The sequence below is a fragment of the Phyllostomus hastatus genome, unplaced genomic scaffold (assembly GCF_019186645.2).
Source record: "Phyllostomus hastatus isolate PE091 unplaced genomic scaffold, TTU_PhHast_1.1 phas_scaffold_216, whole genome shotgun sequence".
Lineage (NCBI taxonomy): Eukaryota > Metazoa > Chordata > Mammalia > Chiroptera > Phyllostomidae > Phyllostomus > Phyllostomus hastatus.
The window spans coordinates 22,281,398-22,350,581 of record NW_025334018.1 but is presented as its reverse complement, the minus strand read 5'-3'; the positions used below and the strand labels follow the sequence as shown (position 1 = coordinate 22,350,581).

Below are 69,184 nucleotides of genomic sequence, written 5' to 3'. Positions count from 1 at the left end.
ACAGGGACCTGGCAGGGCAGCCCCCACCCCCGCCGCCCGCAGCTATCTCCGAAAGCTGTCCAAACAATGTGGGTCCCGTCGAACCCCTCCGACGAGCCCCTTTCCCTGTGTTGCCCCGGCAACAGCTGCCCCCGCCCTCCTTTGCTCCAGTCCTCCTTTCTGGCCCCCATGTTCCCGGGGTAAAACCCTCAGGGCAGTGCTCACAGCCACGACGGACCGGTTGAACCTTTCTGGTCTGGTTCCTCTCCTTCTTCCTCTGCTTCCTGGCCTCCATGGGTCCGTGGGCGTCACCTGTCTTCCAAGCACCGGAGCCTCTGGGCACACCTCCGTCCCCCAGAACGTCCTTCTCCGCGCGGCCAGGGGCCATGGGTGTGTCCACGGGGTCGGACAGGCCGTGGTGGGGGCCGTCGCTGCACCGTGCGCCTGCTGTGCCCGCGGACCCTGCGGAGGCCCCGCCCCCCCCGGGAGCCTCTGCGCTCTTCTCTGGGGGCCGGGGTTCCTCCTCGCACGGCGTCCACGGCGACTTGCCCCACGTCTCATTTGTTGTACCCTCGGAGCCTGGCACACACTGGGGCTTCGTGCTTCAGGTCTGAAGGAGGGAGGGACGAACGAGCCAGGGGCATGCATGCAGGTGTCACCCGCGGGCCGCCTGCCCTCAGAAGGAGAAGGACGGGATGAGACGTTGCCTCCCGCCCCATCTCACGGTCCGTGCCCTGTGCCCTGTGCCCTGTGCCCTCGGTGACCTCAGGCCGGGTGCAGAGCCCGGCCCTTCTCGCCCTCAGCAGCGTTCCGGGCGACCTTCCGTGAGGACGCAGCCTTGCCCCCTGCAGGGGGCCAGGGCTTCCGCCGCAGCGGGCTGCAGCCTGGGCCCGCGGGTCAGGTGCCCTGAGGCAGCCGACAAAGCAGGTAGGAAGGAGGAACCTGGGTCTCCGGGAAGTTTGGGGAGAATCCTTTAAGGGGATCGGGTGCGGGTCCCAGGCAGGGGTCAGCTCGCTGAGATGGTGGCCGTGCAGACGCAGGCTCCACTTGCCGCGGGCAGGGGCAGCGGACCTCGGCAGGGCCCCCCCCCCCACGTCCCCCCCCAGCTGCCCTTCACGGAGCATCTTTGCTAAGCACGCACACCAGGCACACGTGCACATCTGCAGTGGGCGGAGCATCCCCTCCGGCCTCGGGCCTCTCGGGGGCACACACCTACCTGAGGTCTTAATGTGGACAAACGGCTGACCCGTTCCAGCAGGACCAGCCAGTGACTTGTGGGGTCCAGTGTGAGGTACGCCTGTGGAGCCCCTTGTTGAAAAACTACTGAGAATTTCAAGACGATGAGAATAAAGTGCTGAACCAAACTTGGCCTGGCCACGGGTGGGCTGTCGGCGGCAGGAACCACGGTCGGTAGCCTTTGGCCTACCAGGCTCCCTGTGGCGCGCGGGAGGATGGGAGGATGCGGGAGGGGCCGGTGGGAGGGGCCGGGCGGGAGGGCCCCGCCCGTCTCCAGGGTCCCCTACTTCCTGGTTCTCTCCTCTCCTCCTCTCTGGGGGTCCTCCCCCAGGCCCTCGGCCCGGATGGGGACAGCGTGTTACACACACCCCTGCCGTCGGGTAGACTGACTGCCACACACTACAGTGCACACGCGGCGAGTGTCAGAGACAATCTTCCATAACAACAAGGATAGCGCAGGAAGACGGACACCCGAGAATTATCTCAAGTTACCTCCTAAGCCATAACGTGAGATGCATCCCCATCAATCACCTTCCAGTGAGGATTACCGGGGGTTCATTTTCCTGGAGCCCCAGCTCGACGGCACGACAGACAGCTGGAGTTGGACTGAACACCTTTCCCTGGCCGCCCCCACGTCCGTTAGAGCGCTCGGTGTCAGTGACCTTGGCCTTCACCGCACGTTCTCAAAGGGACGCTGTCTCCTGTGTGCACATTTTCAACTGAGTATAAATCAGAAGACTCGGTTTCATTCTGTTCTCTCAGAGTCAGTCCAGACAATCTCAGGACAGCGTGCATACCGAGTGTTCTGAATTCAGTACTTCATATGATATTCCCTCCTGCAAACATTGGGAAAATGCCAACGTGTCTGTTATGCAAATTAAATATCAGCCTTGGGCAGCTCTGCGTTTTGGGTCATTCACATTATACAGTAAAATGTTTTACTTTCTCTTAACTAACACGAATTCCCTTCAGACCCAGAGTAAGCGTCACTCACGGGCACACGCTCAGCACAGGAAATGCAGCTGATGGCACAGCCACCGACACCCAGCCCCGCCACCGGAGACGGCACAGCTGACGGCCACTGAAAATCACATCGTCACATGCATGGCTCATGTGCTTATTTTAATCGGCAAGAGCCGAGGCTTTTTTTTTAAATAAGGATTTTTTTAAAGATTTTATTCATTTATTTTTAGAGAGGGAAGGTAGGGAGATAGAGAGAGAGAGAGAAACATCAATGTGCGGTTGCTGGGAGTTATGGCCTGCAACCCAGGCATGTGCCCTGGCTGGGAATCGAACCTGCGATGCTTTGGTTCGCAGCCTGCTCTCAATCCATTGAGCTATGCAAGCCAGGGCTGCTTTTTTTTTTTTAAGATGTTTATGCCTAAAAAAGAAGTATTGTAAAATTGAATTCAGTTTTAACAGAACAAGAAAATCTTCAGTGTATCTTATAAGCATGTCCGTCGTTTCCGTTTATAACATGATTCCTACACCCAAAGATTCACTCCCTCGTCTTCATCAAACTTCACAGAAGCGTTATATGCATTTAAATATACGTGTACATTTATATGTAGTTAAATAACGTGTGTGTGTCTGAGAAGAAGAAGAGATCCTTGATCTTTCCATCAGTTGTTCCTTGGAATTCAAATGGCCCCTGGACACAGGCCACCCCTTGTTTCCCTCTGGTGTTTACGTCATCACAAAGCCTTTGTTCACTGCATCCAGGCAGGGGCTGGGCTGGGGAGGCGCTTCCCAAACCCTGTGAACCTATCTGCACGCAGCCGCACCAGACTGTGTGATTCAGAGTGAGGACGGCGGTTCCCGGCTCGGCTTCTCTCTGAGGGCTGTGATGAGGGCAGCGGAGATAAACCGTAGGAACGCTTTCTTGAGCGCTGAAGCTTCTGCACGTGTGTGGGGATGCAGGAACGGGTGCCGCTGCCACTCCTAAGAACCGTCAGGCCCCTTACTGAGTGAGCTACCGGGGCCGCACGGGCTGGGCGTGGAGCACACGCTGTGACGAAGGCACCGGGGCTGCGCTCGCGAGCCAGGGGGATGCAGGCGACCCCAGAGACCGAGCTCCCGTGCACGGCACGGCACGGTCCTCCCCCAGACGCCCAGTCAATGTAGCAGTTTTCAAAACTCAGAACAGCCTCACTGCTGTGCGACAAATACCAGAGCAATTTTTCCAAATGTTTCCTAATGCCAAAGTTGTTCTTTCACAGAAATAATTTGTAAGCCCTGGCTGGTGTGGCTCAGTGGATTGAGTGCCGGCCTGCGAACCAAGGGGTTGCTTGCACTTGAATTGGCATACAAGTTAGCCAATTCGGCTTGACCTAAACCTCATCTTTTATACAACGGTTAACTCAAAATGGATCATCAATCTAAATGTAAAACGAAAAACTATAAAACTTTTAGAAGGAAACCTAGGGCAAAATACTTATGAGCTAGGATTCGCCCAAGAGTTCTGAGCTTTGCCACCAAAACTAAGTGGGAAAAACCCAATAAACTGATTTCATAGAAATGTAAAACTCTTGCTCCGTGAAAGTCCCTGTGCAGAAGAGGAAGACAGACCGCAGACCGGACAGCAGCGTGGGCGGATCTGCCGCTGGGAGAGGGCCGACGCACCGAACGTGGGAAGAACCGTGTAGACTCAACAGGGAGAAGCAATCTGATTGGGAAATGGGCGAAAGGCTTGCACAGACACTTCCCCGAGGAGGCTGTGCAGACGGAAAACACGCTCGTGAGAAGACACCACTGTCACTCGCCATCGGGGAGATGCGGATGGGAGCCAAACACACACGCAGGCAAACTGGTGCTGAGAAACTCAGAGACAGTGGGACGGAGGAGTCACCCAGCCATTGTCCACTCCATCCACGCGAGGCTCAGGGGACATCCTGGGACCGCCTTCGAGAAGCAGGGTTTTCTGCTGGAATCTCTCGGGCAAGAAAGTGCCAAAGGTTCTTCCTGAGTCTTGTTTCTTCGTCAACAACTCAGAGTCAGCTGCCCAAAAGGCAGCTTTGGGTCAGCAACACTTTTGGTCTCCAGCGTTGTTTTGGGGGGTTCACTATTGAACCACTTTGGAATTTAAAGTTCTGGGTTTTTTTTTTTTCCTTTTAAGCCTAAACATTCTTCTCTGTTTCACAGGTTGACAAAGTGTATACATCGGGCCATTATTCTTCTTTAAGCACGTCTCTCAAAATTCAAGGAGTCCTTTGCAATGGGCAGCATCACCCACAGCCGCGGCGGCCTCCTGCATGGGAAGCGGACTCAGTGTCTCAGCCCCTGGCGCCTCCAGCCGGCCCCGGCTCACGGTGTCACTGACTCTCCCCTCTGAGGAGTGTGAGTTTCTCCAAAGTGACAGCAGGGCAGACGGTTACAACTGCACAAGATAACCTTTCTTCCGGGGAGGATTTGCTGACACTCCAGGCCGCTCCTCTAAAGTAAAGATTATGCAGCAGCTGCACCCGAAAACGGAGTGTGCGCGCGCCAGGAGACAAGGATCAGCGCTCGGATGAATATTCAGGGGCCCCGATGATGGGCCCTGAGTGGCCGCCGCCGCCAATGGACCGCAGCGACAGGCTCTGCATCGTCGGAGCAGCGGCTGGAGACCGCTCGGTGGACCAGCTGTCTCGCCCCCCTCCCGAGGCTGATGCGAATTCCGCTCCGCGCGCCACGCTCCGCTGGCGTCTGGGGCCGCGGGGCGTTCCGCTTGCCGAGAAAGGGCAAAGCAAGACGGATCAGTTGCTGAACCTCGAAATTCCACGCTCCTCGCTCCCCATTAAAGTGAAGGAAGGGGAGCTCTGCTTTGATGTGGAGCGTCCCAGAGACTGGCTGGAGGCGCCACGGGGAGAAGCTGCGGGGCTCGGGCCGCTGGCCGCCTTCAGAGTGTGCGCGGGGCCCGGCGCCGCGGGCCCTCTGGCTCCCGGAGCGTCACCGGCTCGGGCGCTGTGTGCGGCTTAAATAACGGACTCCCCGATACAGAAAAACACGGCCACCTGCGGCCCTTTCTGGGGGGAGGGGGGCGGACAGCTGTTCCAGGAACGAGACGGCCCAGTGGCTGTGCGATCCACATGCATGGTGAAGCGGCTTTTCCCCACAAAAGGCCAGAGTCGGACCGCGCGGGAGGCAAAGGTCCGAAAGAGCAGGGAAACCACTCCCTAGGCCGCCGGCGAGGGCGGCCAGGCGAGCTTAGAGCCCAGCAGCCCCGAACGGCCGGGGGTGCCTTAGTGTGCGAGCACGCCTGCGATCGAACGCCGAGCGTGTGCTCTTCAGCCTGAACTGGTGGGGGTCAGTAGTCAGATGGAGTCCTTCCCCCCTGTGGGCTCCCGGTCAGCGTGTCCAGTGAGCCAGGGCGCGCACGCTACCCTCTCCCGCCGGCCTTTCTCTCCGCCGACTCCTCCTAGCAGCAGCGGTCGCTGAGGCTCGACTCCTGTTTTAGACAGTCTGGCTCTGGAGGGAGGGTCTGCCGTGAGTCATGTACTTGTACACCAACACACACACACACAGGTTCTTCCCTTGGGGTTCAGGTCTGAGCTTTTTCCTTCCATCCTCGGCCAAATTAAATATAAGGCTCACAACAGACCACCTTCCTTGGGGACCCCACGACCGGCAGTTCTCTGGGGCGGGGGTGGGGGGGTGGGGAGAGCGGGACCCAGACTGGGGATGGACAACGCCCAGGGTAACTAACAGGGCAAGTTAGCCAATTCGGCTCCCGGTCCTTCCTTTCCCGCCGATGAGTGTTTGACACCCACGTAAGGATATGGGCGACAAAAGGTGTAGGAGACACAGGGAGTGTAACGGTTGCTAAGCCACCCTCAACTCAGGAACGCTGCCAGTGATGTGGACCTACTGTGTGCACCTTCCCTTACCACTTCTTTGCTTCCCTGCCCCTGAGAGGGGCCAGGATTCTGGAAGTTGGGTCTTTCCTTTGCTCCTCACCCCCTCACACACGCACATAATTCTATCAGAAAGTATGTGTTTAAGCCTAAACAAGATACTGTTTGATTTCTTGGTTTAGAGACCTGTAAAAACGTAAGCTACTGCACACTTTCTTCTACCTTCTCCTTCACTGAAGCAACATTTTGTTGAAGGGCCCATTCCTGTCCCTGGGTGCCGACACTGCTCCATGAAGTGACTTTGTGTAAACATGCCACGTGTCATGGTTTGGGGGACCCCACCTATCGGCCACCCAGTCACCCAAACCCCTCTCGCCGCCTGTGTAAGGCAGGTCATCCTGCCCCCCACGGGCTGATGGTTTCCTGGGTTGGAACAGGGTGGGTGCCGTGATGAGCTGGCCCCTTGTGGGAAGCAACCCAGAGGGACCCCGCACACCCTCTGCCCGTGGGCACTTCGCCCTCCAGGGAGCCGTGCGCGGGGCTGCCCTCAGCGCCTTCCCTGGTCTGCACGCAGTGTTAGGGCCCAGTCACCCGCTTCCTGTCCACTTTGATGAGCTGAGTTCCAGGGGCTTGGAGGGGGAGATGTCTCCCACAGTGGAAAGGGCCGGTGCTTTGGGTTCCCCCGCATCGGGCTGGACGTCTGACTCTGCCTTTCTCGGGGACTGCCTGTCGTCTGCCTCACCTCCCCCAGCCCCAGCTGCTGCTTCAGGAACAGGCAAACAACAGCACGTGTGCACGGGATTGACAGTATTATTAAATAACATCAACGCCTCGCGTAATGCCTGGCGCAGAGAAGGCATTCAGCGCAGGTTTAGGGGCCGAGGGCTGGAGACTGGGTAGGTGAAGGGGTGAGCAGGGAGGCCACATGGAAACCCGGGGCGCGCAGGAGGGGACGGAGGTGTGGCTCGGGGACGAGAAGCTGCTGAGTGGTGGGTCCTGCTGGAATGCGAGAAGGCGTGTCCTGTCACGGGGCTGCCCCGTCACACACCAGGGGTGTTTTCTGCGGTCCACCAGCTGTTGCGTTCTGGACCAGAGTGCAGTGGCTAAAATTAAAAGGATTACCAGTGCTGGCTTAAGCTAGTAGGAGTTTACTTTTCTGACATCATCATACATGTAGAGACAGGCAGTCGGCTGCTGCTACTCCACACCGCCATGAAAGACCAAGGCTCATCTTGGTTATATTTCTGCTGTGTGTACAAGCATGTAGTGTACTGCATGCTGTGTACTACAAAAAGCATGTAGTTTTTCCTCAGATGTATAAAATGGCTGCTGCACCTCCGTACATCACATCTGTGTTCCAGGCAGAAATAAAGTAGAGGACCATATACCATTTCATCACAGTGTTCTCCTCTGAGTTCCCTTCCCCACAGTCTCTGTTTAAATAATCACTGACCACTTGATGCCCCACCCAGCCTATAGCCATGGCTGGGGATTCAAGGGATTTTGTATTCTAGCCACCAAAGCAAAAGACACACATTTTACAAATACATTACCCCTTTCCATTGAAGATTAGTTACATTAGGGGATTTTTCTTCAAGTTCAAGGAAACGGTATTCATGAAATGTGTATGTTGTTATGGAGATCTGCTGCATTTCGTTACGGTTTAGATGAGGGTGCTTTAGGCTCTACGTAAGTAACTCTCAAATGATAAACATTTTGCAAAACAACTAATTTCCTCAAGATGATACTGCAAGGCCCCAAGTGTACGGGATGATGGAGAAAGATGACCGGGAGGGGGCGATGCGATGCACACAGAAGCACGTTGGGGAGAGGAGGTTAGAAGAGAAACACTGAATCCAATGCGGCGACAGTCAATTAGTAACCACCCTGAGCGCTTGTTGCTCAAAATCAAAGTCAACTTGCCTCCGCCCCGCCCTCCCAGGGTGTTAATGAGGTGCCGCGGGAGGGGAGACTTCCAGATGCTCCCGCGCCTCCACGGAGATGCACTTGTCGTCCTGTTCAAATGCAGAGAAACATGACTGCTTTCATGGTGCCGCACGAGAATGTGAGACCACAGGCTAGGAAATAAACGTGGTCTCCATCCCAGGAATTCAAAACGGGGAACAGACTTCAAAATGGACTCTGGAGAAATCTGCTAACAATGTGCTATATATAGAAACGAGCGCGAATCCAAGAGCCTTGGCTCCTTGTCTCTGTCTCCTCTTTCCACCCCTTTTCTGATTCTCTGTCTTTCCCTTCCTCTCTTGTCCCTGCACGTACGCACACGCACACGCACAATTTCCTCCAAATAGTGTTCTATTTCTCAGCAGCATTTCAGTAAAATATGGACACATTTCAATAACAAATGTGTGTATTTGCAAATAAAAGTAAGGCATTGGAATATTAGAGCATGTGGTTTTATTTAAGGGAACAAATGTTTTCGAGTTATTCCCTTCAGTTCTTACGCTTTTTAAAATGCAACGAGAATGGCAGTAACACGTTCCACTGTCTAGTTTCTCCTCCATCCCAGCCTCTCCCTTCATGCGTGAAAATGCACACACAGCTTGCCACGCACTCACTTAGGCAGCCTGAAAATAGTTGCAAAAAAAAGTATTCCCATGTAAGGTTGGTGTCTCCAATATCTTAGTACCATAGTCATAGTTTTCATTCTCAACAGTATTTCAGAATCCACTTTCAATATTTACCCGTATAATTTCTTGAGTCTATAATTGTGAATAGGTTTTGAACCATGTTGTGATTAATGCATTTACCAGAAATCCCACCGGCCCTGGCTGGTGTGGCTTAGTGTATTAAGCACCGGCCTGTGAAACAAAGGGTCGCTGGTTCGATTCCCAGTCAGGGCACATGCCTGGGTTGTGGGCCAGGTCCCCAGTGGGGGGGCATGTGAGAGGCAACCACACATGGATGTTTCTCTCCCTCTCTTTCTCCCTCCCTTCCTCTCTGTCTAAAATAAGTAAATAAAATCTTTTTAAAAAATCTCATGAATAGTCTCTAATGTTTTATCACAGTAGGAGAAAGTCACATTTTCAATTCATTAATTCACTTCATGATGAATTAACTCACATATCGAGATGCACTCTCTCTCCGTGGCCCGTGGGTAAAGATGGAGACCAGTCGTGGTCTGTCCCACCCTCCTCCCCACGGCTCACGTCTAACTCGGTGTCTGGCACGTAGTGCGTGTTGAATAAACGTGTGTGGGGGGTGTGAGCTGGCATGCACCTGAGCGCCCTGAGCCTGCGTTCCGATCCACTTCTCTGTCACCGCAGCTCGAGGCCTCCCCTCCCAGGGGCAGCCCGTCCCCCTCCAGCCAGAGCCTCCCCGGGGGCCTGCTGAGGGGCCTTCTGCCGTGAAGACCAAGCACTTTCCAGGGCGAGCGTCACTGACTCCCCCAAATGACCCTTCTCGGGGGGCACGGGCGTCCTTCCTAGGCTCATTTTCTTAAAAAGCATAAAGACCACTGGCGAGGGAGACGCTACATTTTGAAACGTTGGCTCACGGATGGAGAGCAGGGTGACAGCCAGCGGAGGGGGCGGAGAGGGGTGGAGGGGTGGAGCGAAGGGGAGAAAGGACTCGTGGACACGGACAACAGTGCGGTGATTGCTGGGGGCGGGGGTGTATGAGGGGACTCGAGGGTAATGGGAAAACACAATAAAGATTAAATTAAAAACTACACTACAAATGTCTAAGTCCATATTGAGAACCAACAGCCGACCCACCATAACCGAGGGCCTACTCTGATGTCCCGTTACGAAGCAGCTGGCGTCTGAACCACCCCCTCAACCCCCCTGGCAGGTCCCGAACTCAGAGCAGCTCCTGCAGCTCCTGCTCCCTGGGGCCTGGGACCCGCAGTGCTAAGGAAGCACCTGCCGCTGGTCTCCAGGCTGAGAATTCCGACCCCCTTCGCTGACCACAGTCTTTGGAATCCTATGTTGCTTTCTCCCCAGGTCTTCTTCCCACTCTAAGAATGGGTATAAAAGTAAGGCTTCCCTTCTGAGCACGTTGTGAGCCTCCATTAATGAATGCACGGGGAGCATTCTGGGATACTCCAAGGAGAATCACACAAGAATGTACATTCTCAGCATGGGTATTTGGGCACTATATTGTACGTGCCAATGGTATAATCTAAAATAATTACAGTAGCGTTACTTTAAAAAAAAAGAAGACATCTTTGTCTTAGAATTCCAAATGCCATCAGTCTTTTCGCCGCAGTTTAAATCAACACCGAAGAGTGCCCCTCTTTGGACTTACAGAGCAGTGCCCGCCTACACTTCCCCTGCGGACATAACCACGGTCCACACTACGAGACCGTCATCGGCACAGCACTTCACTGCAAACCGTGTCCCCCAGTCTCCCACGAACGTCCTTGGCCTACCCCAGAAGGCCACCCAGAACGCCAGCTGCGTTCGGTCGCCGTGGCTCCGGAGGCCCCTCTCTGTCCGGGACCACTTCTCCGTGGACAGAACCTCGGGCAGATCCGGGATCAGGTATCCTGCAGACCACGCCTCGCCGGGGGTCCGTCCACCCCTCGTGGCTGGACTAGACTGGATGCATGGGGGAAGAACATCACAGATGCGTGGTGTATGTGTCCACTGGTGTCCACTCTCCAGCGCTGTTGCCGTCTGACCAGCACTCGTCCGAGCCCACGCTGGCTCTGGGGAGTGCCAGGCCGGGAAATCCTGGACAGCGGTGCTTTCGTCTCCAGAACAACGTGATACACTCCCTAGCTCTGCCACGGCGGCCGGCGGCCTGCTCTGGCTGGAGTGGCGGTCAGGGCCTACGTCAGACACTGGGACCTGGGACGGGAACGCCAGCTGCTGTCCAGCCCTGGCTGCTGTCTCCCACGCTGCCGGAGAGGGGAACTGGATAAGGGCATGTCCGGTGGGCGTTTGCCCACGTTCCTTATCCTGATGTCGGGGGAGGATGGCCCCCAGTCTAACGAGTGTTTGTTGAATGAATAAGGAAATGACTGCACAGCTGGGCCACAGAAACACCCTTCCTGGGACCAATGACAGAATATTGTCAACGGATCTGACCCCTTAAGTCTGGCCGATTTCCCTTCAGATGTCGCAGGAACCTGCAGAAGCGCCTGACAGCAGAGAGTGAAGACAGACCACCGGTGGGTCTCATCAGATGTCGCCTTAAGTGGAAAAGCTAGAAATTAAGTCGAACCACACATGAGTTTCTTCTTGCTTTTTGAACCGAACAGAAGACCCCAGAAAGTAACGTTTTCATTCTCCTACATATCTAACCGTCTTAAATCGAGGCGTTTACATTTTTCACAAAATTTAAAGCAGTGCATTGCGTACTGCGCTGAGAAGAGTTTCGTGTCGCCTGCGAGCGGGACTGCCGTGTGCCTGGCGGCATATTATTTTCACTGTTTTGAAGGGCTCGCTTGGAGGACTGGAAGAACGCACACACATCACCGCAAAGGCAGTTTTCCATTTCTGAAACAATTCCTCCCTAAAGAGTGTCCCTGGCTTAAGGAAAATTTGGAAAAGATTTTCTCTTTGAGAAAGCTCACACGATTGAAGAGTTTTTGCCTTCAAAGAGCGCTGCTGCACAGGGCGCCCCCTGGGGGGGGTCTCAGCATTGCAGGGGGGTGTGTTCTTGGAAGACTTTCAAGGCAGAAAACAGTGGCGTGACGTGGCATCCTCTTTGAAGTTTGTTTTTTTTTTTTAAACAGAATGTAAAGGATCCCTTTGGACGTTTTCAGGCTGCCGAGAGTACTGCTTTGCAGAAAAAGCGTTACTCTCTATGCAGATGGGCTGCTTTCTTTTTATTTTTGCCCATTATTAATTCCCGCACCTGCAAGTGTTTCGTTCTAACCGGAGGAACTGAAGGTGCAGCTCTGCCGGGCTCCCTCCGCGCACCAGGACTCTCGGGCGGGATCTCCCAGCCTCGCCGTGCGTGGGCTCAGACTCAGAGGTGCCCTCGCCGAGGCCACCCCGCGGGAGGAGCCAGCATGGACCTGTGGCCTCACGCAGGGAGGTTCAGAGGAATCGGCAGTGTCTGGGTGAGTTAGTATAGAAGCCAGGTGATTAGCTGTCATCAATTGATTCACGTAAATTGAGGATGGCTAATAGGGAGCCCCTCAATGCATAGTTTCATCATCTTCCCCCCCAAATCAGGTCGACCCCAAGAAGAGACCCAAGAACCCTTCCGGGGTGGGCTGGGGCAGGCAGGCTGCCCTCACTGGGCTAAGTTCTCCCAAGACTCTCCCAAGTCCCAGATGCCGAGGGAGGCTCGGGATGAACGAGAAACCGGCCCTCCTCCCAGGACGGTTACGGTCTCACCAGCAGACGTGAAATGCAGACCGGTAGCCGCCATATAAGGTCTTGTGTGAGGCAGTGCGTCCGTGGGAAAAGGCCCTTGTCAGAGTTTCAGCCAGGAAAGGCCTTTTCTGATGAAGAGCGAGGCGGTGTCCTTCGGGAAGGGGCCGCCTGGATAAGAACCAACTGGAGGACAGTAACCTGTGCTTGGGTTAAGACAGCGGTCTGACGAGATGACACCAGCACTTTTTATTGAAGTGGGATGGTAGAGAATAGAACGCAATTCCAGAATGAAAATGCGAGTTTGCGTCGTACGAAATAAGTGTGTTCATGAAAACTTTGTTTTCTTTAATTTGTGTGTGTATGTGTGTGTGTGTGTGTGTGTGTGTGTGTGTGTGTCCTGGGCTGTAGTGTAAAGTCCACTTCCCATGGTGAGTCCCAGCCACATGAGACAGACGAATCAAAAGCCACCAGGTCAAAGGGTGGAAAAGATCCCAGGGAGCAAAACGAGCCGGCAGCGTGGCCACACTTCCGGCAGACGTGGAAGACAGAGACATGTTCAAGGACACGGCCGCTCGTGTCTGAGAGGTGAGCCCATCGGTGCTGGACCGTGGGGAGTGGAAATGACAAGCGGGAAAGAGATGGGTGTACATTGCAAGGCTGACTGAATGAGGGTCGCAGTTGTGACTTTAAAAATAGGAAATACATAAATGTATTAAAATATACATTGTAAGATACTAACATATGGTAAAGCATCACTACTACAGTGTCACACAGAGATGTATTTTTCTTATAAAGAATTAAGGTTAAAAAACTTCCCCTTTAATTGTGTCCTCTCAAATAAGAAGGAAAAATTACACTGTAGGGACACTGTGCCCATGCTACTTACACTTAAAACTTGGGCATGGATTTGTAGCTGTTTCCCTGTTTTCTTATTATAAGCATCAGGGTTTCTTTTTCTTAATCACTTATAGCTCAGCCTTCTTTTGAAGTTACATCACTCATATCCGGTGACATATGTGTGTGTGAGTGTGTGTGTGTGTATATATTTATATAATTGATATTGCTAAGGTGTCTAAGAGTGACCGCAGCTTAAGAACCCCCCCAGAAGGCCAGGAGTGTTGGTACGCCCCTCTGTACGCCAGCCCCCAGCGCAGCGTCTGATGATGTGCACGAGGCGACCTCGCCGTGTTTGGCAGATAACGCCGCAGCGCTGCCCGTGAAACTTGGATTGCAGACACACCACGGAGGGTTTTAGCTCTGAATCGGTCCCATTTCAGACAGAGAGCCCCCTGAAACTCAGGTCTCTCGCTGTGCCCTGGGTCTCACCTGGCGACCCTAGTCGCTGGTGCTGGCCGATACTGAATGAGCGCAGGCTTACGTGTGGGTCTTCACCGGGGCAGGACACACTCGGCCCGAACTTGACCTTCCGGCCACTTCCCAGTGTGCAGTCCCGTGGCGGTCCATACACTCACGTGGCTGCGGCCCTCCCTCACCATCCGCCTCCACCACACTTCCCCACTGCCCAAACGCGTCCCCACCAGACACTAACTCCCCATCCAGGCCGCCCCCCGGCCCCCCGCGGGCCCCGGGACCACGGCTGTACTTTCTGTCTCTCCGAACGCGGAATCACGCGGTATCGATCTCCTGTGTCTGGCCCGTTCCACGCAGCGTGGCTTCAGGCTTCTGCTGTCAGTAAGCTGTGTAGCCTGAGTCAGAATCTCCTTCCTTTCCCAGGCCGAATGCCTGTGCTTTTACTAGAGCGCTGGCGTGCAGACCACCCTGCAGTCTCGGACAGCGTCTCACGCTCCGCCCCAGTCCTGGCACCCGGCCGACCAGCGTGGCCACTCTTCTGTTGGGACCACTCTGCAGCACCATGAAGGGAGCCTTCCGTTCCCTGCGAGGACCACGGGGGGCGGGGCGGGGGCGGGGCAGGGGCGGGGCGGTCCGAGGACACCGCCTCCTGCGGGGGGAGCTCTAGGCACACTCCCCCCTCCTGCGGGGGGAGCTCTCAGCCCCCTCCCCCCTCCCTGCGTTCCTGGCTGCTGCAGCAGCTGTCTCCAGGTCTCCAGCCGCCACCCTTCCCGGGGCCCCGGACTCTGGAGCGCACCGCCCGGTCCTTCCGGACCCAGCCGGCCGCGTCCGCTAGCTCGGCCGAATCCCCTGAACGCCTGACCGTGGTCTGAGCGCCGGTGCCTCCCGAGGCCGCCCTCCCACCTGTCGCAGGAGCTGGACGAGGTCCCACCGCAATGCAGGTTGCTTTCAGTACTTCCTCGCGTGAGATGACTTCTTTTCTATTCTCCTGAAGAATTTCACGGCCACTGACACGACACTGGCCGTGTTGGAACAACGCGTGGTGACGCCACATTTAATTTCAAGGTAAAACCTTTAAAGAACTCCCTGACTGGTGTGGCTCAGCCCCGCACAGCGGAGTGTCGCCAGTTCGAATCCCGGCCAGGCCCCAGTGTTTCTGGGGGTGCGCAGGGGGCAGCGCATCATTGTTTCGCTCGCACATCGATACTTCTTTCCCTCTCTTTCTTCCTCCCTCCCCCCCCTCTGAGAATAAATAAATAAAGTCTGTAAAATTTAAAAAAATCCTTAAAATATTTTAAAAACTTAAAAAAATAACCCTTTGCCATAGGTTCACATAATAATAAATTTTGACCTCCCCAGGATTTGGTGAGCTTCCAGCTCTGTCAGAGCAGCTCTGTGCCCTTCCCCACGTGCGGGCAACGGCTGCCCAGGGGCCGTTCCATGTAAATGTCAAGTAATACCAAGTAATTCGGGCTTGGGCTCCAAAGGGCAAGGAGCTAAATTGGAGAGACCGGGGAAAGGTAATTGTGGTTTTCTTTCTTTGCCCTCCCCCCCCACTTGGAGCCACAGAGAGGTGCCCCGAAGCCTCAGTTTGCTCCCAGCGGCATGAATCAGCGGGCACACGCCTGCCTTTCTCGTTGGGACGCCCGTGGCATTGTGGGACACGGTCGGCGGCTCTCCTCCCGGGAGACCAGCGTGGGGCCGTCCCGTGCTCGTCGGCTCCCTGGGTCCCACGCAAACCCGCACACACGGGGTCCGGCAGGAGGCACACCCACCTGAGGGCGGCTGGAAGGGGAATGATGCGGGTGGGCTCATCTATAGCTTCAATGCGACCGTGTCACCTGAGATGTCATAAGGTGCGCTTCAGTGTGTGGTAGTGTTATGGTATAGACAGACATGCTTCTGATTTTGTAATGAAAAATTTTGGAATAAAAAAGAGGTGCTATTTGTGCTATTTGTACCTAGGGGGCCGCTGGAGCCAGGGACTGCATTTTTGTTTCCAATGAAAGGCTTCCAAATGGTCCCCATAAAAAAAAATGTGTTGAACATGTTTAGTGTTGGTTTGGTTTCGGATTATATAGGGAGCTGAAGAGGTGGGGGCGGGGGGGGGAGGGGACACGTTTTCCTCAACTCTCTGGGCCCCTGGCCGGGGCAGAAACTGAGACTGACAAGCACAGGTGACCGGGGGACAAGGACAGAACTTGGGCTGAAGCATTACGGTCCGTGGGGGCCTTCGCAAGAGAAGGAGGACACACAGAAGAGCCCAGATCGGACACCGTTACACCTTGCGGGCAAAGAAACGCTACACACGGGAAGGATCGAGGAGGCAGGGGGTTTGGGCCGGGGGCGGTGAGAGGCCAAGAAGGGACCGGGAAGGAAAAGGAGAGTCGAGCAAGGTCGGCTGCGCAGCTTTCTCCCCCCTCACTGCCCCGCCCTGGCGAGGGGGGCGCTGTCCTCCTCCCCCCAGGACCGGGAGGGTCCTCTCCCACGGGGTTTTACGATCCGTCTCCGGGGGCTGGAGGGGCGTCGCTGATCTTCCCGCTCCCGCCCTTTCCTCCAACGCTTTCGGCTGAAGACACCCCATGTGCCAAGGGCCCTCATTTTGGGGGAGCATGTCCTGAACCCTGCGAGATGGAGACCGTGCTTCTGTTAGTAACTCTGCCCCCAAACGCCCCTCTGTGGCCGAGGCGGGCGGGTGTGCCCAGCAGACCGGAGGGCGTGGGGCTGTGGACCAAGAGGCGGCGAGTGAGCCGGGGTGTCCCGGGGAAGGGGGGTGCCCGGGTTCGCGGGACGGCGACAAAGCCCAGGAAAGATCCCCTGGCCAGCGATGAAGCCACACCCTCACTGCCGGCCACATGCCGACTCGTGAGCACGCTTCGGGGCCGAGGAGACGTCATCTGCACATGCGACGTCTGGTGAGAGGTCCGCCTCTGGAATGCACAAAGAACTTGGACAGCCCCGCACGAAAGTAAGGAGCAATCGATGGAAAAAAGGGCAGAGGCCCTGAAAGGACATTTCTCCAAGGAGTGACTCGAGTGGGCGGCAGACCCCTGAAGCGATGCCCAGCGTCGCTGATCATCAGGGTCACTGAAATGCGAGTGAAAACCCCCGTGGTTCATTCAGCCCCGCGCGCCTGTCAGGAAGGCGTTTGTCGAGAAGACCTCAACCGGTGCCGGGGGGGAACGCGGGGAGAGGGCCCACGTGCCCTGTCGGGGCGGTGGGGGGGCTGTACCTTGGTGCAGCCGCCGTGGGAGACGGCGTGGAGGCTCCTCAGAAAGTCAGAACGAGAACCGCCCTGTGGCCCGGCGACGCCACTCCTGGGCACTCGCGTGGACAAACCGAAGACACTGACTCCAAAAGAAAAGGGCGACGCTGCTCGCTGTGGCAGCTTTTACAGCACCCGAGACATGGAGGCACGGGCGCACACCTGCGCACAGACGGGTGGGTGACGACGACGGGACCCACCCACGCACACAGCGGGTGGCGTGGGCGGGACCAGCAGCGGGGTCTCGCCACTGGTGACAGCGTGCAGGGACGGCGGGGTATGACGCCGAGGGAAACAGGGCCGGCGGACAGACAGACAGACAGACGCCATACGCTGTCACTTACGTGAGGGCGTGAAGGTGAAAGGGGAGGAGTGAGCGAACCGAAGCCGCTGGGGAGCGGGGGGCAGGGCGAGCCGGTGAAACCGGGGGCGGGGGGGACGGAGAGGCGCAGATTCCCAGTCACAGAACAACACGTCACCGGGGCGGGGCGCACGGCGCAGGGACACACGGGCCACACGTCGTGGGGCCGCGCAGTGACAGGCCCCGGGGACTGGGAGTCACCTCACAAGGCGCACGGACGTCGACACCCTGGGCTGTGCACCTGAAACCAAGGGGATATTCTGTGTCAATACCTTTTGATGAAGCAGAAAAACCGGAATCCTTAAGAGGCCTATTTAATGACTAGACAAAATGACTCGTAAACTAACCCTAATTAGCCTCTGAGACCAGGTCTCTCCCCTGCTCCAGCTCACCTGGTACAGTGAGGTTGTCCACTTACTCATGAGATGAGATGTCATCTTTCTAGTCACAGAAGAAGGCCAGCGGAGAGTGTTTATTATCATTATCATTATCATTATTATTAATTGATGAGAGAGATTTGTCACTCCACTTATTCATGCATCCAGCGGTTGATTCTTGCATGCTCCGGGACCAGGGATCGAACCCGCAACCCCAGCGCATGGGGGGGACACACTAACCAACAGAGCCACCCCCCCGGGGCTCTCCTGTTTCTGAATTCCTTGATGGAAGCATCTGATGGGCCCGCTTCCTAGCCTGCCACCCCTGGTCCAATCGTGGGCGGCCAAAGGCACTCGCAGCACTCGCACAGGGCCCCGGAGTGCCCCCCCACCCGCCCCCACTCACCCCCGGCCCACGTGAAGAGAGAGGGTCTGTGTATGGGCGAAGCCGACACCCCAGAAGCGCCCACAGCAGAACACCTCGTACCGGCTTCTGGAGTAGAAAGGGCCCACAGCCCACCAAGCCCCCACCCCGCCTGGTGCCCTGCCCCTCCCCGCCGTCGAGGACACGGGACACCGGTGTTAGCAGGGCCTGAGAGCGCAGCAGCTGGCTCCCAGGGAAGCCAGCCTCGGGGTCAGAGGGCTCATCCTCCTCCTGCCGAGCTGAAAGGTGCCGCGCTGGGACCCCCTCCCCCCCCACCCACCCACCTGCTTGCGGAGCGAGAAACGGGGTCCCTGTGGGGAGCGCGTGGTCTCTGATGCGGCCTCTCGGCCTCCACTATTGTGATGGTTGGTTTGCTTTCGGCTGCCCAAGACAGATCTCACGCGAAGGCCCTGAGGGGGAGGCAGTGCCTGGCGTGTTCTCGGGTGGGCGTGGGCGCAGGAGGCCAGGGCAGCCGCGGAGAATCCAAGAGGGGGCGGGGCCCAGATCCCACAGGGGTATGAGCCCCTTGTAAGGACCTCGGCCTGTTCTGGGAATGAACTACGGCTCCGTTTCAGGGTCCTGAGCCCAGGAGCGACGTGAGCTTCCTATATTAAAAAAAAAAAAAATCTTCCTGGCTCCTAGAAAAACAGATGATTGGGAAGCGTCCACATCCGTGTCCGGCGGGAGAGGCCGGTCACCGCCGTGGCTGCAGGGTGGTCGATTTCAGGCGGATGGATCCACCCCGAACCAGCCCCGGGGGGGTCCAGGGAGCGCCCCAGGTCTGGACGACCAGAAGCCGTCACTACGGAGGGGGCACGTTGCTTCGACCTAGCCCCGACGCCGGGAGCGAGGGTCCAAGTGGCCCCCATGTCGTGGCTGCCACACGGGAGGGAACAGAGCCAATGCGGAGTGGCCCACCATGGCAACACCGTCCACAGGGATCCTGGGACCGCGACTGCTGTTTTCTGAACGTTCCTTCGAAGGGCGGAGTAATGGGTGGGCAGAATTGGAGAAGAAGGCACGGGGACTCCCACATCCTTTGTGGGGCCCTTCCGTGTCCCTGAAACTGTCCTGAGATTGCATTTGCTTTGGGCCAAAGCTTTCTTCCCAGGGCCCGTCCTCCAACGGTCTCTGCCCTTGAGTGTGGAGTGCGCACGCCACTGCTCCTCTGGAGACCTAAGGAAGAGAACCGACATTTGTGTTCCTGTCACATTCCTTCCAGCTCCGTTCAGAGTGCTCATCCCATCTTCCCAATACAACTTAGGATAATTTTTGAATTTGGTAAACACTTCATTGCAGATTTTAAATAAGGACAAACTCATATCCCTTTTCTCTTTCTTGTGAGGATATTTTATTTCTAAAATAGACACGACGTATGGGGGGAGGGGGTCCTTGCCCAGGGGACAACACCCAACAGGGACACCTACTGCAAAGTAGTTAATAGTCCCGCCTGAATCCGAACCATGCTCAGCTGTCATTTCTCCTTTATTTTCCTTGCCGTTGTTTAGGAGCAGGTGTATCCAAACTACTTTGAAAACTTTAGAAACAGGAAATGACTTCATAAAGGCTGATGGTGTTCATTTGTTACTTTGGTTCCTTTCTTTGTGAAGTTATCAGAGAGGAATTTAGGCTGGAAAAGTTACTCCTTCCAAGAATGAGCTCCAAAGCTGTATTTTCATTTGCAAATCACTTTCCTCAGTTGTCATGCATGCGGCTGTTTGCAGAAAGCTACCTAAATGATCGCATGGGTTTTATCATATTCCAGAGTTTATAATCTCATCAGGCAAAAATGATGTTGTTTCCTTTGTGTTTAGCATTTTTTTCACCTTTCACTTTTCTGTGAAGTTGACTTTTCTCATTCTCATCCCTTGTTTAGCTCTTTGTACACGATCGCTTTAAAAACTGCTGATCCACTGGAACTGTTGTGTTCTCTCCCAAGAATAATCTCTGCTGTGTGCACGCAGAGCAGAGGCCGGCCGGCCGGCTGTGCGGAGCTCTCGCAGGAAACATGCAGATAAGCAGTTGCTCCTGCTGAATACAAAGGAGGCCGTGCTGGTTGCTAGGGCAGCCTTTTGCTCGCTGCCATCTAATCCTTTCTTTTTAAAATGTAAAATGTATTTTTATCAAAGTAACACATGCACGCAGCCTAGAAAGTAAATAGTCGTGGGAGGGTTCTCACACAGTAAACACAGGCCCCAGGCACCCTTTTCTGCTCCCCCTTTCCTTCGCCTCCAGCGCCACACCCAGGAACGAGCGCTTCGAGCCTGCTCCCCGGTCCCCTGGGGTTTACCTGCACGCTCACCTGCCGTGATCGCACCTGTCGGTCCCAGACATTGTCTACTGCCTGCCTGCTGTGGAACATGGGAATCTCTATGCCGAACACACACACACACACACACACACACACACACCCCACACACACACACCCCTCTTTCATGCTCCCATGAAACTGTTTGGCAATCTTCATTTTATTAATATTATTATAATGAGATAACTAGTTTTACAATCAAGCCATAAAAGTGCACTGTGATATTTCTGTGCAAGTTTTTATAATATTTTACAATATTTATCTTGGAGTTAATGTAAAAATTTTTCCCATAGGCCTTTAATTTTTTCCCTAAGCATTCAACAGCACTAAAAAAAATCTGCTCAAGGTGTATGGGCATTTTAAATGTTTGAGGTCCATTTGGTTTTCTTGGAGACATCTTTCCTGGGGCTATCTGATCTCATGCCGGATTGGACCTGAAGGACTGCTACATGGCTGCATGGCTACAGAGGTGCACCGGTGCCTGAGTGCAGGGCTGCACAGGTGTGTTGCTCTCTGCAAGTGCACAGGTGCAGGGCTGTACAGGTGTGTAGCTCTCTGCAAGTGCACAGGTGCAGGGCTGTACAGGTGTGTAGCTCTCTGCAAGTGCACAGGGGCAGGGCTGCACAGGTACACAGCTCTCTGCAAGTGCACAGGGGCAGGGCTGTACAGGTGCACAGCTCTCTGCAAGTGCACAGGTGCAGGGCTGTACAGGTGTGTAGCTCTCTGCAAGTGCACAGGTGCAGAGCTGTACAGGTGCATAGCTCTCCGCAAATGCACAGGTGCCTAAATGCAGAGCTGTACAGGAGCATAGCTCTCTGCAAGTGCACAGGTGCAGAGCTGTACAGGTGCACAGGAGTGGAAGTACACAGCCGTTGGCCTCGGCCTCCTTCTGCAGCATCTAACTTACTTCTCCTGTCCCGTGTGTTGGCTCTCAGGTGTCCTGGGCCCCACATGTTCTTTTTCACTGAGGTGTAGCCCCCCCATTGTAGAAACGCATCTTCCAGGGGATTTCAAAGAAAACTGCATAAGGAAACGAAATGTTCGATGTTCAGGGTACCTGAAAGTGCCTTGATTCTGTTTGCACATTATCCATAGTTGGGAAGAGAATCCCTTTCTCTCCACGCTCAGGAAGTTGGTGCCGCGTCTGCCTGGGGGCTGGGCAGGTGGGCACTGACGGGGTGCGGGGGGGGACAAGAGGCCTTAGTGCAGTTCGCCTCCTGTGTCTGACTGTGAGGCTGAGGTTTTCTCGGTTGTTGTTGTGGTTGTTTACTTTTCTGTAATGTGTGTTCACATTTTGTTCACACGCTTTACCCACTTTTTTATTTGATTGTTGGCCTTGGACACTTTTGTTTGTAGGGATTCCTTATGTATTAAAGAACGCGGCTCTTTTTGAAAGGGTAGGAATGCAAATATTTCCCCACGAGGACTCAAGGAGCTGGGCGGTGATTTGAGAGCATGTTTAAGACTAAGAAGGCGCACCCAGGACTTTCACTTGCAGTGTTTAACCGGCAGGCAGGTCCACACCGGTGGGAAGTGACTCAGAAACAAGGGTATTCGCTGCAGAACTGTTTGTGAGCAGCAAGACGGGAGGCACCGAGACGCGCATCACGGAACGCTAGTTAGGTCGGTCGTGGCTGACGTGTGGGGTGACAGTAAGCAGCCCCGCAGAGGAGGCGGCACCTCCCAACGCGCTGACGAGAAAAGCCCTCTCTGCTGTACTTGTAAGCTAGGAAATGAGCTGCAGGACAGGATGAGCTGCAATTCCTACGTTAGAATAAACATGTGCTCAGTTCACACAAGGATATCCTCAAAACTGACTGGACTTGGGAGTGGGGGAGCAGGAGGGGAGTGTACATGCTTTTCCTTTTTGTATCAGCTTCGTTGCTACACGATTTACATACTCCGAATTTCACCGGTATTAAGTGTATAGTTCAATGAGCTTCAGTGCCCTGTACATCCATCATCACCCGCTAGTCTGGGGACGTTCCCATCACCCCAGAAGCTTCGTGTCCACTCGCTGTCATTTCCCACCCCCACTCCCAGGTCTAGGCAGCCACTGAGTCTACTGTCGTCTCCATTTGCCCTCTCCCAGCATTTTGCATAAACTTTTATGCCTGTTGGATTTCTCTGTTTTGAATTTAAATTACCTATTCAAAATACGTATCAAAAAACTACCTAATCGATCTCATTGTCATTCCCTGCTTCTTCATAAGAAGAAACTGCACGAGAAAAGTTAAACGAAGAAAGCCTTTAGAGCTGTAAGCTGCCTAGGGCACATCATGGTTTCACTGCACCAGTGTCAGGCCTCATTCTGGCTTCCCATACACTGAGCTTTGGAATGAATCTCCGCTCGCCTAAGTGTAAATCTCTGTAAAAGGTCAAAACATTTACCATGCAGAAAGGAACCAACAAGTCGTTATGCTCAAAAAGACGTGTGTGAAAATAATACTGTGCAGGCTCTTCGGTTTTTATTGCCTTATTTTGTTAGGAACCCATAAACACTAATATAATCTTGTCATATATCACGAAGGTTGGCCATCTGCTAATGTCGAGATTAATAATCCAGCCCATAGTTAACTCATAAAAATCACACAATGTAGATTTGGATGGGGATTTGGAAACTTATCTATGACATTTTCTCAGATTTATACCGGTAGATACCGGCCAATCTAATTACTTTAGTGCCACGTTTAACCTTTGTGAAACTCTCTATATAGATTTATTTACGTGAATATTGTTGGCTGTTAAAAATCCGAGCGCCCAATTTGCCAGCACTTCCTTTTCAAGGGGGTGATCATAGCTCATCAAAATAACAAGGATGATGATGGAGCTCTTTATGTCCTGAGGAGATGCTTTGCACACAGACAGGCAGTGAGACCTCACGCACGTCTAGAATGCAGGCCCACGTTGAACCCCACTTTCATCTTTAGTAAAGGAAACCCTTCCCGGAGAAGTTCATGGACGGGCCTGACGCCACACAGCTACGGAGGGGAAAAGCTCACACCCGAGCCGGGTCTTGAATGAACACCCCTTTGCAGCGCACGTGGCTGCATTAGTCTCGCTCCCGACCCTGGGCTGCGCTTGCTTTATTCCTTATTTCGCTTTATTTCATCTTGTACTTCATGTGTCTTCACTTGTGTATATAACCTTACAACTTTTTTTCTACAAAGTGATGGGGTGGAATAAGCGAGCATATTGACCATTGTTTGTAGTGTTGCACTTTATTAGAAAAGAAAAAAAACAGAGAGCAATGTGTTTAGTGAGTACTGTAATTCCTCCTGCCACCCAAGGACAGGCCTACCCCTCACCGAACAGTTTGCCTTCGCCCAGCTGAAGCGTGAGCCGACCAATCACCAACAACTCGACTGGCCCAATGTGGGGAACGCCGGGAATTATGCTTGAGTTCCTGCCCTCTGGGGGCTTACGCATTTAATTGTCGAGTAAAAGCACAGGCACGAAACCACGGACATGGGAAAAGTGATTATTAATGGCACCGACATGGCGGGCATGGGTCCTTTCTGTACCCTGAGTCTCTGCTGGAGGAGAAGGGAAGGCACTGTAAGAAATGGGCTTTTTTTTTTTTTTTTGCAGACTTGGCAGTCTCTGAGGCAAATTAGGAATTTTACAATTTTAAGTGCTTTGAAGAGTTTTATAACCAAGTATTTGGACAAGAAGCTCTTTAAGGTCTGTCCAACTGAAAGTAATATGATTGAATGGATGATACAGACACTACCGCTCAGTGCAGTGAAACTCCAATTAGCCCAGGGAGGAGAACCCAGAGTGCGCGCGGGGAACAAGTGGGGGGATGGATGGAGGGAGTGTTTCCCATTTCTCAGCATCAGACGGGCACTTCCGCGCTGTGTGCGCAGGTCGGGGTGACAGCGGATGAGAGGAAACGGCACTGGCCAAGCAGGCCCCACTGAGCAAGTTTTCCAAAGTGGCGGCCTGTCCAAACTTGGTTGAGCCTCTGCTAAACATACTTTACAGGAAAATGTCCCAAATGCTGCTACCATTACCGGGGAGACTGTGGGACAGAAACGGGCTGGGTCCGTCTGGTCCCTAGAGCGGCCCCTCCGGTGTAAGCGGAGGCGAAGGCCCGTGGGCACCCCCTCCCCGACGGCGGGTCCCACCCTTGGAGCATCTTTGCTCCCCGCCCTGGGACCCAGGGCCCACCCGCGCTCCCTCCCAACCAGGCGCTCGGGACACTTCCTTCAGGTGTCCCCTAACCGTCCACCAGGGAGGCGGGAGCCACGTCCCCCACGCGCGGAGAGCGCGTGTCCGCGGGGAACGCCCGCGGCCGTGCTGAGTCCCCCGGCTCTCCCCGGGCAGGGTCCGGGGTCCCGGGCCGAGGGGCCCCCCGTCTGGGGACTGGGACGGTCCGCCAGGACCCCGCGGCCCGGGAGGAGCAGGGCTACGAAGCCGGCTCCCCCGGGTCCCGCAGGCGGGGGCGGCGCCGCAGGCACGCGGCCCGGCCGGGCGGGGCTCCGGGGCCGCCGCACCGCCCGCGCCGCCCGCCCGCGGGAGCCGCCCGGCCCTCCCCGCCCCCTCCCCTCCGCGCGCCGCTTCGGCTCTTTCCGCCGCTCGGCCCGCGCGCCCCGCTCCCTCGGCCATTTCCGTCGCGCCCCGGCCGCCATTTTGTCGCCGCTCGTGTGTTCTGGCTGGTGCGCGGCTCGGTCCCCGGGACGAGGCTTTGTCCGCTTCGGCAATGGACGGGTAGGTGACGGGCCGGCCCGGGGGGCGGGAGGGGGTCGCCCCGCGGTCCGGCCGGGTGCGGCCCGGGGACGACCCTGGCGGCCGCCGGCGGGCTCGGCGGCGGGCCCCACCGCCCCCTCGCACACACCCCCTGTCGCCCGGGCCGCCCGGGGGGGACGCGCGGGACGGGCCGGGGGCCGGGGAGCGGCGGCCCCGGGGGCCGGGCTGGGCGGCGCCGAGCGCCTCGCCGGCCCCGGCCCCCGGGCCACCTCGGCCGGTAACCCGGGCGCCGGGCCGGGGACCGCGCGGGGCTGGGGGAAGCCGGGGCCCGGGGGAGGCCCGCGTCCCCGCGTTTCCCGCGGCCTCCCCGGCCCCACCGCCCGGCCCGGGCTGCGGGAGGCGGGAGCTCCGCGGAAGCGAGTGGGGCCGCGGGGCGGGGGAGGGGCGGCGGTGTCACCTCCTTTGTTGTCGCCGGAGTCCGGCCGGGGGCGGCGGCGGAGGGCCGTTAGGTGGGCCCGGGACTCGCGGGGCCGGTCCGGGGCCCAGAGTGAGCCCTGCCGGCCCGGGCGTGTGCGCGCGGCCCCGTCACGCGGACTCGGCGACACGGGAGCACGCCCGCAGCGCGGGGCCGGCTCGGGAGCCACTTTGACCCGTTTCCGGGAAGACAAAAACGGCCCCGGGACGGCCGGGGCCGCGGGCGGCCGGCCCCGCCGCCCCTCCCCCAGGCGCGTGGAAGCCAACCGCCGGGCCGCGCGCCCTCCCGGCCGGGTGGGGGCGGAGGGACGCTGCCCCTGACAAAGCTCCTTTGTCAGCCCCTCCGCGGGCGCCGCCGCGAGACCCCGGGCGCTGCACGCGCGGGGGGCGCGCCGATCCCGCGATAACTAAGTGCGGGGCGTGCGAAAGTGCGGGGCGCCACTCCGAGCGGCTGCCCGGGGAGTGGCGCGCCCCGGGGCCCGGAGCGGGCGCGTCCCGCCCGAGCCCAGTGTGCGGGCTGCTCAGTGGCTCGCTCGCTCGCTCGCTCAGTGCCCGGGGCAGCGCGGGCGGTGTGCCCCGCGACAGCCCCGGGACAGCCCACAGCCATGGGACAGACGCGCAGGGAGGGCGAGAGGAACCAGGGGCTGAACCCGCTTTTCTTTTCTCTTCCCAGAATCGTCACAGAGGTCGCGGTTGGCGTCAAGGTAGGCAATGACTATGGAATTTGTCAGCCCGGTTAATGGACATTGCCACTCACTTTTTGAAAACGGATGCAACTAACAAAACCCGGCTGTCGAGGGTTTTCGTTTCGAAGTGGGAGCCTGCAGTTTGTGGCCTGAACAGGCAGCGCCGCGGGCCGCGGTGACGTACAGGAGTTGGCGGTAGCCTTCGGGCCCTGAACGTGCCTCCCCGCGCGGCCTATGGGAGCAGAAGCAGCGAGGCCCCACTCTCCAGTGGGACGCGCGTGTGCGGGTGGCCGGCCCAGTGCGCCCGCCCGACCCACCGGGTTTTATCACCTGGCATTGGCCGGGGATAATGCACACCTTTTTTGGCCCAAATTTGTGAGGGAAAAACAAGGACGCGCCCAGCACGCGGGCACGATGGTTACACACCAGGGGGGGAATAGTACTGCACAGGCGCAGTGCGGCCATCTGGGTTCCCCCCTCCGCCCAGCTTCACCAGAGACGCTGTGCGCCAAGAGCCAGATCCGAGGTCCTGCTGGAGGCCGAGGGGGGTGGGCAGAGGAAGGCGCTGGGCCCTTTCCTCACCCAGAACAGGAACTCTGCTCCCAACGCGCGTGGGTTCTCCCACGCGGTGCTCCTGACCCTCGGCAGTTTTCCCACTGCGCTCCGCAGGCGGTGCTCTGTCGCGGGTGTCCCGCGGGTGGGAGCACTCCTGGTCTGAGCCCGAGTGTGCCGTCCGGGCCTGCACGCACAGCGCAGGTGGGAGGCCGCGGGGAGCTGGACACTCGAGTCCAGGGCGGCGACAGGGGACGCTGCCTGCTATTGGGGCCAGGCGGGTGAAGCGGGACTCCCGGGGCTCAGACACTTGGTGGCTGCAGTGACATCGTCCCCTTGGAGCACCGAGTCTGTGTGCTTAGTACAGTGATGCTGCTGCTAGAACTTTTAAGTCTTCTCCAACAGCGTCAGGGTCTTCAGGGTACTTTTGGAGGTGCTTACGTTTTCTTATTTTCTGTCTTCTGCCTTACAGTGAACGAAATACTTGTCCATGCTTCTAATATGTAGGCTTTTTCGTGAAGGTCCCGTTCTGCAGCTGGGGGCAAAGTAATAAGCCTCTTGCGGGGAAGGCATGTTCGTCGGCAGTGATACTCTCTGAGTTGGGATAGCAGGAGATTTGAAGGGGGGAATAGCTCGGGAGCGCACGAGGTGGGCTCTGCGGTCCCCGTGCAGACTGCCGCCGTCTGGGAGTGGTTCCGGTGAGGACACGTGACCGGAGCCTGAGCCGCCAGCTGCCCTCGGGCAAGAGGGGGAGGTGCCTGAGCGCGGGGAGGAGCCAGAGCGCGGGGAGGAGGCTCCCGGTGGGTGTCCGCGAAGGTTCCTCGGGGTTCCTCGGGTACACCGGTTTTCTGCATTAGCAGTTGGAGGGGAAAATATTAGACAATGGTGTAAAAATAATTGCTAACCATGTTTTTGGTCATTGTTCATATAAAAGTATGAATACGTAAAGGTATGTTTTATCTGATTTTCTGGGACAGTGGTTAGAACTCATGCTTTGGCGTCTGGCCTCTGTGCAAGTACTTAAGCTTTCATAAAATTAAAAAAATAAAAGTAATGTGCCTGGGTAAAAAAAGTTCAGCGTGCAAAGTATTTCACTCATTCCCAGTCCTGTTTCTTAGGTGCGGGTACTCATGTTGAAGTGTTCCTGGTGCATTTTTCCTAAAATTACGAGTTTACATGCTACCACACAGAGATGCAGCCTTGTTCATTTACGCAGATGGGTTCTTGCCAAGTGTGGGCCTGCCTCTTTTCTCGCCTTTAAAAAAGGGCCGCGTTGAGCTACGTGGTGTAAACTACACGTGTTTGCAGTTTGCATGTCCTGACATATGTACACACCTGTGCAGCCTTCACCGGAATCGGATAAGGAACACCCATCGCCGCCCGGAGCCCCGGTTTGCCTTCTGAAAGCCAATCTCCCGCTTGCCTTTCTCCCCCAGAGCGACCGCCGGCCGGCGCTCCCCCTCCCGGCCGGTCGGCCTGCACTCCAGAGGGCCGCGAATGCAGGGGCTCGTGCAGCGGGCGCCCTGCCTTTGGTCTGGCTTACTGCGCTCAGCGTGACCCCCGGTTCCCTGGGTGGTGTGCCGGCGGTCTGCTCCTTTCGCGTGTCGGCGTGGCCTGGGGTGGGCTGGGCCCACGGCGGTGTGCGCACGCGTCCAGCCCTCGATGGGTGAGGGGGGCGTGTCCAGCGTGGGGCCGCTGTAAGTAGCGCCGCCGTGAACTTCCCCGTGCGGGTCTGGGTCCGTGGGAGCGCCCGCTGTCGTTGCTCTGGGGGGCCTGCCTGGAGCGTGCGCCCGGGAGAGGCCTGTGTGGCTGTTCAAGAGGCTGCAGACTGTTGTCCAGAGCGCTCGGACCGTGCCCACTGCCCCTCGCAGTGCGTGCGGGTTCCAGCCAGCCCTTCCCGTCCTCTCCGGGCCTGTCGCCGTCTCGCCCCCGTCACGGACATGCTCGCGGGCGCCCGTGGAGGGGCGGTCTCCGTGCAGCGGTCCGCCGGTGCCTGCGTGCGGTCCGTGGTGGTGTGGCCCCCGTTACCGGGGGTGGGGTGTTCACTTCTGGCGTGCACGCGGGCGAGGCGTTCCCAAGAACGTTTTCCTGCGAGAGTGTTTTCTCACCTCGTTTGGGCCAGCACGGTCTCTGCTCAGCGCACATCCATCCGTCGGTCCGTCCGTCCATCGGTGCTCTCCAAGGATGCCACAAAGACGTGCGTCTTCAAGTTCACCTACAGTTCAAGTACTAGAAATGCAGTATCAAAACAGAACGTAAATTGGAATTACTGATGTCGGATGAGAACGTTCTCCAGTGAAGGTCTTGTCAGGTCAAGAGTGGGTGGTCTGGCCTTAACAGACGTGGGTTTGGCCTCCACAACATTGAATAGGTCACCTGAGTCTCAGTTTACTGGTTGGCCAAAACGTCCGTTTAGTTCTTCCATAAAATGCAACACACGTTTTTAATTTTCACCAATAGCTTTCTTGATTTGGATACTTTGAGTTATCAGCAATCTTCTGCTATTGGCTTCTAGTGGGTGGAGGCCAAGGGTGCAGCTAAACATCTTCCAGTGCATGAGACAGCCCCACAAAAGAATTGGCCAAAATAGCAATAGTGCCAAGAAACTTTGCAAACCACTCTTGACAGGTTTGATCAGTCATGGCACTGTTTCTATACACTGCAGAAACCTTTTTTTTTGCATTTTCACCTTTCTTGAAGTAGTAAAGCAGAATACACCAGAAATGTTGCATATTTTCTTCCATCTTCAATATTAAAATGGCTGTGCAAAAATTCTGTTTTTTTTTTTTTAATGTATGCTGATAGGACAGTCGTTATAATAAAACCCAACAAAATTGTTTCAAATGAAGTTAAAGACAACTGAGCACAATTAGAGCCATCCTGTGGAGAAAACCAAATGAACTTTTTGGCCAACTCAGTACAAATTTTAATTTTATTTATTTTTAGAGAGGGGGAAGGGAGGGAGAAAGAGAGGGAGAGAAATATCAGTGTGTGATTGCCTCTCGTGCCCCCTACTGGGGACCTGGCCGGCAACCCAGGCCTGTGTCCTGACTGGGAATTGAACCGGCGACCCTTTGGTTCGCAGGCCCACGCTTGATCCACTGCTAATACAAATTTTTAAATGAGCCGAATAGGAGCTACCTCAAAAGTTATTTTGAAGATGCAATAATCCGTAAAATATTCTGCATGGAGTGGCACATAAGTTCTCAAGTGATGATGGTTGTCATTATTATCATTGTTTAATCTGTGAATCTGACTTAGGACAACTTTAATCCAAGTCAAATGTGATAAATAAGTTCTTAAGAGAGCCTAGATTTCAGGTTAAAAATAGTTAGTCGGCACTAAAGAGAGAATTGGTGAACTAAAAAGTTACTCAGAATTTAGCACAGACCAATAAAGAGATGAAAGCAGAAAGGGTAAAAGATACGGAGGAAAGGAAGGTGAATTCTAATGAATATCTGATTAGAGTTCCAGAAAGAAAAATGAAAGATCGTAGAGACACAAACTGTGAAGAAGCTAAAGATAATTTCCCACAGTTGGTGGGTTTCAGGAATCCTAGGCTTAGGCGGCGCCGGAAGTGCGACAGGTCACAGCAGAGAAGCGGAACACCGAAGTCGCGGAGGGGATCTCCGACTCGGCCGGAGGAGGACGGGCTCCCTCCGCGGGAGAGGGACCCGGAACGGCGGAGCGCTGCCGCGGCGACACGGACGGACCATCCGGCGACGGCGGAGAGGGCGGCGTCTGCGCAGCGCGAGCGAGAAAAGCCCTCCGCCTGTCACCAGGGAGTCAGCCAAGTTGCCCTGCAGGGGAAGAGCAAAGTAGTGGCGTTTTCAGATGCCACTTGCCCTCCCCCGCCCCCGCCCCCGCCGAGGACGTTTGTAACAGACCCACTAGAGGAGGTTCAGAGGTTGTGCCCCAGGGAGAGGGGCGGGCGCTGCAGAGAGGAGAGGAGGCTGGGCCTGAGGGAGGGGGCGGGGTCGCTGGGAAACCAGGAGGCCGGAGCGTCCTGCGGTTCCCAAACGTGCAGGGAAGTAGTGGCAGTGGCGGGTCCGCTGTCACGGCCTGCGAGCGGGCGGAGGGGCCCTGCGCACGCCCCACACCACCTCCTGGGGCGGCGCGCAGACCTGCGCCCGGGCTGCTCCGGGCTGAACTCCAGCTGGGACGCGCGGCATGGGCTTCTGGGAGTTAGCATTAGAAATGCGACTTCTATGTTCACTGCATTTTGAAATGATAATACTTGGGTTAAGTAAAATATATTTTTGTATCACCGTTCCTTTTTAACTCTCAGAAGAACGGCCCCTAGAAAATTTGTACGATTCCATGTGTCACTCACATTACATTTCCTCGGACAGTACCACTCTGGAGGGGGGATGTGTAAGTCCGAAGTGGGCCGGAAATGTGCATTGAGCATTGTGAGGGTGAGCGCGGTGGACACGGGGACGGAGCGTGTGACTGCTGAGAGGACCGGGGGTGCGGTGATCGAGGTGGAGCTGGTGGGACCCGGAGGTCGTCGGTGAGAAATAGCACCCGAGAGGGCGGGACGCGGGGCGCGCTGGGCTGGCCGGTGTCGGGGGGCTGTGGAGGGCCCCTCCGAGCGTCTGCAAGGAGGGTCGGACCCCTCCGGCCCTGACTGCCTCCCAGAGTCCCCTGTGGAGGTGACATCGCCCCACCCGGCGGGCATGGGGTCACGCACACACGCAGTGCCCAGCGCCCTGCAGGCCTCTGCGTCCTCCCCGCCTCCCACCCCATGTGGGCACTCCCCGGGACTGGGTGCTTGCCCCTCCCGGGGAACTGTCTGCACTGCCGCTGCGTGAATTCATGCGTGTGTGTGTGTCTTAAGCGACACGGGGTTTGTTCTACAGGTTTAAACAGTACCTGTGTGCTGCCATGCTGCGTGTCTTCTGTAACTTGCTCTTTGTTCAGTAATTGTTTCTTGACCCGAGTTTATATGTAGCTCTCATTCACTCGTTTTCCTTGCCATCATTGCATGACTCTGCCCTTCCCCTGCTGGCAGACACAAGGTGTGGCCCGTTTGTTTGCTGTCACAAGTTGCAATGAGCACTCGCGTGCCTCTTCCGGTGTGCGACAGCACGCGTGCTTCTCCGGGAGCAGAGTCGCCGCACCCCGGGGTGTGTGTGTTTTCAGGAGGACGGGGCACTGGCGCGCTGTCTCCCTGGCGCTCCCTCACCTAGCGGGGTGGGGATCGCTGCTTTGCTCCCTGCCCGGCGGTCGGGGCCCGGCGGTCGGGGCTCTGCGGTGGGGCGTGCGGCGTCTCGCTGCCCTTTGGAGTCCCCGAGCCTCGGGGATGCATTTTCTTAAGTGTCCGTTCATGCTTCTCTGGTAAATGCGTGTTCGCGGTGTCTCTCCATTTTCATTTTAACGTAGCTTTGCCTTTTTCTTACTGATTCCTAGGGTTTCTGTACGTTGTGGACACGGGCCGAGTTGTACAGTGCACACTGCCGGTAGTGCCTTCCTCTCTGGGAATTTTAGTACCACACTTATGTTTCAGTTTTAAGAAATACTTCTTTAACTGAAGGTTTTATAGTCTTGCGGATTTTATTTTGAAAGTTTTAAATTTTGGTTTTCCCATTTAGGGCCTCAGTCTATTTGGAACTTAAGTTTCCTGTGGTGCGTGGTACGGGTTTAATGACGTTTCCCTCATGCTCACAAGTTCAGTGCCAGGCCACCTGAATGGCTCCTGTTTCTCCGTGGGTCTGCGGTGTCAGCCGCCAGGTTTTCCAGTGTGCGTGGGACTCTGTCCCGGCTGCCGCTCTGTTTTCCTGGCGCGCCCCTGTCCGAGCGCCCGCGCCTGCGCGCAGTGTTGGCCTCCTGCAGGCCTCGGCCCCAGTTGCAGAGGGAGCGAGCGTCCCGGCTTTGCTCCAAGGCGTCTGCCTCCGCGTCGTCTGCTGTGCACTGTGCATAGCTGAGGGCCAGTCGGCCGAGTTCGCTGAAGACTTTTTGGACTTTGATTTATAATTGCACTAAAAATCTGAGTTAATTGGGGGAACGCTGTATTTGCATTATGAATAGAATAATATAGCAGCACTTGAGTTCAAAGGCATAAAACTGTAACATTTCTTTGCAGAAATTTGCCCTGCCCCTGGACACGTCCTCTAGTTGTAGAAAGAAATGCTCAGTGCAGAGAACTGGATGCCGTGGACAGAGAGGAAAGGGAGTCCCAGTAATGTGGTCCCGTCCACCCAGCAGTGTGTGTGTTGGTGCCCCCGTGCGCGCGTGAGCGTGGGCAGAGGGCTGCTCCTGGACACCCAGTCTGGCTTCCCCCCAGTTGCTGTGCACTGAGTTCTTCCGTCCCTCCTGGGGCTTATGTTCTATTTCGTTTCAGAGTTCTCGGAAGTAACGGAGCATTGTAGATTTTTTATTACTAATACTGAGTATTTGAATTTTTTCTCTTTCGAAGACCTTATTTTGCTTGTCTTTTTAAAGAAGCAAACTGCTTTTGTTTTATAATTCACCGATTTCTATTTCTTTTTTCTGCCCATGCTAGATTTACTACTTTCTGTCCACTTTAAATTACATCCTTAATTTATTGTTTAAAAATGCATTCAAGATTTAGGAAGGATCAATCGATACCTTTGGCAATGAGTTTAACTTTTAGAGTTCTCTCTTTCTTTTTTTGAGGTATAGTTGACATATAACATTAGTTTCAGGTGTACAGTGATTTAAGTATGTTGATCATATGTACATATACACATATAGGCATATGATTAACAAAAACTTTAGTTAATGTCCATCACCACGTTTTTTGAATTTTATGAAAATGATGTGCCCATATAATTTGTTGTGACTTGTTTTAATTCAGTAATATTTTAAATAATTAGCTGTATTTTTTGTATGTAGTTGTATAATACTCATTGCTGTGTCATATTGTGTAAAAATGTCCTGATTTGTCTCTCTTCCTGTTGTTGGATCTTGGGGTGTTCACAGTTTTTGACTTTAAGGATAACGCTGCCCTAAACATTTTCATACTTATTTAGAGAGATTTTTCCAAGGAGTTACGTTACACCTTACAAGATACTTGAACTCACTGTCTAACAAACAGTGCCCGGGGGTGTTTGGTGTTTCAGATCCCCGTCAGTGCTTGGTTGAGTGTTCGAGCCCCACCCAAAGCCTTGCCAGTCTGGTGTGTGGCGCCTTCTCGTCCCCTAGTTACTAGTGAAGTGTTACACCTTTCTCCCCCTCCAACGTGTTTACGGTGATCAGTGTTTCTCCTTTTGTGGAATTCTGTGGAATACCTCTTTGTGTCTCTGCCTCATAAAAATTTGAATTAAACTGATTTTTCTTATGTACTATAGTTTCCGATTCTGTTACTTGTGTAGCTAATATCTTCTAGTTTGCAGCTTGTTTTGTTGTTTTTTAGTGTTGTCTGTAGTGAATAAAAGCCATTGGTTTTTACGTGCCGAGTTCTCCTACAGCCGCAAGTTCCTCTTGCCGCCTAGTTACAGCCGCGCGCCCCGCCCCGCCCCGCGCCTCCGCCCCGCCCCGCCTTTCCCCTCCTTCCCTGGGCGTCCTCGCGGGGGCTGCTGGCAACCAGCGCCTCTCCCTGGTCTCTGCGTCCCCCTCTGGTGGCGGGGCAGTTGTCCTCCACAGCGGTTTTGTGGCCACTTTGTGGACTTTATCAGCACTTTTTTATGGTTGGTTTTCTTGTGTTTTACTGCTAAAAGTTCTTATATATTTAGATCATAAAGATATTTTCTTTAAAAAATTTTTCAATTTTCTTTTTTTGCATTTGTCTGTAGTCCGTGAGAAAATTACCATTTTTTGTTTGTGTACCAGGTGGGGACCCTGTTTTATTTCATCAACTTTTTGCTCTTAGAGAAAACCAATGGCATTAAAAGTTGCCGTGCCATCTTTTTACTTGACGCGCATGTGCATTTTAGGGTGCAGGCTAAGTGAGCGGCTGCCCCGGAGGTCGGAGGTCGGAGGTCGAGCCGCGGGGAGACTCGGTCCGTCCAGTGAGCACGAGGTCCCACCTGCTGCGGGAGCGGCTGCGCAGCTCCTCGGGGCAGCGCTGTTCCGCGGGGCCGTTGCGCCCTGCGCTTCGCTTTTGCCTGCGTGGTCTGGCGGCGTGTGTGACTGCCCTCTTTTCCCTTGGTAAATCTCGCCTGAAGCTCGTCTGTTTTGCTGTCTTGTTCACGAAAGCGAACTCTGGTCTCACGGGTCCTCCTCTGCGTGCTGTCGCATGTGGACTGGTGGCGCGCACTGGCGCGTGCACGGCCGCCCGGGCTGCGGGGCGCCCTGCCCCCCGCCCTGCCCCCCCGGAGCGCCCGCCCGCCCGTCTCCCCGGGACCCAGTGTTCCTCAGCAGGGGACCTCTGCGCGCTCCGGGCCCTCCTCTGCGGGGGAGGATGCCCACGGCAGCTCCCTCCGCGGGCGCGCGGCTCCCCTGTGCTCCCGGGGCCTCGCGCCCGTGCGTGTGCGGGCTCCTCCCCGGCGCACAGAACACTTGATGACCCGGAGAAGGAAAACAAGTTTCTGCCGCTGGAACGAGTGCCAGTGTTACTTAACCCGTACCGCGGTACGAAACACGTCTCTCTGAGCGACTCGACGAGCAGATCGCGTCCTGCACACGAGCGCTGCCCTCGGCGCGTGTGTGGGGTGCCCCGTCTCCTGGGAGATGGTCGTTGTCGTCCCACGGCAGGAGAAGGCAGTTTCCGCGGTCGGACTTCATCAGGGGCAGCGATGCCCGTCTTAGCACTTAATTTCTTTTTTTTGATTGAATCTGAGGTCAGTTGACATTTATCTTAGATGAATCAAATAAAAAATACATACTTAGGTAGACATTGTGATTCCAACTTCAAGTGGCACTAACTTAATCTGTGACAGCAGCCACTGCTGCAGAACAGCCATCAGTCACCTACCATCGCATCCTTCCGTTTCACATCTCCCTCGAGCCGGCTGCGGGGGCTGCCGAGGTCCGACCAGACCGTTGCCTGGGCTGCGGGGGCGTGTCAGTGTCACGGCCGCTGCAGAGTCTCGTCTTCCGGACGTGGTGCTGCTCGCCTTTTCACCAACAAGTCAGACACAAGTGCTCCTTTATAAAAATGATGTCATTTGTAAAAAGTGCATTCTGTAATTTGGGGGGAAATGCCTCATGATTGTAAATAGTATTCTGATTCCGTTATGAAGGCTGTTGAACTTAGTCTTTGAGCAGCAGGTGTGAAACCATTTGAGGGAGAAAAAAGACCACGGATACAAAATTCACAGAAGAACTGGTAAAACTCGGCCATCCCTGCCGAGCGTGCGGCAGGCAGGAGCGAGAGGCCGCTCTGCATGCGGAGCATCCGACTGGCCGGACCTCTGGCTCCCCGCCCTCCTCTCCAGGGCTGTCAGGAAGCGCGTGGCGTGCACCCCCAGACGCCAGGAAGGAGGGGGGGCGTCGAGGGGCGTCGGAGTGTCTGAGAGGGAAGGCGGGGCCGGCCTCTCAGCCAGCCCCTGCGCTCTCACTCGGCCGGCAGGTGCACCGCTGGTGTGAGCCGGTGCTCGGCCTGGCCACGTGCAGCCACACCGCCCGTGGGCGCGTGCCGCCGCTGCGCCTCGCAGAGCCGGGCTGCTCACCGGGGGAAGCCCGGCGGCAGCCCGTGTAGCGCCTGTGTTTCAGAGCCGCGTTTTCATCAGCGTCTGCTCTCTGGGCGTCTCTTCCGGACTTGGCGGTGATCAGAGTCGTGTTTGTTGTGGTGGTCTGCGATCGGTGATTTTCGCCGTTACTTCGTGTTGCCTTGGGGAGCCGCGGACGGCGCCCCTGTGAGACGGCTGTGTCAGTCAGGAGACGGTGCGTGTTCCCACTGCTCGCCACCAGCTGTCCCTCCGTGGCTCTCCCTCCCCCAGAGCCCCGGTCCCTGGCACGGGGCAGGGATGAAGTTGGGTGGGTCAGCCCTACGGTTGCCTCTCGGTGCTCAAGTGAGAGAACCAGCAGGTTGATGTGGCCGACGGCACTGCCCCATGTTAAGAAGTGGCCACAGCCACCCTGGCCTTCCGCTGCCACCCACTGACCTGTCAGCAGCTGTCAGTGTTGAGGCAGGACTTGCCGAGTGGCAGCTTGCTGAAGGCTCAGGTGGTGGCTGGCGTTTGTTAGCAGTAAAGTATGTGTTTAAAGATTTTATTCAAGTTTAGAGAGAGGGGGAGGGAGGGAGAAAGAGAGGGAGAGGAACATCCATGTGTGGTTGCCTCTCACACGCCCCCTGCTGGGGACCTGGCCCACAACCCAGGCCTGTGCCCTGATGGGAATGGAACCAGCGACCCTTCAGTTCTCAGGCCAGCACTCCGTCCATTGAGTCACAGCAGCCAGGGCTGCAATAAAGTGGTTTTTAGTAAGGTATGTACATTGTATTATTAGTCATAATGCTGTTGCACACTTAATAGACTGCAGTGTAGTCTAATGGAAACTTTTATTTGCACTGGGAACCCCAAAAACTTATACGACACATTTCATTACCATACTCCTCAATTGCGTGGTCTGGAACGGGACCCGCGGTGCCTGTGAGGGTGCCTGTGTTGCCACACGTGACGCCCAGGGCCGCGGTGGGTGGGGGTGTTGGCCTGCGCCGCCGGTGAGGACGCGGAGGCTCGGAGCAGTCCGCCAAGTCAGCAGCCACACAGTCGGCGAGGCCGCGCGGCCGGCCCCTTTTCTCAGCTTGCTTCATGCCGCACGTGTCGTGCAAGCAAAGAAAACTAGGCTAACCCACCGCATCCATAGGCTAACGATGAAGATTCACGTGATTGGATCGTTACGAGGAGAAGCAGCATTTGACAGAACCCAGCACCCTTCAGGGTGAAAACCCTCCGTAAGCTAGGAGCAGAGGGCGACTTCCTCAGCGCGATAAAGGGCATCAAGGAAACCGCTGCTGTGGTTGTTGGTGCCGGCGCTCGGTGCCTTCTCACCAAGACCCGGCGCCCCGCCAGCGTGTCCCCTCACCGCTCCCCCCGCTCTCCAGCGGCCTTCTGGAAGTTTCTGCCAGTGTAGTGCGGGTGTGCATGTTGAACAGGCAGGTGCAGAGCCGTCATTCACAGATGCCGGGAGGCTGTAAGCAATCAGAAGGGACAGAAAACCCCCTGAAACTAGCGAGCACATGCCGCGTGGTTTCAAGGCCCAAGGTCAGTACACGAAGGTCGCTTGCTGTCCTTGACACCAACGGTGAACAAGTTCAGCTGAATTACAAAGTGCCACTTGCGTCAGGCCCACAGTATTGAAATGCTGAGGCGTAAACCTTCGCAAAACACGTTCACGGTGCAGAAGGGAGAGCTACAGCACTCCGGGGAACGAAACCAGGGACCTAGTGAGCGGACGGGTGCTCCATCCCTGTCGCGGATAGGGGTTGTGGGGAGGTCACTGCTTCCCAGCGCGATCTCGGGAACCGCGCATCCCCAGTCAAAACGGCAGCCAGGTATTTTATGGCTGCCTACAGAGGGATGCTCAGGTTTCCGCGGAGGCGAGAGACCCGGGACAGCCAACGCGGTATCGCAGGAGAGGAGCAAAGCTGGAGGACTGGTGCCGCCCGCGCGCTGCGGAGCTGCAGCGCTTAAAACCGCAGCGTCGCGGCGAAGGCGCGGGCACGCAGGTCCGCGGGCACAGAACGGCGAGCCCGGGACGGAGCCCCCACTGACTCCGGCAGCTCGTCTCTGCGGACGGAGCCAGGCGGCACCGCGGGGCGGAGATGGCGTCTTCACCCGCCGGCGCCCGAGCAGCCGGACGTCCACACGCACGGGGGAGCGGCAGACGGGCGTCACAGGGTCCCTCCAGCTGCATCGTGGGCCTGGGTGTGCGGTGCGGCCGGAGACCTCCCAGAAGGCGGCGTGGGGGACAGGCCAGACAACCTTGGACGTGCCGGTGCTCTTCAGTTAAACACGACACCAAAGACCCGATCCGGGAGGGCAGTCGTGGAGAAGTGGGGTTCACTTCAGGTCAGCACGTTCTTCTGTGGGAAAGGCAGCATCGGGAAAAGGAGAAGGCCAGCCGGACGGGGACACGCCCGAAATACACCAAGAACTCTTAAAAGTCGACGATAAGAGAACAAACAGCTTCTTTAAAAAGGGGGCCACGGGCCTCAACGACACCTCGCTGGAGAGAACCGGCAGATGGCGCGTGAGCGCACGTGACGAGTTTCCTCAGCACGTGTCCTCAGGGGGAGCCGCGTCGGAGCGGCGGCCACGTGCCCCCGCCGCACGCGCGCTCAGCGGCCACGGCCCGGGACAGCGGCAGCCGCGCAGCTGGCGGGCGGAGGAGCCGCAGGCGGGGGTGGGAGGTGGAGCGGCCCCTCTGCAGATTCTGCGGCCGGTTCCAACGAAACAGAACGGACTCGGGCGCCCGGTGCGCTCCTCGGAGCTGGCGCGGAGGCGCCGAGAGCCGGCACTGCAGCAGCTTTGTCCACCACCGCCACGGCCTGGGAGGGATCGAGGCGACCTCCGGAGAGGGGGCGGGCGCACGCGCTGGTGTGTCCCGGCAATGGGGTGCTTCCCGCACTGAAACAGGAGGAGCTGTCAGGCCATGAGAAGGTGTCGGGAAACCTGAAGTGCGTTCTCCACGGGAAAGAAGCCGCCGGGAGGAGGCTGTGGAGCCGGGATCGCAGCTGGAGGCGCTCCGGCCAGGGCGGAGCCCTGGAGGCCAGGGGGAGGTCGGAGGTCGCCGGGGTTGGGGGCGTGGGAACAGCGCAGGTTTGGGGGGCGGTGAAGAGACTGGAGTGTGACGGTGGGTGCGCGCTCAGACCACGCGCGCACGTCAGCGTGCTCAGGAGCGAGCCCCGACGGGGACCATGGACGTGGGGTGGCTGTGCCGTGTCCGAGCCTAAAACTGCCCTAAAAATACAGAGAGCTAGTGAGCACTGCTGTCGTGGACAGTGGACGCGCACTGTCTCCCAGAGGCGCTCCAAGTTCAGACGCGTCAAGGGCACGCGGAGGGCCGCGGCCCTCTGGGTCCGCCCCCAGCGACCCTCCGCGGGTCTGGGGTGGGTCTGAGGGTGCCCAGTGCCCGCAGGGTCCCACCGGAGTCTGCTGGCGCCGCCCCGCCCGTGGCGCCAGACTCTCCCTGCACCCTGGGGGCAGGCCAAACGGGCTGGACTCGATGCCGCAGCGGCCTCACCTGGGCGCCGCAGACGGGTCCCCTCTGCCGGGCCTGCGCTTCCCTCCGTGAGCGCTGGGTGCGCGGGAGCGCGTCCGACGGTCGGGAGGCGGCTGTTCGTTTGCCGGTTTGATAGTGGTTATGACTTGGGAGTCTGAACACAAATTAGCGTAACGCATGCGGTTACTTTCTGTTGCTTGGGACTTTCTGAAATGCTTTGATAAAATATCTTTATACTTTTTTTTCATTTTAATGGTTACGCTCAACTTCTTTGTACTTGTGGTTTAAATCAGCTTGTGTTGATTTAGTGGTTTTAAATATTAATACTCACGTATGTAAATATATACCTTCTTAAAATAGGCAAAGCGTTTGATTTAGCTATTTTAGTAATCTCACTTTTTTTGTAAATGCACACATTTTTTAAATAGCTAAAACGACATGGGCTCGTTTGAACAACTGTGCATTTCTGAGAGCAGAGTGATGCATGACCTTTGCTCTGAAGGCTTTAGGACGGGATCCCGTCTCTGCCGACACAGGCAGAAGGCGATGTCTGCTGTCGGCTTCACTTCGTCTGCGTTCCTAAGCACCTGAGTGACAACGAAGAGGGCCAGCGGAGCGGGTCCCCAGCACGGGGCCCTCTTCCTCCCAACCCCAGCGTCCTGCGGCGCCCCGAGGGCCGTGGGGTCGGCGGGCCGTGGCATGTGCTTAGGTCCCGCTGGCGGCGGCCGCAGATGGAGTGCAAAGAGCCGAGGCCGGTTTCCGGGGCTTCCGCTGCGGAAGCCGCTACACTGTCTTCCGCCCGGGACGGAGGGAGGGGGGACTGCCGGCCTCGTGGGCAGGGGCGCAGCCACACCGAGTCCCATCGGTGCTGGGGGGTCACAGTGTCCCCCATTCTCGGGGGGGGGACACCTGACACTTTGTCGGTGCCTGTGTGAGAGTTCACCGCGGAGGGACAGACGCTCGGGTTAACGTGTTTAAGCCTGCAGATGTCTCATGTTGGTTTTTGTTTTTGTAGAGAGGATCTGACGAACTGCTCTCAGGTAGTGTCCTCAGTAGTCCCAGTTCGAACATGAGCAGCATGGTGGTGACAGGTAAGTGCGACTCTCTGACCGTCTGTCGTTGTGTGGGGCAGGTGCCGAGGCTGAGGCGTGGTCTGCTTCCCCAGGACAGCCTCCAGTGTGAAAGCCTGCTGTTGACACGTTTTCACTAAGGAGCTTTGGCTAGAGCGTGCATGTGTCGAGGGAAAGGACGCGCAGGTGCTGGCTTGCGGGCAGGCGACTCACTGCACGTAGGTCACAGACAGACAGCCTGCTTCCTTTCACGTTACACGTCCCCACTCGCACGCTTTCAGTGCTCGTTTCCCGCTTCCGCGTTTTTGTGTCATGAAACACTTTTAATTCTCTAGTCCAAAAAACCTGAAGCCCAAGCCGTAAGTAAAACCTGGAATTTCAACTACATGGTTGTCTTTATTCTATGCTTTCAACCTGTTTTCTTTGCTCTAACAGTATTTCACTTCTTTGAATTAATTTTTTTGTTATCTACTTGGGAATTTAAGATGACTTGCTTAATCTTCACAGTTAGGGACTTTTATTTAAAAGATTGTATATGTCTGAAAGAATGTTGGTGGTTATATCTGTAAACGAACACAGACTCATTTTTAAACCTTAATTTTAGGGCTGACCAAAATTTTGATCTGGTGGTGATGGTGACTGATTTGGTGTGCCTTGTAACCCCACATTTTACATCTTTTTTACTGAAAACCGAAGTTCCTTTCTGCACATCTTTCCTGAGTTACTTGCCCGAGGAACCAGTGGGCCGGGCAGTGGGAGGACTGTGGAAACCCGGGGGCGCAGAGACGTCCCCATCCGCCGCTGGCATACAGACGCGGGCGCGGTGTTCTGGGCGCCGCTCCGCCAGGCTGCAGGGGCGCGGCGTCCTCACCGGGCGCGGGTGAGGCCGAGGCCTCCGTCGGCAGAGACTCCGTGAGCCCCCACTGCCGTGCTCGTTTCGTCTCGGGCTCCGGTCCGAGCCCCCTGTCCTGAGGCTGGCCGGCCGTGGACCTGGGACTGGCCCCGGTGTGGTTCCGGTGGCTCGGCCAGTCCCGGGGAGAACAAGTGCCCGCCCAGTGCCGTCCTGGTCCTGGGGACGCAGAGCCGAGTGTGTGCGCGTGGCGTGTGCTTTCAGGTCCACAGGGGAGGCTCGCCACGGTAGGCCGAGGTGGGGACCTGCGGTGACGCCCAGTGAGTGTCCGGTGGCTGGACGCTCGTGTACCATCTAATAGTGGAACTTGATAGAAATTAAAAACAGGAAGACAGCTAGGGAACTACCCGATATTTAAAAGTTGAACTATGCGACTCTGAGTGACACTTGAATCAAAGAAGATTTAAAGGCGTATTTCTGACTGAATTAAAGTGAGTATCAAAATACCAAAATTCACTGGATGCAGCCCAAGAAGTGCATGGGGGAAAAACAGGTCTGTACCTGTAATTGGTAACCTATCTCCTTATATTAGAAAACACCCATACTAGAGAGGAGGAAAGTGTGAATATTAAGAAAATAAGTGAAACGTAAGTTGTCAGTATTGGGGATGAACGTGGAGATGTCGCTGCAGACTCCACAGCGTGCAGGAGGGGAGCAAGGCGATACTGTCAGCAGTGGTGATGCCAACAGACTGAACCGATGGGATGAGCAGACAGGTCCCTGTACAAGTCCGTTTCCCAGACCAGCACGCCCAGTCATCCCGTGCAGATGCAGGTCAGCTCCGTGTCCGCCACACAGGGAGGTTTGATAAATGTTTCCACAGAGGCGTAGGTGGTTTCGCTGTTGAGTTTTTATGAACCTTTGCGGTAAGACATGATCAGGACCTTGAATAGACTCTCTCAGAAAATGGAGGAGGGGTCCTGTGCCCCTGACTAACTCTCGAAGCCCCTGTGAGGGGCAGCACGGGACGGACAGGAAGTCACGCTCGCGTGCTCGTGGTTTCGTGACCGTCGGTGCAGACCTCCGTCAGGAGGGTGAGCCGGTCACACGGAACGTTCTAGAGCAGGCACTTCAATGGCTGGCTGAGGTCCGCCCCAGGGCTGTGCGAGTTAGCGTTCGAAAGGGAACTATTTATCACAACAATAGGATAAAGGGTGGAAAAATGGACAGAAACACAACATCTGCTCATGGTGGAGATCTCGGAAAACCAGCGAGAGAAAGGCGCACAGGTCGGGGAGGTCCACCTCGAGCCCACGGCCAACTCCACTCCGAGGGCGGACACACTGCCGACCGGCTGCTCCTGCAGCAGGAAGGGGAATGGAGTAAGGGCGTTTGTTTTCACAACTTTCTTTTAGCTTTTTGCTTATATTAAGGGAGGAACAATAAAAAACATAAAGATCAGAAGGGAGGAAGTAAAACTATCTTTCATGATCAACATAGTTTTTAAAATAGGAAATCAAAGGGATTTACAGAACGGTAGAATGAGTAAGTGAATTTAGAATAGTTACAGGGTACATGTTCAATACACAAAAGTTTTCCTGATGTTATTAGCAAAGTATTGGAAAGTGAAACTTAAACACCCATTTACAGAGACTCCACGATTCAAGCAATACATTGAACCAAGTGTGTGCACGGCACGTGCACCAGTAACTGAGGGACGCTGCGGTGAGGCCTGGAAGACGGATGGGCACACGTGCCCACGAACGGAAGGGCTCGCTGTGCTGAGACCGCCGTGTCTCCCCAGACTGGGGCGGACTCGCGTCTCCATCGTTCAGTCGAGCCGGACCGGCTTCCGAACTGGGATTGAGAGTTTGATTCTGACGCGCATGTGGACGTAGAGGAAAGGCCCAGAACAGCCACAGCCAATCTGAGAACAGTGCTTTGGTCACAAAATGGGAAGGAGGAGTCTTTTAGTAAGTGGCATTAGAACAGTTCAATACACGCGTGAAAAAGTAAGAAACTCAAGCCTTCCACACAGCGCACCAAAAAATGAGATGGAATACGTACCTGTAACCCCCACAACTAAATGTACGAAGCCACGAAGAAAAAGAAGTCATGGGATAGATTCACAGCCTTGGGGCGGATGAAGGTTCCTTCAGAGAAGACACACTCAAGACCACCAGCTGTGCACAGACCGTCTGAATGAAGGGCTCCTCTCCAGAGGGCCTGGCGAGGCCGTGGGAAAGCCGGGCGCAGGGCGGGCCGGGCGCAGGCCGGGCCGGGGCGACGCTGGTCAGGCGCAGGGCCGGTGCCCCTCCCGGTGTGCGGAGAGGGCTTGCACGTCGGTCGGTCGGAGCAGCCGGGCCATCGGACACAGACAGTGGAAGGCGTGGGGCCGGCCGGCCGGCCAGCACGTGGAAGGACAGCCGGCCGTCAGGGACACACGCGTTCCAGCCACCGAGACGCCGCTGCGGGCCAGCCCGAGTCCAGCTGGAGCCGAGCCAGGGCCCCCCGCTGTGGGCAAGGGTGCGGGGCCACTGCAGCTGCCCCCCGAGGCTGGAAAGCAGCCTCGGGGGTGGGCCTCAGGGGCACGTGGAAGCCCGGGAGGCCGGGCAGGCCCAGAGGGTGCCCGTCTCGGGGTCCTGTCCCTGCGGAGGTAGAGAGCCGGTGGTTTCTGCTGGGGACACCCAGACTGCGGTCGCCGGTGGGTGCAGAGGTGCCCGAAAGGAGGACGGTGGGGCGTTCCGGGGGGGCGGACGTGCTCCACGTCAGTCAGCAGAGCTGTGCTGATGAAACAAGCGGCTGTGTGACGTCGCAGAGCGCTGGCGTGTGAGATACGCGGAGGGCGGTGACTGGAGGTGGGGCCCGTGGGCGTGGTCTAGACACAGGATTTGACTCGTCATGCTCAGGAGTCTGGCCTTGGCCAGATTCCCATTTCAGAAAAGATTTTCGTTGCATCTGTGTTTTCTAGGGGTGGGAGGGGATACCACTGAGAGAGGTATCACGCCCTGAGTTCCAGGGTCTCAGAACTGGGAGGAAGCGACGTAGCCAGAAATCAGGACGTCTGAGCTGCTCGGAAGTAGACTGGTTTGGGAGGAATGCTGGGGGCTTTGTTAGGATCACTGGTTTGATGGATGATACGGTTCCATTAACAAAGGAGGAGGTGGAAATGGAGATTTCTTTTGTTAAAAAGAAAGAATAATCGGTTACTGCATTGCTTTTTAGAAGTATCTTTAGGAATGGTAGTTAATGCACTTACTGGGTGACCGAAGAAGGAGTCCATTCTCTTTGTGGGGATGGAGAGGAAGTCTTCCTTGAAGTCTCGTTTTAATGTGAGAAGCGTACATGCACTCAACTTGTTTCACCCTCATGTGCACAGGGGAAGTGTCGAGTGGTAATGTTTTTTTATGACACAGAGAGGTGAGGAGTCTGTATGTGTTCCAGCAGGACCCAGTTTGAATACTGCTGCTTATGGGAACATAACAAAACCATTGAAAGCTAGTGGTTGTGCTTGCCTAGTGGTTGGAAAATTATACTCTTGTTGTTCAGGTGTCTCAGAACAGGACTTCTGCAGGCACTATTACAAGGACGCTGGTACGGCTAGCAGACACAGATCAGGCTCTCATTCTTGCATCCCAGCCGCACCCAGACTGGTTCTTCTGGTTGGCCTAACTAGACGCCTGTTTCCGGGGGCATCCGTCTCGACAGCCTTTCCCCGTCCACCGTCCGGAAGTCTGTTTGCTACCCGTTGTTTCATTTGAGGAAAAACTGATTTTAGAAGTGAGAAAAGTTAGTGTTACTAAAAACTTTGTCTTGGGTAAATATCTGATAATTCAGTACATTAATACTAATTTTGTAATAAATTATTCCTTCTTCAGAAATAAAAGACAGACATTTCAAAATGCAGCTAGCTCCAGCTGGCACTGGGGTTGGATTTTGCTGAAATCCAGTCTGTGACTCTCGGGCAGTGGGGCGCAGGCTCAGGTGTGGTCTCCCGAGTCCTCCTCTGGAGCTGTGGGAGTGGGACGTCGCCTCACGGTGGGCATGCATGTTTCTGCCAGTGCCCCCGCCCCTGTTGTTCTGTGACAGCAGGATTTGTTACCGCTGGAGTGGGGCGTTTTGCCTTACTGAAAAACTGAAATCGTCCCATACCTTCTGGTCCATGCTACTCCGAACTCCGAGGTTGTCCCTTGAATGTCTCCATGTGGACAGTTCCGGCACGGGGTCCTTCCGTTTCGCTGTGGTGCTTTGAGATGCTCCAGAGCCTCGCTCCAGTTTGAACATCTTGGGGGGGCTCTGGCCACAGGTCCTCGTGCGCACAGAGGTAACGAGAGCCTTCCTCGGACGGAGATGCTGTTCCGTCCAGCCCGTGCGGCAGCGCCCGGCAGTCAGGATGCGCGGAGCTGCAGCCGGGTTTACTGTGAGCCGTGTCCCCTGCGTGTGGAGTCCACTGGGCGCGGGCAGCGGGGCAGAGGTGCCGTCTCTGGATTCCTGGGTTTCTCCATGGCTCTCTGAAACTTCTGTTTTCCCATGCAGGAGTGCAAAGAGTGTGAGTGCTCACGTTCCTCAGCTCAGCGTGTTTCTTTAAAGCCAGTTCCGTGACGCTCGCTGGGCGTCACCCTGGGGTCCGAGACCGCCTGGAACGAAGCCACTTGGCCTCTCACGGTCGTGCTTGGTGCAGGAGGTTGCCGGCGTGTTCGTGTGTGTAAAGGGTGTGCAGAACGGACGTGACCTTGGGTCTCGTTAAGTCGTCTGCTTCCCACAGACAGATGTAGTGTGACCCTTCTGAACGGGACCTAGTGGGTCGGCATGCCGTTGAAAGCAGATTGGTGGCTGAGTGGGGACTAAAGTCACGCGTTTGCAGGTTAAATGAGAAGGTGCTGCAGTGTCTGCATGAGGGAGCTCAGGCAGGAGGAGCTCGGGACCAAGGCCGCTCAGGGAGCCCAGCCGTCTGGGGCCGTTGTGCGTCAGCAGAGGGTTCAGAGCGGGCCTCCGGTGGATCGGGGGCAGGACGGCTCAGGGGGCGTGGGAGGCGCTGCGAGAGCAGAGAGGCTTGGTGAGGTGGGGGGGCTCGCCGAACAAGCCCCCCGGCCTCGGTGAGACCCCCGTGTGAGCACTGTGCTGCAAGGCTGGTGCGGGTCCGGGGGTCCCGGGAGAGCCGGGCTGGGACCGGCGGTGAGTGCGTGCGCTCACTCGCTTCAGAATGAGGCAGAACGCGGCGTCTGAGTGGGCAAGGGAAGTGTTCACGTAGAAGCACTTTCTACGCTCCGTTTGTTTTGGACTTAGGAGCAGACTGTCCTTCCTAAGCCAAAGGCTTCAAGGAGGCTGAGTAATGCATGGAAAATGGTTTCCTGGAGATTTCTGCAATATGTAGGCAGCACACGTAAGCAAAAGCATTACTACATCTGTTGTTACGTAAACTCTTAAAAACTGTCTAGTTACGGTGTGGCACGCCCAAACCAAAGCTTCTGGGTTTGCCTGGGGACCGGAAGCGAAGGGGCCGCGGGGCAGTCCGCAGCCTGGCCGGGGCTCTGCGGCCCCGGGGTGCCGTGCGAGCCGTCTGGAGCCTGCTGCGGTGCCGCGCCCGAGGGGCCCTGGCCCTAGGGGGGAACCGCTCCCTGTGTTCATCCTTTTTCGACCTCTTCCCGTCCTCACCACTTAGGGGCTTGCTGACCCCGAAGAGCTCATTAACTAGCGCTTCCCTGCGAGCGGCATCAGCGGGTCAGGGTCAGAGCATTCTTGCAGCGAGCCGACAGTGCTGGCACGGGGGCAGCTCGGAGCGGGCGTTGAACATCGATGCGAACTAGTCTCTTCTCCTGCCAGGGTTGGGTGGCCTTTTGCCTTTGGCGATCATACTCTAAAAATCGTTTGAAAAGGGAAGGTCATTTCCCCCGTAAGTGCAGAGTTGATAGTATCTTTACTGTGGAGTTCTTTGCCTGCCCTTTGCCAGAAGGAAGGGGCAGGTTAAGTAGGAAAGCTGAACAGTGCTGGTCTGAGTTCTCTGACGACCAGAGCCCGCAGCCCTGGGGCCCGGGTCGGACTGTGAGGGCTCGTCCTTTCACGCCAACGAGCGGGCGAGCGAGAGGCAGCCGGCGGGCCGGACGCCAGCCGCCCCGACGAGAAAGGGGCTCAGACGCGGAGAATCTACTTCCCCTGCCGGTTCCGTGTTTCAGGGCGTCGTTGTTTGATCTTTTGCTTCATTTACATTTTCAGTGAACAGGCTGCTGGCGATTTTGTTAGGTGAGAAGCTACGAGATGGAAAGACCCGCCCCCTCTTCCCAAGGAGCTCGGGGGCGGGGCGTGCACAGGTCCGAGCGCGAAGGGAGCGGCGGGTGTGCCCGCCCGGAGTTGCCCGTTCAGGGCCCCGTTCCGGGCCCTGCCTTCTCTCCTCCGAACTGAGCCTGCCCAAGGGGTTTGGAAAGTGCTGGCTGGCTGGCTGCGTGTGAGCTGCAGTGAGACTCTGAGAGTGAGACACCACCTGACACTGTACTTTGGCAAATAAATCACCAAGTGAGTGCCCAGGTCACCTCTCAGAGATGCCCCCCCTGACCGTCCGGTCAGGCCGCGGGCACACCGCCCCCTCGGGTCCTCTGCCGCGTCACGCCGGCCTCTCCCCTGGGGCTGGGGCGTCCGCCTCGTGGTCTCGTGCGCTGCTGTGCCCGAACCAGGGCCACACGCGTCCCTCACACTTGGCACCACGTCCGCCACCGGCCTGTGCGTGGACCTGGAGGACGCTCAGCGTGAGACGACCTTGGGTGGAGCGTTGCCGACCCCGTAGGGTGTGTGCATGTGCACGTTTCTCGGCGTGCAAGGGGCCTGTGGTTACCGTGAGGCTCAGGGTGACGGAGCCCGCCGAGCCCAGCGGCCGTCTCGGGCGGCCGTGAGGAGTCCGGGTAGACGGGGCGGCGGTGCGAGTTGGGGGGGCGGGGGGGACCGTCGTAGGGCAGCGCTCGCCGGTGGACTGTGTGGTCACTGCTACAGCATCGTGCTCTCCGGTCCCAGGTTTGAGTACGGTGTTTCCCAAACTGAACAATTCAGAATTTCCTAGGTCAGATGATAATCTCCCCAGTATCTGCTCCCTCGATGTTTTACATTTTAAAAAGATTTTGTTAGTCTGTAATATGATTAAATTGCAGGATAATTGTGTTCTTTAGCTACTGGACAGTTTCTTTATGAAGTCACATTTTCATGTTTTTGCTTCATCACTGACTACTTTGTACATACACTGTCCAGAAACACGCACCCAAAAGTGATGGTAATTAATTGGCGGATAGGGTTGTCTTTCTTTCTTTGTAACCACAGTTTCTGAATTTTTAGGAATTATTCCAGTATTACTCAGCTGTGTGTGTGAGTTCTTTCATAAACATTGTTCTGTATTTTGTAACCGAGACAAAGAAAATTAATACAGCAAAGACTGTCCACTCATGCCTTTCAGCCAACGGCAATGACAGTAAAAAGTTTAAAGGGGAAGATAAAATGGATGGAGCTCCTTCTCGTGTTCTTCACATTCGGAAACTGCCGGGTGAGGTGACGGAGACGGAGGTGATCGCTTTGGGCTTGCCTTTCGGAAAGGTGACCAACATCCTCATGCTGAAAGGGAAGAATCAGGTAAGGTGCTCTCGGGACTACAGGGCGTCGGGCCCCCGACTGCGCGCGGGTGTGAGTCCGCGCCTCCTGGTGACAGCAGGGCGGGCAGCGGGGAGGGACTCCCTGGAAGGAAGTAGATCCCTGCTTAGTAGACCCCTAAGTGTCAAATGTAGCGGGCGGAGGTCTGGCTGTGCTGGTGGGCGGAGGGGCGTCCAGGGGACCGCTGCCGGGAGCGGACGGAGGCGGGCTGTGGTTTCCAGGTTGTGCCTTTCGCGTTCACTCGGGGACTCCAGTCAGGCCCGGTCTCAGTGAGACCGTGGAAACATGCAAACGAGTGCTGCGTTCCTTTTCCTGTGGCTCTGCCCTCTGTGAGGTCGGAAGTCGGTCGGGGCACCGGTGGTGTCTTGGCTTTGAGTGTCTTCCGTGGAAATGCTCGGTGGCATAAGGAGAAAGCAGTGACCCTGGACGCCCGTCGCTGCCCAGTCTAGGCACGCGGGAGTCAGGTCCCGTTCCAAAACTCCGGTCCGTCCGGGCGAGAGCGCACGGAGGGGGCCGTTCTTCCGAGTCTTAGTCACCGGGACCTGGCACGTCGGACGCTGTCCCCTCGTCTGTCCAAGTGGGCTGCTCTGACAGTGGCGTTGTGAGGCTTCTGCTGTTCTCTGGGCTGGGAGTGGGGGGTCTGGGGGTGCAGCCCGTTTAGATTCTTGGTCCTCCGTGCTTGGCCGGGGGGCCCACTCGTGGTGTGTGGGAAGCGGGGGGTGCAGGCCCCGTGCGCACAGAGGCTGGCTCCTGGGGGCGCCCGGCCTTGGGTGAGGGCTTTGCGGCGCTGCGAAGCTGAGCCGCTGGGCGACTCCGGGCTGAGCGCGTCCTGGATGTTGGCGTTTCTGGCGTTTCTGGTTCGCGGAGCAGGTGAGGCAGATACTGAAGCTCGTCTGAACTCCATTCGTGACACCATTACATCTGTTCTGCATTTGTGATTTTAGGCATTTTTGGAACTAGCAACGGAGGAGGCAGCTATTACCATGGTTAACTACTATTCTGCCGTGACCCCTCATCTTCGTAACCAACCGATTTACATACAGTACTCCAATCACAAGGAGCTGAAGACAGATAACACTCTGAACCAGGTGAGTGTGCACGGGGACACGCGTGACGTGGCCCGCGGTGCAGCGGGGCTCTCAGAGCTGCCTGAACAGAAGATGAGACTTAGTCACGCTGAGGCGTGTCTGTGGGCCTTATCTTGTAATTTTTAAGACATTTTCTTGCAGTAGATCCTTAAGTGTCCAATGTTATGTTTATTTACAAAAGTATGTGTGGTTTCTTCGTATTTTAAATTCATGCTGCACGATTTAGTTCAACAGTAGAGCAGATCTGTAGGTCGGGCGTTTGAGTGTGTGTGTTGATTTTAGAGAGGGCGGGAGAGAACGTGGGCCTGTCGTTCCGCTGACTTGCGCGTTCTTCGGGGCTTCTGCCAGCAGCGCGTGCCCGGTCCCGGCGTCAGGCCCGCAGCCTGGGCGTGTCTGGGCGGCGCTCTAACCAGCCCTCGGGGCTCCCTGATCACACAGTGTGTCAGTGGAATGGCCGTCTCCCCACTGAGGTCACCATGTGATGGTTGACACGGACACGGTGTAAGTTGACCGTGCACCACCTGCTGATCCGATGCACGGTGGTCACCAGGGTGTCTGTCAGCTGACAGCCCGCAGAAGGGTGACGCTGGACAGATCTGCCTGTCGCTGGCCTCTCGTCATTGCAGCGTCTGTGCTGCTGGCGCCGGTCCCACCGGTCGCCCGAGCGTCCTGCTGCTGTCGTGCCCCTTTCCTGTCCGCACACGGCAGCGCTGGGTCGGGAGTGCTAGGCGGCGGCCGGTGCAGCTTTTTTAAACTTGAAAGTGATGTGGACGTATTTGTCATGGTCACACGTCACAGTTACTCCTTCCGTAATGACTTTTGACCCCAGCTGAGGTGGAAGGAAGCTTCTCTTCCCAGGGGGTCTGTCACCGTGGTGACAGGAACAGCGCAGCCGTGGTGGCAGAGGCAGGCATTTTGGAGCAGTTAGCCCACGATTTAGCCGATAGGTTTCTGAAAAAGTACCGTGCTTCCTCGGTCCTGCATGCGTACTTTGTCACGCTCCACGATCCCAGAAGCCAGTGTGTGTGACCGTGCCGGATGTCCGAGTGTGCTCGCAGTGTCTGGCCTCTCGCACATACACTAGGGGTGCGCCGGGCCTCCCGCTGTGCGCCGGGCGCCGCGGCCCGTGTGGGAAGCGTCTTCATGCTCTGAGTGTCTCGACGGACGTGTTCCCGGCAGTGCAGTGGCTTTTCGCTAGAGTGTGCGTCAGCTGTTCTTCCAGAAGTTTTGGTGTCAGAAGTTACACCCGTATGAAAAAAGACTTAAATTGTATTGTGAATAGTGTTTTAAGGTAGTATTAGAAGTAATACGATTTATGGGAGATCTTTTAGATAATAGAGTAACCCCCTTCTTGAGGTTTAGCATTTGCCTTTTTTATAGAGGTTGAAGTTTTATTGTTCTCTCTCAACTTCTGCTTAAAACGTTCTCTGGTTATATTTCTGCTGCGTTATCAGAAAACGTGGTTGCATCTCAACGGTAATCAACCACATTGCCTCTCCGCTTGCTCAGGGCTGGTCCCACCCTAGGCGACTGTTCTGCAGTAAATGCTAGAATATTTGAATTGTAAGCAGACAGTGCCTGGCTCAGAAGGACTATGTGAACGTTGCACTTTATTGCGTGCGTTTTGGAAGAGGACGAGCTCATGGTGTGTAGCGTGCAGCAGGGCGTGAGCGGGGGCCCGGCTGTGCTTCTGAGGCGCTGCTCTCTCCCTGCAGCGCGCCCAGGCCGTGCTCCAGGCTGTGACCGCCGTGCAGACGGCCAACACGCCGCTCAGCGGCACCGCCGTCAGCGAGAGCGCAGTGACGCCCGCCCAGAGCCCCGTGCTCCGGATCATCATCGACAACATGTACTACCCCGTGACCCTGGACGTCCTCCACCAGGTGCGGCGGCCGCGTTCGCGGGCGAGCCGGTGCGGCAGGGGCGTGGCCGCGTGGCGGTGACGTGTTCGTTCTCGCGTTTCCCCAGATATTCACTAAGTTCGGTGCGGTGCTGAAGATCATCACGTTCACGAAGAACAACCAGTTCCAAGCTCTCCTCCAGTACGGCGATCCAGTGAACGCGCAGCAAGCAAAACTCGTGAGTCTAGAGCTTTTTCTGAAATAGGCTGCTGTTTCTGTGGGCCGATGCACACACAGTTCCTGTTGCTGTTGTCATTACTGTCACTAGTAGCCACGCACCTGAGCACGTGGCGTCCCAGGTGGGCGCTGCTGGGATGCTGTTGGAAAGCGCAGTGTTGGCGGCGGACGGAGACGTTCATTTTCAAGGATGGCCCTACCTGCAGCTGTCCACGGGCCCGCGTGGTTTCCGCAGTCTCGCGCAGGCTTTGCTTTCGGGGGAGCAGTGCTGGGTGGTGGTGTGGGCGCACGCCTGGGCTCGGGCTTTGCCTCCAGAGGGCACGTTCCCCGCAGAGGTTCCCCGTCAGCCTACCGTCCTTCAGGCCCACGGCACCGACCCGCGTGTGCGGAGGAGGGCAGAGGCCACTGGGAGCCGCCCGCACGTTTCCCCACGCCCTGCCGTCTGTCTGCGTGCCTCCTCCCGCCCCGGGCCAGCCCGCGCTCCCCCCCACCCGGCTCTGGCCCCTCTTCCCCCTCACTCTTTGTTTCAATTTCGTCCCGACGGGAGTCGGCCTCACGTTTCTCTCTGTGCTGGCTGCTGCTCACCGCCGTCCCGAGCGAGCCTGAGCCTCTCCGTGCGAATGAGCTACCGTGACTGTCCGCCTCCCTCCCCGCGCCCTGTCCCCTCCCCGCGCCCTGTCCCCTCCCCGCGGGCTTACCACCCGGCTTCTCAAAGATACGCTCTGCTCCCTGTTCACACTTCTCAGCCCCGCCGCCTCGCTCGGCCGTCGCCCCACCAGGCACTCGGCCTCACCAGGGACCGGGCAGCATCGCCGACCCTCGCTGCCCACCCCCGGAGAGCCCACCTCTGTGGACTGTTTCTTCCCTGTCCAGGCCCCGCCTCTGCCCGGGGATCTCCCCTTCCCACTGCCCCGTCCTGCCCGTGTGCCTCGGACAGGGCTGGTGTCGCTCGGGCCTCCGGTGCCTGGTGAGCCGTGGGCCCCGGGCTGACCCTGTCAGCACAGCTCCTGCCACCCCTGCCCTCCTCCACGAAAGGATTTTTAAGCTGCGTGTGCGTGTGCTGGCTGTGGCCAGGCATGCGCGGCTCTCCCTGCTCTGAGGAGATGGTGCGGGGAGAGCCGGCCCCTGCCCGGCCAGGCCCGTGGGAGAGGGAGAGGGAGGAGGGAGGGTGCGAGACCTCGCCCGGCGCCTCGGGGGTCCTCGCCATGGGGCCGTGTCGTCGGCGCCGTGATGCTGGCCGACCTTTGCTCCTTATCGTCACTCGTGTCCTCTGTTGGCTCTTGCAGGCCCTGGATGGTCAGAATATTTACAACGCTTGCTGTACTCTGAGGATTGACTTTTCCAAGCTTGTGAATTTGAATGTGAAATACAACAATGATAAAAGTCGGGATTACACCCGACCGGACCTCCCGTCGGGAGACGGACAGCCCGCGCTGGACCCCGCCATCGCCGCGGCGTTTGCCAAGGAGACGTCCCTCTTAGGTATGATGCCGTTGTCTGTACCCCTCTCTCCCGCCCGCCGGGCTCCAGTAAGTACGGGGAGCCCTGCTCCGGGGTGTACGCACGTGGGCTGCGTTGGACGCTTCTCGGGGGAGACTCGGTGAGGGGGAGGTGCCGCTCAGTTCTGAGTGACGTGTGTGCACTTTCACGTGGGTGTCGGCTGCCCGGGACCGAGTGCAGGCCCAGGTCCCCGGGCACATTCTGCGTGGTCCCCGGGTCCCCGGGGCTGACCTGCGTGTCCTCCGCAGTGCAGCGCAGCACAGCACCTCGGCAGCAGTGAGGTGAGGACCCAGCATGGAACGGAGGGGGGCAGGGTCCACCCCCTCCTGAAAAACTGCAATTTAAACTGGAAAGAATTTTCTGTTCAATTTGGGGATTTATTTGGTTTTTGTCTTAATGTATTTTTCACCTTGTTCTACAATGGCTTTGACGCATCTAAGAAACACAAGGCAAAAACCTGCAATTAATAGTTGATGGAGTCCACACGGAGAAGATAAGGGACAATGTTATTTTGTTACAAGTAAAATGAATGAAGTTATAACGTAAGACGAAATGCGATGTATGTGAGTAACTCTTAATTTTTGACACGTGTAAGGTTATCTTCAGATGACCACTTACAGGACGTTAAGGTAACTTCCCCTTTCCTCTGCACATCCGGTGGGTGTCGCGGCCTTGACCAGGCACCGCGCAGTGTTTCGCTGGTGGAAGTGTCCTTTGCACACCCAGCGCTGCGCTGGCGAGGGCTCGCCTTCCGGAAGGCAGTGTCGGTCAGATCCGTTTCCTGCCGTCCTCCCCACGCCGCACTTGTTTAGATGCAGAAATGGATAGGCGTCTTTTTATTTCAGCTATTCTGCAAGAACACACGTAGCAGGTGATAATTCTTTTCTGCTAAATGTCTAGGAGGCTTCCCTTTACCTTCTACATGACGGAATTTAATTACTTTGGAATCCGTATTGCGAATTTTAATTAATTTATTTTACACAGTAATTCTTAAAAACCAGTGTTTATACCTGGCTCTTCTGCTTTCTTTTACTGCTAAGGAATACAGTGTCTCAGAAAATAGGACTCCCTGAAGTAGGGACACCGGGTGCTCTCTGTGAGGTTGGGAGGCCGACGTCCGAGTGCGCGGACACCGAAGTGGCGGGTCGGCTCGGCGGTCTGCTTCCGGTCCCGGGGCGCTCAGGCGCCCGGGGGGCTGGGAAGTGAGACGTCGCTATAGCGAGCGTTTTATCGTGTTTAGGGGTGTGGCGAGTTCATCAAGGGGCAGGTTCCGTTTTAGAAAAATGGCCAGAGGCAATTTTTCATGGTCATGTTGTCTCCACTTTAAAAATTAGGGCAGATAAACAAGTCAAAAGCAAATTTTAGGGCAGGTAACGTGTACAAAGAATACTTACTTTAGAGCTTCCTTTGTATTTTGAGTTGAATAAAGTAGCAGTTGCCCACTCCCATGACGTGGTCTCAACAGAGAAGCAGAGCAGCCTTCTCCCAGGAGCCCTGCCCGCGCGGAGTGACCGGTACTCGGGGGGCAGACCGGCCGGCCGGCGCTCCTTCAGGAAGGCACACACGCCGTCCTCACGGGCTGCGCTTCCTGGACCAGCCGCGCTGCGCGTCTGTCCGGGCACCAGGCCCTGCCCTGCCTGGGGCGCGTCCGCGTGGGTCCCAGGCGTCCGTGTTCCCTGAGGCCGCGAGGGGGGTCTCACTGCGGTGAGCGGGGTGGGGGCGGGCGGGTCGCTGCCCTGGACGGAGGCGCGTCATGCTTTGGACTCGGGCTTCCAGTTTCTGAGTCGTCGGGGCTCTCACGGAGACACACAGCCCTCGGGCGGCGTTTCGGGGCCTTTCCTGGCGCATCGCGGGCGAATCCGTGTTGGTCGTGGCCAGAGTCGGCCAGGCAACTGGTTTTTAAAATGAGCAGAAACACTTTGAGTGTAGTAAACACTTCCACAGCTTGCTCAGGGGTTTCTGAAAGCCGCGTTGTCCTTGTTGCTCCGGGACAGGCTGTCGCAGGGGCCGCTGAAGACCGCGTCGCGGAGGCGCTCGGCCGCGTGCGTTGGCGCCGGGAGCCAGCCCCACGGGCCCGGCGTCCAGGCAGTGGTTTCCACGCTCGTTTCCCCTGCTCTGCCTTCCGGTGTGTTCCGAGGCAGATCCGGACATCACGTCACGGTCCCTCAAACGTTGCCACGGTCACCGACCGGGCGGCCGTTTGTTAATGGCGCCGGATGCCCCGTCTGTCGTCGAGGTTGGCCGGTCGTCTCAGGGCGTGCCCAGCGGTTGGTGTGTTCAGGACAGGACCCCCCCAGCGCCCCGCGTGGCCTCTGGCTGGCCGTCTCCCGAACACGGCCTCGTGCGGGTCCTGGCCCTCCGCCGTCCCCGGGCCCCGGGGTGGTTTCTCCTGTGCTTCACCCCGGTCAGTTCTCCGTCTGCTGCGTCCTCCTCCTCAGGAGCCAGGGGTGAGCTCCGCGGGCCGGTCCGCGCAGGCCCTGTCCCGCCCCGTGCCGCTGCCGCACAGCAGGGAGCGCGCCGCACCGCTCTCCGCGCCGCCGCGGGCTCTCCCGGTGCTTGCGGCCGATCCCGCCCTCCCCCGCGTGTGCTGCTTCTCCACTCCGTCGTCTTCCTGCTGGCGTTGCCGCGCCGCCGGTGGGCGCCGCCTCGGTGCTCTCACGGGGCCTGCGGAGGCTGTGTTCCCTTCCCTGCCCCCTGCCCCCTGCCCGCACGGTCCCTGCGAGGCGGTCCGTTCTCGGGAAACCTTCCCAAGTAGGACTCCTTCATCACCGGGCCGTTCGTCTGGCGATACGGTTTGTGCGGGCCGGGTGGATTCCCGCATTTATTTGCTGCTCTCCGGTGGGAGAAGTCGCTGCCCAGCTTCCCTTGGCCTTCGGTCAGTGGAGCCAGGTCTGAGCGGGACAGCCCGCGCTCTCCCAGGCCCGCCGCGAGTTCGAGACCCCGTGGGCTGCGCCGGGGGTCCGTCTGGCGTCTGCGCGGTCGGAGCGCCCCCCCGTGCTGTCGGCGGGGAGGGATGGGGCTGACGGGAGGTCAGACTTGCCTCTCAGAGAAAGAACCCGTCCTCCTTGAACGACAGCCGGGAGGCTCGCGTCTTTTCTCAGTGAGCGTCACGAGACTGTGTGTCTCTCGTCTCTTACCACTGACCGTGAGGGAAAGCGTGACCTGCAGGCACGAGCCGGACTCCACACAACGGAGCGACCTTTGGGGGTTGTTTCTCCTGTGCCGTGTGTGTGTGTGTGTGTGTGTGTGTGTGGAGTCTCGGCCTGTGAGCCGCGGTGACGACAGGTGTGTCCTCTGCAGCCGCCACGGCCCCGCGGGCGCTCTCAGTGGGCTGGGGCCCCTGCAGCGGGCGCTCCCGGAGGAGCTGTCTGTGGCCGTGGTCCCCTGCAGCGGGCTCGTGTGGGCCGCTCGCCCACGCCCTTCCTCGCCCGCGCGTCTGTGTTTAGGAACTGAGAAAGCTCATCATTGCCTTTGGGTGTCGCCTAATGCATTTAGGCTGTTGGAGGTTTCCGCATTCTTCCGAGAGGAGGGCTGTTTGGACATTGTTTTTCTTACGGGGCCATTCCCTGGCCCGCAGGTGGGAAGAGCGACCTTGCCACTCGGTGTGTCGGGGTCTGCCGGGCTGCCTGGCCGGTCGCTGCGCTGTGGGCCTCACACGGGCCTCTCCAGAAGGACCGCCGGCCTGAGGAGTTGGGAACGCGCAGGGTCCAGGGGCGCGGGGCCTTCCTGGACGCGGGTGTCGGCTGAGGGCCGGCTGGTGCTCTGGCACCGTCTGCTCCTCCGTGGGAACCGGGCGCTCCGCCCGGTGTGTGGGTGGGCGTGTCTCGGGAGTGGGTTCTCCTGCAGCGGTAACTCCTCGGAAAACCATCGGTTAGAGTCACACCAGTTACCCAGAGTCCGCCTCTATGGCTTGGAGTTCTTGGCTTTGTGTACGGGGCCCGGCACACTTCTCGCCCCAGTTTATTGCAGTCTTTTATTACAGAGTCGCGAGCATGTCGTTCCGCAGCGTGATGCTGTCACACTCGAGCACACCACGTGACCTTGCAGGTGACCGTGCACCGTGCAGCTGTGACTCGCCACGCCCCCACGATGACCCCGCCCCCCTCCAGCAGGCCGCCCTTGCGCTGGGCCCGTGTTTGGTGGCAGGCACACCTGGAATGCGGGGGTCGCGAGTAGAGTTGGCTCGGTCCTGGGGGCACTGCCGGCCGACAGCCAGCCATGTGTTGCTTGTGTGAGTGCTGGGCACTCTTCTTGGCCTTTCTTCACTTGCGCGTTCTCCCCTCGCCCCTAGGCGAGGTGACCCTTGTTGCCCCCATTTCATGGTCTCGAGTAATAACTAAACAGAGACGCGCGGGTTGCCGGGGTCCTCGTCCTCGGTGAGCGGCTGCGCCCGTGCTCGGCCACCCCGGGGTCCACGTCGTCCTTCCCGAGGTCCAGTGGGCCACACGGTGCTGCAGACGGGGGCCGCCTCTCCCCGCCCTGCGCCCCCGCCGCCCCGTGAGGGGCTGCAGAGGGAGGGCAAGCACGCAGGAAGCTCGTGCGTGGGCCCTGTACCGTCGAGGGTTATTTTTTTTCCCCATTATACCCGCGTTTTCCGTCGCTGGGACAGGTTATCTTATGGGCCAGAGGCCACTGGATCTGGATGCGGAGAAAGAGGGTTAGGGGCACACAGCACGAGCTGATGTTGGGGAGGGACCAGTGTTTGGGAGGGTGAGGCCTTGGCGCTGGTCCCAGGACCCAGGTCCCAGGACCCAGGGCCCAGGACCCAGGGCCCAGGACCGAGCGTTGAGGCAGTCGTGCAGTGAGGATGAGGAGCAACCAGAGTGGGGGGTGACACGTGGGGGCGCGCGGCACCTTGCTGACGCGACTCCTGCAGAGACCTGAACCCGGGGTCCGTAGACGGGAGTGGAGTGGCCTAGCTCCTGCAGCGGAGCTCTGGGGGGTCGGGGCTGCAGGCCGAGGTGTGGTGCTTCACCCTTCGGGTCCAGGTTCCGCGGGTGTAAGACGGGAAGCGTGCTGGAGCTGCGGAGTTGGAGGCGGTGCACGTTTGTCCCCCGGGCGAGAGAAAGGAGCCAGATCGAGAGATGACACAGGTAGGGCTCAACCCAGAAGTCCCGTCCAGGTCGGTGACTGCCGTGAGGTTACTCCCCAGAGCGTGCACGAATCAGACGATCGCGGGCGGAGGAGGCGGACGAGACGGGGGAAGTGCCTGTTCTTCGGAGGGGGGTTAGCACTGCGGGGAGGGGGAGCGGGAGCTCCAGGCGCGGGTGACGGAGTGGGGTCCCGTGTGTCCTGCCTGGGCAGACTTGGGCGTGCGGGGAGCGCCCGGTTTCAAGGCTCGCTTCGGTGCTGGAGTCGAGGCGAGCGGAGTGGACCGAGGCCGCAGTGGAGGCGCCCGGTCTGGGAAACAGGTGCTTCGGGGCGCGTCGTGAGCACTCGCCAGGGTTTCCGTCAACCTTGCAGGAATCCGGGGGCTCGGCTGTGTCAGCATGAAGAACAGGGAGGGGACAGGAGGCAGCTGGCGGCAGGATGGACGGGTTTCTGCCCGCGGCCTCGAGAGGCCCTGTGGAGCGCAGAGAGAGGGCGCGTGGGCGGCATCCGCGAGGGTGTCTCTGCTGCTTTAAAAAGTTTTTACTGACTGATCTCGAGGGGGAGAGGGAGAAACATTGCTTTGTTGTTCCCTTTACGCACTCACTGGTTGGTTCCTGTAAGGGCCCTAACTGCGGATCGAACCCGCAACCTTGGCACATTGGGGCAACATGCTACCCAGCCGAGCCACCCAGCCCGGGCTCTGTGCACTGTTACCCGAAACACTTCACAAACCTCCACGGAAGTGCAGCCAGAGCGGGCGGGCGGGCGGGCGGACCCCTCCGAGTCTGGCGCTGCGGCGTGCTCCTCCGCATAGGCTCCCCCAGAGCACCAGGGCGGTGGAGGAGGGACCACACACCGCCCGGGGGCGGGGCGTCAGGGAAGGGGGCGGGGCGTCGCTGGGGGCGGGCAGGGGGTGGGCAGGGAAGCAACTGCCAGAGCGCAGGCTGACCGGGAAGCGGGGCGACCCTAGGAGACACCCTCAGACCGACGGCGACGGTCACGGTGGTTTCTCCAGTAGAAGGATTAAAGACAACGCAACCGGTGGCTAAAAGAACGAAGTGTCTGGAACCAAACGGGAACGGCACTTCCCCGTGACCCAGACGAGGAGGCTGGGAAGAGAGAAGACGTGAACCCCGGCTCCGGGCCGCGGTGCCCGGCCAGTTGCCCCCCGTGAGTCGGGCGCTCGCTGGTTTGTCACGGCGGAGGGGAAAGGACCTGCGCTCGTGTCCTCGGGAACCCGGTGCCTAGCGAGAGACGCGGTGCGTGAGAGCTGTGTGAGCGCGCGAGCGGTGAGGCCCGAGCTCGCGGGCCCTGCACTGGGCACGGCTGCGCCCGGAACGGCGGCACCGAGCCCGGTGGGCAGACGGCGGGGTGCGCCGCAGACGGGGGAGTGGTGACGTGGGCTTGTGCTTCCTCCTGGGACGCGCTGTGGTGAGGCGTTCCCCGGGCCTTCGACTACACCGAGCCCTGCAGTGCGGTGTGTCGATAAGCCGCTGTTTTCAGCCCTTTCCATTTCACGGCTCGGAATCTAATTACTGAAACCCTTCGCAATGAAAGCTCTGTCTTTCTGCCGAACTGACAAAACATTTTGATCTGTTCACACCAGACAGCTGTTGTGTGGGCTGCTGTCGCTCACTTATCTGGCGGTCAGCGCCCCGACAAAGAGCCGGGTGCTGCCCACGGGGGACACTCCCGCCCCGCACGGGTGGGGGGGGAGTCGCCGCTGTGCAGGACCTGGGGACCTGCTGGTTTCACAGGTCGTAATTACCTGTCTGATTTCAGGTGTGCGTGTGTGAAGACGAAAGCACCTCTGTACGAAAGCACGAGTTACTGTTCTGTTGAGGATGATTTCTTTTCTAGGTGCGACTTCTCACTGTAAACCTGGAAGTGAGTTTTTCAAGTCTCTGACTTGGGACTATTCTATTCTTTGTGCTTTGTTTGCTTTTCATAGGAAATGGAATGCTTCACATTAAATTTTTAACATAACACAGGTATGTGCCTCAGTCCTGATGCTGAGCGACTCCACCGGGAGCGGTTTTTCCTTGAGTGTCAGAAAGACGAACCTGGAGGACCCTCGTGGGGCGGTCAGCCCCGAGCCGGGCAGCCTCGCGCTCACGGTGGTGTTTGTAGGAGACTTGTGTGTGTTTCGTAAAATGCGCTTTATTTTAAAATTAGGGCTTCCCGTTGCAGCTGTTCCAGGAGCTCTGAGCCCTCTGGCCATTCCAAACGCCGCGGCGGCTGCGGCGGCAGCTGCGGCGGGCCGCGTGGGGATGCCCGGAGTCTCAGCCGGCGGCAACACGGTCCTGCTGGTCAGCAACCTGAACGAGGAGGTTAGTGGCCTGGTCTCTCCGTGTCCGTCCTGGAACTCCACCCCATCTGTGAAAGTTTCTCATGTTTATTTCGTTTTGCACTTGCCTTTCTTTTTATGTACATTCATTAGTCAAAGTATTTTTGTACGTTTCTACTTCTGAATAAAGTCTATGTACTTGTTTAAGTGATACTTTATTTCCTCGGACAGTCATATCTTTAAATATGTGTATATTTTAACCTGACTACCTATTTTTCCTAAGAAAAATATGGTGAAGTACAGTAGTCTGGCTTTTTATCTTTTGTTGTCAAAGGCAAATGTAATCCAATTTGCAGATTTAACTGTAAAACAGTTTTGCTCTTTGCCTTTTCTAATTATTTGCTTGTTCATTTCATGCTTATGTGTCATTGCATTTTTTTAAATCTTATTTTATGTGAACTACTCTAATGCATTTTTCTTTGAAGGTTCTTCCAAAGATCTTGACGAGACCCTCTTCCAGTCTTTCTTAGTAATTTTTTCTTTGCAGTTATTAGTCATTGTCTCCTAAAAATATTTTTCAGCTTTATCTCCCCCTTTGTTAAATGAAACCCATTGCTGAGTTATTTTTCAGTTGTACGTTTCATGTCTGGTATACTTTACTTTGCTGTGAGAGCTGGTATGAAATGTGGGAGGCTCCATGTATCGCTTTACGGTGTCTAATTGGAACACTTGTCTCATTTTCAATTGGCCTCTGTTAATACGAACATTAAGCTTATTTTATCATTTAAACTATTGTCATTCACAGTTCTGCATGCTATAAAATGTTTGGATCAGAGTGCCTTTGTTTTTCTTTTAAAAGTGTGCCTGCATTTCATAACCAGCCATGCTTATGCAGTTCCAGTTCAGAGTTCGAGCCCCCGTGCATGCTCTCCCCCCACGTTGAGATGAAATGCTGTAATTGACTCTTTGATGTAGATGTACTTTACCCATATTTGTCTTGGATGACTACATTTTACTCAGTTTTTCTTGTACAGTACATAAACCATTTTCTGACCAAATTCCTGCATTTCCTATGTACTGACCTATATTTTATTTTTTTTTTGTTCCCCGATTCCTTATTTTTTTCTTCTGCATTGCTGTTTCCCTTCCCCATTTCATCCTTGTCCCTGTGTGTGCACCTTCCCTCTCCTTGTCTTTCCCGAACGCCCACCCCTCCCCCGTCTTACCCTTTATTTCCCTTGTCCTTGTCTTCATCCCCTGTCTCCATTCCCTCTGTTCATGCTTCCGTGCTTGAACAAATGTTCCTCGGACCAACCTGCCCCAATTAACCGCCTTGAACCATGATCCATGACCACCTCACCATTCTGCGGGAACCACCCTCCGTTATGGATGATCTGTTCATCTCCGCTCTTCCTCGACTCTTCTCTCTTCTTGTCTTACGCTGCTTGCTCTTCTCTCCTTCTAAAGATGGTTACGCCCCAAAGTCTGTTTACCCTCTTCGGTATGTTATTGTTAGCACTATACTTTTATTATTGATTTGATTTTGTTTTCACCTTAATTCTTATTTGTAGCTAGCACTTTGGCTTAAAGTTGAATAGTAAATCTTTTGCTATTTTTCTTTGCTATTTAAAACTCTCCATAGACACAAAATTTGTTTTAATGCATGCTGATTTATTTTGCATGGTCTTTAATATCATTCACATAGCTTTGAGGGTTTATCAAAATTTGTTCTTTTCTAAATTCACTGTTCAAAATCTTGATCTTTCTTTATTCATTTGTGAGACTGATGAGTTTGAATGAGTGATCATGTTGGTGTCTGAATGTTTCATTAATATGTCAAAAAGATAATCTTTAGCTGACGCGTGCATAAAATTAATTCCATTTTCGGATTACCTCTCTGTGGCCCCACCAAAGGTGTTTATGGAGACGTGCAGCGCGTGAAGATTTTGTACAACAAGAAGGACAGCGCCCTCATCCAGATGGCCGACGGAAACCAGTCCCAGCTCGGTGAGATGGCCTTGTTCCCTCTGCCCCTCCGTCTGACTCCAGACGGCTCGCAAGAGTCTGCTAGTAAAGTCACACCCCGCGTGGGAGTGAGAAACACTTCCTTTTTAAGAGCCAGCACTCACAGTGTCACGCCGACTCCCCATTTCAGTGTGAACGGTGGTGTGGTGGGCACACGCGTGCTTCCTGCTGTCCTCTCACTGGCGCTCACGCTGGGGCTCGTGGGAACGGGGTTGGGCTCCCCTGCAGGGACGGCTGCCCCTGAGCCCCGCGGCGCTGGGGCGTGGAGCGCCCTGTGGCGGGCCTCCTCCTGCCCGCGTGGCCCGGGGCCTCCGGGGCTGCGGGGCGTCGTCAGGGAGGCGCGGGGCCGGGGTCCTAAGATACCAGGTCCGTTCCAAATGAAGAACCTGTGCCGGAGACACCATCCACCCTCTTGGAATCTTAAAGCAGATTCCGGTCATACTTAACACTCTTGCCCGGATGGCTTGGTGATTTTAACCTCCCGTTGCACCCGTACACAAAGTCAACCCCGTGGGGCCCCGGACAGGACGGCACACTCACAGGGTGCTCGGAGCCAGCACTCGCTCTGTGCGTGGAGGCCGTCGGTGAGACTTGGGGTGGGCACTGCCTCCGGCTGTGGTCACGCTGTTAGTTTGGCAGTTGCCATCTTTGATGGGAGGACCGGTGTGGTTCTGCTGTGCCTGCCGAGGCCGGCGAACAGCATGGTGTACTGGACCCCTGGGCCTTTGCGGGCGGACGGACGGGAGGGCATGAGTATGGCCGTCTGTCGGCGTTGCAGCGGCTCAGACGGAGTGCGGTGGAAGTGTGTGCGTTTGGCCGGCCCACTTTCTGAAGTGCGGCCCTCTGTCCCTTCACGAGAGACAAGGAAGAGGCTGGGTCAGTCTTCGCGCCTTCCCTGCGTGTGCTCTGGGCTGGGGGGGGCTGTCCTGGTCAGGGTCGGGGGCAGTTCTCCGTGCGTCCCCGCTCCCGGCGCAGCCCCCGGGGGTGCATCTCGTCCCCTGTCGCTGTGGGAGCCGTGAGTGGCATGGCTGCATGACAATGGGTGTGCACAGTCGTGGTGGTTGAGAAGTACCGGAGGTGGAACTAAACCAGGTTCTTCTGGAGAGTTGCTGGCTCTGTCTGGTGTCAGGACTAGTGCAGCCGAGCGGTGGTTTAGATTTGCTACACTGGTCTGCTCCGGCTGCGCAGCCACACGCCACAGGCCGGGCAGCCGGCCGGGCGGGCGTTCCTTTCTCGCGGTCCCGGAGGCGGGGGAGGCGGGGGAGGCGGGGGCGGCGGGGGCGCCCAGGGCGAGGTGCGGCCATCCGTCTCTGGCCAGGGCCCTGAGCGTGCTCTGGCTCGTGGCCGGTGGCCTGCGCCTGTGGTCCGCGCTGGCCTGCCCTCGGAGCGCCCCGTGTCCTTTCTCACAGGGCCTCCTTAGGCCCCACCTCCAACGGTGGCGGGGGGCGGGGGGCAGCGCTGAGGCTGTGAACCCCCCTGGCGTCTGCCCGGTCTTCTCACGGAAGCCCCTGCTCCCGGACGGCGGGGCTCCTGGGCCCCGGGCTCCGCAGCAGCTGATGGTCCGTGGCTTCTCGTCGTTTTGCTGTCGAAGGAGGTGTTTTAGTGGGACTTTCAGATAAAGCTAGATAGTGAAAGCACTGCGCAGATCCGATGGCGTGTCTCACGATAAAAGCCGTGTGTGCCCTCTCCCTGTCGGGATGGGGAGACCCTGTGGGGTGGTTGGTGTGAATCTCCGAGTGCACGTGGGCCGCGGTGTCAGACCAGGGAGACATTCGGGCCTGCGGTGATGGTTCTGGTGGCGGCCATGGGCGGAAGGTCGAAGGAGACCCACCGCAGGTCTGCAGCACTGCGGTGGGACAGGAAGACCGAGCTTTTCCCAGACGAGGGAGCTGGTGAGTGGGGAGAAGGTCCTTCTGGTTCTCCTGCCAGTGGCGCCTGGCGCTCTCGCAGGGTCTCCCTTTTCAGACCCAGTGTGTCGTGGGCGGGCCTGGGCGCCGCCCGGGTGGGCCTGCGCACTGCGGTCCTCTCCGGGGAGACGCGGTCTGAGGGCAGGGGTGCTGTCCTCAGCCACCTGTTCCTCCTCGTCGCCTCTGCCGCTGCTGTTGACCCTGTGACGCGCGGAGTGGCCGGCAGACCTTCGGCGAGGCCAGGGCGCGAGACTGAGGAAACGGCCTCCTCGCTGGGGACTGGCGCGCGGAGCGTGCGGCGCGCGGCTCTTCTGCGGCCTCAGACCAGGCCATCGGTGTCCACGGTCGCCCGCCGCTGCTCCCTGGGCAGGGAGGTGGCCGCGCGCAGTGCCGCGCTTCGGCCGGGCGGGCTGCACTTCCTGCGGCCGTGGGCCTCACGGTCGGTCGGTCTGCAGGGGCGCAGAGACCCTTCGCAGGCCTGGGGCTGCTCTTCAGAGGACCGGAACTCCCTGCCTGGGGGCGGGGTCCTGAGGCCACACCTCTCGGGGGGCTGCCGGGGCGGGGCCTGTGCCCAGATAGCGCGGGAGGCCCTGTGGGACACGAGCGGTGCCCGTGTGCTTGGGGTCCCACAGGGAGGTGTCAGCGATGGCGGAGTGAGTTCAGACTTGACCCCTGTGGGCGTTGAGACGGGCGCTGTGGGCCGGTGATGACATGGTCCGATTTGCAGTAATCAGGATTGCAGTGTGTGGACTGGGTTGGAGAAAAGTCGAGAAGGATCCTGCAGGAAGGCGAATCGGAAACTGACGGAGTGATCCGGGCCGACGCCGCTGGCCCTGGGGAGTGGGGACGCGGGGAGGAGAGCGCGGAGGGGCCGGGGGTGGAGCCGGCGGGAGGGCGGGTAGGAGACGAGCGCCCAGGCCCTCCCGGCGCCGAGCGGGTGGCGGCGGTCAGCGTTGTGGGGGGGACAGGGCCGCCGTCCGGGCTTCCGCTCCGTGCAGTCGCCGTGTCCGTCACCACTGGCTGCTGGACACTCATGGCTGCTTTGTAGATCACAGAACTCAGATCTCAGTCAGCTACTTGTGCGGTGAACTTTGTTAACTGTTTTAGTATGCACTGTCTCTTTTTTTACAGCCATGAACCATCTCAATGGACAGAAAATGTATGGAAAAATTATTCGTGTTACTCTGTCTAAACACCAGACTGTGCAGCTACCTCGGGAGGGACTCGATGACCAAGGTCTCACGAAAGATTTTGGTAATTCCCCATTGCATCGTTTTAAGAAACCTGGATCCAAAAACTTTCAGAACATTTTTCCTCCTTCGGCTACTCTTCACCTGTCCAACATCCCGTAAGTATCAGAGCAGGGCCTTGTCGGGGCCGCGGCTGGAGAAGGAAGGGGTCGCAGTGGCTAACAACCGCCCCCGCTGTGCCCCCTCTCCCCAGCCCTTCGGTCGCGGAGGAGGACCTGCGGACCCTGTTCGCGAACACGGGGGGCACTGTGAAGGCGTTCAAGTTTTTTCAGTAAGCAGGCTCTCTTGCCCTCCCCGGTGCCCCCGGGGTCGTCTGTGTCCTTTGGGTGGTAGACGCTTGCGTTTCTGGAGCGGACACCCGCGGGCTGGGGGAGGGGGGGGACGGGCGCCGCCCCGTGCGCAGCCTCGGACCGTGTGTTCTGTTTCAGAAGAGATCACAAGATGGCCCTGCTGCAGATGGCCACCGTGGAGGAGGCCATCCAGGCCCTGATCGATCTGCACAACTACAACCTGGGCGAGAGCCACCACCTGCGCGTGTCCTTCTCCAAGTCCACCATCTAGGGCGCGCGCGGGCGCGGCGGGCGGGCGGGCGGCCGGCGGCGCCGCTGCTGCGGACTGTTCGAAGAGTGGGGACCAGAGTTGGGTTTTGTTCTCGTTTCTTTTTTTCCTCATGCTGTCACCATTCCTTGGTTCTAGAGCGGAACGGCGTGTGTGAAGGCAGAGGCGTTGGTAACTGCTGCGTTCCATCTGTGCGGAGGGGAGGCCATTTTTCTTGTCCGTTGGAAGTTTCAGTTTCACCTTCCTTTTTCAACTTAGTTGACGTACGTGCCTTAAAAGGAAAACTAGTGTTGCTGTTGTGCATTTACTAGAGCAAAGGAATCGGCTGTCCAGGCACACTGTTCTGTGGGGTCACAACTTGTTTGGGCAGGGGTGTGTAAAAAGGTTAAGTTTTTGTTTTCTCCTGCTTGGAACTTACTTTGAATTACTGGCTTGTCACATTTCTTTCTATTTAATCCAGTAAGATATAGGATAGTGAAGACTAAAGCAGCGTTTTTTAGTTTTACTGCCTTAGGCTTTATTGCTTTACAAACACATCGGCCCTTTGTATCTCACGGTTCTGGTCTAGAGTCCGTTTCGAAGGGAGGCGTTAGCCGAAGCTCACGAGATGCGGAGCGTTGCTTTCTGTAAGTTTGAGCCCTGCCTGGAAGCCTCGTGGAACCTTAACCTTTTGTACACGCTCTTGTGGGACGCGTCCTGTAACTGTCAGCACTGAGTACTGTCTTGTTTGTGGCTGAATATTTTTCGTAGACGTTTTTGAAGTTGACATGACTTACGTGCATCTAAATATATCTCGCCATCCTTAGTTCGTAACGGAGACTTGGAACATGGTGTGGATCTCTGAGCATGTGAAGGCGGGTCTAGCTAGTGCGGGAGCCGGTGCATGTGTTTTCGAAGGCGGAGCAAGCGCCCTGCGGGAGCCTGCAGGGAGGTTGATTCTGTGGCAGTTTTCTAAAACTGACAACCAGGTGGGACCAAAGTTTATGTGCCTTTAGTCTTAATTTACCTTGCATTGTAATATTCAGTTTTAATAAATCTTCAAAATATTTTGTATTTAGGAATAGATCTGACTTTAATAAAAACATGGCTCAGAATCTACAGGTCAAATTAATTTGAACAGTTCTTGTCGATCTGAATTGTTGGTTCTGTTTAAATGACCAATACTTTTTTGAAATTGATGTACTTAGTTTCAAGATTCATAGATTCTGTTATCTATGTAGACAGAACGGTCATGTATATTTTCTATTAGTTGAGTTTTTACATCTTTAGAAATGTAAAATTCAGCATAGTTTGAAAGCGGCACAATTAAAAATTAATTTTCTAACAAAGTCGGGAGGTTTGACGGTGGTTTCCTTCCTTGTGTACCTGCCCCTCTGTAGCATGCTCTCAATAAACACGTCTGCAGCCCTGCGCTCACCCTCCGCCTCTGCTGCCTTCTCTCCGCCCCGCCCCCTCCGCCCCGCCCCGCCCCCTCCGCTGTCTCCGCCCACCGCGCTCCCAAGCGCGCCCTCTGCCGGCGGGGAGGAGGGGCGGTACTCCACGTCATGGCTTTGTTCCATCAATAAACCGAGATGCTGTGAAAATGTACCAGCGGGGGCTTTTTTGTTTTCCTTTTTTTTGTTTGTTTTTTGTTTTTTGTTTTAATTTAGAAGAGGGTGGCCGCCCCCAGGAGGACCCGGAATTAGCACTCCCCGCCCTGTACGCCCGCTGCTGACAGGCAGGCTCTGACTCGGGCTGCCCGACTCCCCGGTGGTCGCCGGTTCCGCGCGGGCGGAGGTGGCCGCGGCTCTTGCCCAGTCCCGCTCCCGGCCCCGCAGTCTCGCCTCCCACCCCTTCTGTCTGCGGACGGTCCCCCGCCCTGCGGCCGGAGTGTGAGGGGGAGCCTCTGGGGGCTGAGCTGCCACCTGCGGGGGGCGGGGGGGCGGGGGCACGTGCAGGTGTTCAGGACCTAGCAGTGCTGTGTGATTCTATGACGTTCTCCTTTTCAAGGATTCTT

General features: G+C 57.0%; 1 protein-coding gene across 8 annotated transcripts; it reads left to right on the top strand.

The window, feature by feature from the left end:
- The first annotated feature begins 24,989 nt into the window (after window positions 1–24,989).
- On the top strand, window positions 24,990–68,858 carry PTBP2 (polypyrimidine tract binding protein 2). 8 transcript variants are annotated; one of them, XR_006783156.1, is made up of 15 exons: window positions 24,990–25,099; window positions 26,226–26,256; window positions 40,877–40,952; window positions 49,217–49,389; window positions 50,352–50,495; window positions 52,211–52,375; window positions 52,461–52,571; window positions 53,857–54,052; window positions 61,337–61,491; window positions 62,916–62,949; window positions 63,363–63,455; window positions 66,512–66,728; window positions 66,824–66,901; window positions 67,059–68,156; window positions 68,838–68,858. XR_006783156.1 is itself a non-coding variant. In XM_045816666.1 (14 exons), exons 1-14 carry the CDS (start codon window positions 25,092–25,094, stop codon window positions 67,189–67,191), a joined length of 1,596 nt encoding a protein of 531 aa, XP_045672622.1. In that variant the 5' UTR covers window positions 24,990–25,091; the 3' UTR covers window positions 67,192–68,516. The 8 variants fall into 8 exon arrangements, 5 of the variants coding, with proteins under 5 accessions (XP_045672622.1, XP_045672621.1, XP_045672620.1 ...); XR_006783155.1 differs by lacking the exon at window positions 68,838–68,858 and adding an exon at window positions 68,568–68,688; XR_006783157.1 differs by lacking the exon at window positions 68,838–68,858 and having other exon boundaries at window positions 67,059–67,814; window positions 67,995–68,516.
- The last annotated feature ends 326 nt before the right edge of the window (window positions 68,859–69,184 follow it).

Bases quoted from the DNA above. Each gene is read 5' to 3' on its own strand.
- PTBP2 (XM_045816663.1), top strand. The intron at 54,053-61,336 runs GTATGATGCCGT...TTTTAAAATTAG, and splicing joins CAAGGAGACGTCCCTCTTAG to GGCTTCCCGTTGCAGCTGTT. The intron at 61,492-62,915 runs GTTAGTGGCCTG...CTCCTTCTAAAG, and splicing joins TCAGCAACCTGAACGAGGAG to ATGGTTACGCCCCAAAGTCT.